The following is a 72,089-nucleotide window of genomic DNA, read 5'->3' as shown; positions in this document are numbered from 1 at the left end:
TTGTAGACAACTTCTTCGTCTTCGTCTTCATACACGATCTTCGAACTAGAAGAGGATCCACTTGAGCTATTTGAAGACACATTTAAAGATTTGAAAAGCGATGTGTAATCAAATAACCAGTCAGGACCCACTCGAGCGTCTGTTTCATTCTCCTCCAGCCAGCGTACGTCATAGGATTCGACTATCTGCTTAGTCTTCTTGTTGTACACCCTATACGCAGTGCGCGCAGCATACCCTACAAAGTAACAATCATCGGCTTTGGCGTGGAATTTAGGGTTGGATTCCAAATGAAGAAGGGTGCAAGGACAGCCAAATACACGGAAATGGCTGACAGAGGGCTTGTGTCCATAGAGAATTTCATATGGTGTCTTCATCTGTGCTTTGTTGATTAGAACACGATTCTGCACGTAGCAAGCAGTATTAATCGCCTCGGCCCAGAAGAAAACAGGAAGCTTGGAATCACAAAGCATCGTCCTTGCGGCGTCTTTCAATGTTCTATTTCTCCTTTCAGCAACACCGTTCTGTTGAGGTGTGTGAGCTGAACTATATTGACGCACTATCCCTTTTTCCGCGTAAAAATGGTCAAGAACCGAATTTTTGAACTCAGTTCCATTATCGGTACGAAGCGCTTTCACTTGATTGTTGGTCTGGTTCTCAATCATCACTACGAACTTCTTTATCAGGTCAGCAACCTCTGCTTTTTTGGATAAGAAGAAAACCCACGTAAACCGAGAGAAATCATCGATCACAACGAGGCAGTATGAGCTTCTGTTGATGCTCAGAACGTTGACCGGACCAAATAAGTCCATGTGTAACAATTGGAGCACTTGACTTATTGAGTTGACATGTTTGGGCAAGTGTGGTTTCCGATGGTGTTTGCCTTGAGCACAGGAAACACACTTTTCAAATGTAATAAAGTCTCTGATGGGTAGGCCTCGAACCATCTCATTCTTGGCAAGACGATTCAAGTTTTTCGCGTTAGCATGACCTAGCCTTCGGTGCCACAACATTGCATTTTGTTCGGCGACTTTTGAGAATAGGCAAGTGACTTGTTCAGGGAGATTTGTGTTCATGTCAATAATGTAAGCATTCCCATCCCGCTTAGATTTGACGAGGATCCATTCTTCCGGGATGACAATGCCTGGCTTTAAGATCATACATTCCTTGTCAGTTAAGTGGGTGGAGTAGCCTTTGTCACAAATTTGGGAAACACTCAACAAGCTGTGCTTTAACTCGGGAGCGAAGTTGACATTCTCAAAGCTTAACACTCCATTTGTAACAGTTCCTCTTTGTGTGATCTTTCCTCCATCTCCTCCCGCAAAGGAAACATACCCCCCGTTAAAGGATTGAATTTCGCTCAATTGGGATATGTCTCCAGTCATATGCCGGGAGCAGCCACTGTCGACGTACCAGGGACGAACGACATTCCTCCGCAACTGTCCCTGCAAAATGAGCGGAATCATTTAGATTTAGGAACCCAGGTCATTACAGTCCTGGGTTTCCTTTTTACTTTCTCTGAATTAATATTTAAAGATTTCAAACGAGGATCCTCATTCCTAATTACTTCAGAGGGTGGCAAAGATGGATTAGAAAGTGATTTAGGCTGCCATTGAAGTTTAGGTTTTACAACATTCTCCTGTGGTTTTGAAATAGATTTCTTAGAAGTTTGCACAAAGCTTCTGGATGTTCGACCAGAAGTGGTTGAAGATCTAGAATTGCCTTTTGACGAAAACGATCTTGGCAGAGCCTTGTTCGTTTTTGGCAAACTCTCTTGAGATTTGTTGATAAAAACCTTTTTATTCTTTTGAAAAACAGTTCTTTTTCTGGTTCGGTCATCTTTCCAATCATCAATTTGAGAACAATTTCTTGAAGATTTTTTAATTAAAGATCTTCCTCGAGATTCGTTCTCTCCTTTTGGTGACAGATAGTTTACAAAGATCCTGTTATGGCAATTCCTAGCTATGTGACCACCAATGCCACAATTAAAACAAATCTGTTTATTGTTTGAACTTGTGTTACATTTATCAGATTTATTTTCTTGAAGGACACTCTTACTTTTCTCAGAGGAGCATACATGAGAGACAGATTGTGATACAAGTGAGGGTGCCTCAGAATGTATGACATGAGGAATTGATGAATTTTCATGAGAATGACCATCATCAGAATTACCAAAAAGTTCATCAAACATATCAAAGAAACTGAATTCAACAGAATCAGAAATAGGAACGTCACACAAAATACTATCAGTCTTAACATCAGAATCACAAATAGGAATAGAAACATTAGAAATAGGAGCAGAAACAGAAACACCAACTCCATGCTTTGCCTGATCTAAAGGATGATCTGCAGAGGAAGAAGAAGCGTCAGTACTTTCAACATTTATAAATCCTCCTGAAACGAAGCCAGATGGATTGCCATAAACCATAAAAGATTCATTGGCAATCTCATCTTTAGACAAGGGTTGATACCGATAGGTATGATTATATGGAGGAGGCACGCTATCATATCCTAAACCCTTAGACTGATTTCGTTTAAAATCCATGCAATGATCAATCATGGTGGCAACTGCCTCACTTGATCCATCAAATTTTTTAAAAGCAAAGTTTGCAGAATTAAACCTTTCCTTCAATGTATCAAGCTCGGCAGTTAGCTCATCATTTTGTCTTTTAACATAATTGTACAGTTCACATTTCTCACTGTACTCTGCCTGGATTCTTCTAAAATCGTTTATCTTAGCTTCTAATTGAGCTTTAAGAGGCTTTTGTCCTTTCCTAAGTTGGTAGCCCTCATATCTAAGGTCCTCTACTTCTCTACGTAATAATTGGATTTCATCACGAAGAACTTTAACATATTCTTTACATGCATAAGAACAAGATGGTAGGGTTACCTCGCTTATCTTGGACTCAGAAGAAGTAGACGCCATGAAAGCAAACTGCAGCTCCATCATTTCTGCCTCGGGATCAGCTTCATCAGTCTTTAATGTTGCATCATTAATCTGAGCAAGGTGAGCATTTTCTGGCCCTGAAATGTTCAAAGCCTGAATCTGATCCTCCCAGTCAAAAGACTGAGCGACCATTGCGGTCTCACCATTAGCTGCAGCACCTGCACGGTTGTTTCCCACTGCAACCATCGTTCTGTTGTTGTTGACCCTGCGATCTGGTTTAGGACATTCACGAGCAAAGTGACCCGGCTCGTGGCAGTTGAAGCATCTCAGCGTGCTCTTGTTGAATCCCACCTTCTTGTCAGCATTCATGCCCCAATTGCTCTTCCCAGTCTTCTTAGCAAACTGCTTGGCCCTGAAAACAGCCATAGCAATCTGCCACGTAATGTCCATCTGTTCTACGTCTTCAGGATGAATCTGGTCCAGGTCAGCAAATGACAGCTGAGGTGGAAGTTCTCCAGCCACAAAAGCATTATAGCAGTTAACAAGCCCAGTAGCTAGAGCCAGATTTTCATCAGTATCCTTAGGATTTGAGGAAGTGGCTACAGTAGGTACATTTGGGGAAGGAACAACTTGTGGGGAGATAAATGATTGATTATGAGGATGAAGATTAGGTGATACAGCATCGAGGGTCTGAATTTGAGGTGGTTTAGCAGTAAATCCTTGACCTGAAGAGGACATGATCGAGGAAAGAGCATTGTTGGATGAGATCCCAAGATTTGCAGTAGAATATGAGCTCATGTGATTGGTCTCTCTCTGTTTGTCATCGATATCACAAGATTTGATGATTGCCATGGTTTCAGCAAGAGTGAGGCGGTTTAGATCCTTAGTCTTCTTGATCACAGCAACATTCATATCCCATGATCTGGGAAGAGCATTGAGAAGTTTTTTGTTGATTTCTGACTTGGTCAAGTAAATCCCAGATATGTTCATATCCGTTGTGAGAGTTGTGAACCTCTGTAATTGAGCCTCAAGGGTCTCTCCTAGAATGTAGTTGAACATGTTGAACTTTTGTCTCAACATGTCCTGGCGACTCTCTTTCATATCCTCATTGCCCTCATAAACTTCAATTAAGGCTTCCCATAGATCTTTAGCTGAAGTGTACTCACGAAAACCTTGAGCAATATCAGGAGATAATGCCATAGTTAAAGTGGCTAAAGCTCTTTCTTGCTCTTCTATTTTCTCAAACTCCTCATCAGTGTAGTTTTCAACCGCCTTGTCAATCACTTGACCTGCAACTGTCGTAGTGATTCTAATAGGGCCTCTAAGTATGCTTCTCCATACCTTAAAGTCCTTCATTTTGATGTACTTTTCAATTCTATACTTCCATTCGGGAAAACCATCCGCAGACATTAATCTTGGGATTCGTGTGGTGGTGCCCATAACAGCATCAAGTTCATGGAAATGATTTTGACCTTGAGAATCCATTTGAAATTAAGCAAATTAAGCTCAAAATTTAAGTTTACAATTGAAAGGGTTTACGACCGTAAACCGAGTTTACGGTCCAGATGATTTTGACCGTAAACGGAGTTTACGGTTCTGAGTTTACGGTTCTGAGCTTACGACCGTAAACTGTGTTTACGGTTGAACAGTTTACGGTTTGAACAGTTTACGGTTTGAACAGTTTACGGTTTGAACAGTTTATGGTTCAACAGTTTACGGTTTATGTGTTTACGGTTTATGAAGCTTGGTTTACGGTTTATGAAGATTCAAAAACCGTAAATAGAGTTTACGGTTGACAGCAAACTCCCAGAAAACCTTTATGAATACGATTTTTCAGTAGAAACGATTCCCTTCACTTCGTAAACACTAACAGTAGGTCCGAACTTCAAAAATATCGGTTGAAATAGCCCAAAAATCGATTGAAAGAAGATTTAACACCGGTTCCTTCTCTGATACCAATTGTAAGGTCCAAATAAGGATCTTTACCAGTAGTTGCACAACCATCAATCACAAAATAAGAATAAGATAAAAGAAATCAAGCTTGCACACAATTATATTGAGAAAATCGTCTGGTACAACTCGATAGGACTTCTTTGGCATCAACCACCCTAAAAGACTAACACCTCCTCTATATATACAAGACACGATCAAGACACAACCGCAAACTGGGTTTGCGACCGTAAACTGAGTTTACGGTCGTAAACTGTGTTTACGGCCGTAAACACAATTTACGGTCGTAAACGTGTTTACGGCCGTAAACCCAGTTTACGGTCGTAAACAGACAAAATGTTCAACAGACAGCAAACAACCCGTATACACTATAACAGACTCATTCTGAACACAAAAACAGTGAAAGCCTAGACCAAACCATTTCCAGGGTCCTTCAGTTATACTTAAATAACCCGTTTCCCAACTTAAAAAACCGGTACTTTTAGTTGTATCTATATGTCATAGGAGGTTCACACGTGAAGCACAAATGAATGCAACCAGATTGATATTTATGGGAAATGGCAAAGATGTTGATGTCTCTACCGGGTACATTTGGGATCTCCTTAGATGTTTTGTAAGTTAGGTGTTGTTTGTTTTTTCGAAGCAAAAATTCATGAAGTCTGCGGACTACCTCTGCAACACTCTGCAACAGAAGAGGTGGAACAAACGGCTGCAGCCTATTATAACACCCATAATTTTTTTTCCAAATTTAACTTAAAAACTCATTCCAAATTCATCGAACATTACAAACTGGTTTTCAAAATATATAATATCATAGTTTTCCCAGAAACATAAACAAAACATGAGGAGCTGTACGATCACGCCTTCGCCTTGCCGCGATCCCCTGATGTACCTGAAACAATAAACTGAAACTATAAGCCCGAGAGCTTAGTGAGTTCCCCCAAAATACTGATACACTGCACATAACACATATATAAACAACAACATGTACTGGGTCCATAGCTTTACAGACTGGATTACCTCCTGGGCCCACAGTGTGAGTCTGGATTGCCTTACTGGCTCGCATCTCACATCTAGCTTGCCATCGAGCCCACAGTATGAGTCTCCCTCAGCTCGTATCTGGAATGCTCCACCTACTAGATTTCCATTGGGCCCACAGTGTGAGTCTGGATTGCCTTCTGGGTCCACAGCTCACATCTGGATTGCCATCGAGCCCACAATACGAGTCTCCATTAGCCCGTATCTGGAATGCTCCCGGGTTTGTTGGTTACCGCACGGAGCAGTATCACCTCAACCCATCCCACATAACATATCAACATATAACATAACTACTAAGCATGCAAATATTCATATAACAACACATGTAGTCCTAAAGATCTACCTAACTGGCATAACCACTAGCATGCAACACTAACTCATACTCAACATAACTACTGCTAGGATAACATATCCAATGGGCCGGCCTTGGTGCCTTAGACCCCTTAGTATAGTGAGGATAACTCACCTCGCAACTGTCATCTGAAGCTAGAAAGCTCAACTCCCGGATCACCACCACAAACTCCACCACCTATATCCGACACATCACAAAGTTCATAGGTTCCCAAAATACTTCCAGAAGTCCAATAGTCAACCCTTGCCCAAAGTCAAAGTCCACAATCAAAGTCAACAGTCCATGTTGACCCGACTCGTCGAGTCCTTCCTGAACTCGAGAAGTCGTGAAATCCTTGGTTGACTCGTCGAGTTCCCCTATAACTCGTCGAGTACATGCGTGTCAAAAGGTTGGGAGAAACCCTAGCCGACTCGCCGAGTCATTCGACTGACTCGCCGAGCCCAAGGCAATCTTCATCGGACTCACCGAGTTGTTCATCCAACTCGTCGAGTACAGGACCATCTTCATGTGGCTCGCTGAGTTGACTATGCAACTTGCCGAGTCCCTTCAGACCTTCATCCATACAGGTACTTTTTAAGCCATGGAACGGCTCCATATTGCAGATCCAAGCTTCTAAGGCATGTTTATCACGTAAAGTTGCAAACTTTACGTGCATGCAAGGCCCTAGAGACTCTAAATGGCCAATCTAAGCTTCTAATGGGGCTTTACACCTTAGGAGAGTCTCATTCTTGCAAGAGCTGGAAACTTTATGGACTTAGAGACCCAAGAGAGTTCAGATCTAAGGTTGCAACCTCAGATCTGAGCTCAAACACAAGAAAGGCTTCCTAATAAGCTAGAAAAGCCCTAAAATCCACCCAAAATAGATCTAGAATGAAAAGGGGGTTAGGATAACAGCTTAATACCTTCCCAAAGGATGCCAACTGAAGTAGATCTTGATTCCCACGAGTTCCTTTGTAACATCCAGATTTTCAGGTGCATTAATGTGTGTTTAACATTGAGATTCATGAAGTGACTCGGCGAGTAGTACGGGCCCATACTACCTTCACACCTACCGATATTTGTCTCAAGTATCACCACAACACCCTAATAATACGTAAGCATAGCCAGCGCTCAATCTCCACTCCTAGAGGAATGCTAAATATCTCATAGCTGGCCTCCCGGCTTCTCACAACCCACCCATCCATGAAACTTTCACCAACCCTGTAGCACTAGTGTATGCTAGCCATACATAATGCTGGACCCTATAGACTTTCAAATATCCAATCCTACCCTAAGCTCCCAATCAAACAAGAAAAGAACATAAGGCCAAATCAAACATTCTCAGGCTATAAGATCTTAATTATGTATAACCGTAATGCATACACTAAGCAACTACAGTAATGATGTCAATTTCATATAAGGAAAATCCTAGGCTAGCAGGCATCATATAATCAGGCAATTCTATCATGCAATTCCTGAAGATCCCTAGCCTATATCTAGCATGTTGTTCTAACATATCACATAATCAAATAACTGTATGGCATTTTGGGGTCTACTTACTGGCTCCGACTGATCGTACACCCTGCATCCTCCTTTACTTATTTTGAAAAAACATTTTTCTTGAAATCATTTGAAAACCTTTCCTTGATTTGAGACTGGATTCACACGCATGTTCCTCCAATTCACTCAAACCAAGGCTCTGATACCAACTTGTAACACCCATAAATTTTTTCCAAATTTAACTTAAAAACTCATTCCAAATTCATCGAACATTACAAACTGGTTTTCAAAATGTATAATATCAGAGTTTTCCCAGAAACATAAACAAAACATGAGGAGCTGTACGATCACGCCTTTGCCTTGTCGCGATCCCCTGACGTACCAGAAACAATAAACTAAAACTATAAGCCCGAGAGCTTAGTGAGTTCCCCCAAAATACCGATACACTGCACATAACACATATATAAACAATAGCATGTACTGGGTCCACAGCTTTACAGACTGGATTACCTCCTGGGCCCACAGTGTGAGTCTGGATTGCCTTACTGGCTCGCATCTCACATCTAGCTTGCCATCGAGCCCACAGTATGAGTCTCCCTCAGCTCGTATCTGGAATGCTCCACCTACTAGATTTCCATTGGGCCCACAGTGTGAGTCTGGATTACCTTCCGGGTCCACAACTCACATCTGGATTGCCATCGAGCCCACAGTACGAGTCTCCCTTAGCCCGTATCTGGAATGCTCCCGGGTTTGTTGGTTACTTCACGGAGCAGTATCACCTCAACCCATCCCACATAACATATCAACATATAACATGACTACTGAGCATGCAGATATTCATATACCAACACATGTAGTCCTAAAGATCTACCTAACTGGCATAACCACTAGCATGCAACACTAACTCATACTCAACATAACTACTGCTAGGATAACATATCCAATGGGCCGGCCTTGGTGCCTTAGACCCCTTAGTATAGTGAGGATAACTCACCTCGCAACTGTCGTTTGAAGCTAGAAAGCTCAACTCCCGGATCACCACCACAAACTCCACCACCTATATCCGACACATCACAAAGTTCATAGGTTCCCAAAATACTTCCAGAAGTCCAATAGTAAACCCTTGCCCAAAGTCAAAGTCCACAGTCAAAGTCAACAGTCCATGTTGTCCCGACTCGTCGAGTGTAGTTCACCGACTCGTCGAGTCCTTCCTGAACTCGAGAAGTCGTGAAATCCTTGGTTGACTCGTCGAGTTCCCCTATAACTCGTCGAGTACATGCGTGTCTAAAGGTTGGGAGAAACCCTAGCCGACTCGCCGAGTCATTCGACTGACTCGCCGAGCCCAAGGCAATCTTCATCGGACTCACCGAGTTGTTCATCCAACTCGTCGAGTACAGGACCATCTTCAAGTGGCTCGCTGAGTTGACTATGCAACTCGCCAAGTCCCTTCAGACCTTCATCCATACAGGTACTTTTTAAGCCATGGAACGGCTCCATATTGCAGATCCAAGCTTCTAAGGCATGTTTATCACGTAAAGTTGCAAACTTTACGTGCATGCAAGGCCCTAGAGACTCTAAATGGCCAATCTAAGCTTCTAATGGGGCTTTACACCTTAGGAGAGTCTCATTCTTGCAAGAGCTGGAAACTTTATGGACTTAGAGACCCAAGAGAGTTCAGATCTAAGGTTGCAACCTCAGATCTGAGCTCAAACATAAGAAAGGCTTCCTAATAAGCTAGAAAAGCCCTAAAATCCACCCAAAATAGATCTAGAATGAAAAGGGGGTTAGGATAACAGCTTAATACCTTCCCAAAGAATGCCAACTGAAGTAGATCTTGATTCCCACGAGTTCCTTGCTTCAATCCCCTTGTTTTCCCCAAACTCCTCTCCCCAAGAATCCTCTTCCAAGGTTTAAAACACAATGGAGTACACACACACACACGTATTAGGGTTTTGCTGAGCTCTCAAGGGGCTATAAAGAGGTTGAAGGAGGCTTATGATTCTTTAAATAGGGTGCAAAACCCTGGGATTTAGGGTTTCATCTGCCAGCTCCTACTCGTCGAGTCCCTTCTTGGACTCGGCGAGTAGGTCACTAAAATACGTGGACCAACCCGCTGCAACTCGTCGAGTAGGGAAACCAACTCGTCGAGTAGACCTTGAATCAAGGAAATTCTTATACAAAATCGATACCTGAGAATCGGGGCGTTACAATTCTCCCCCACTTGAACTAGACTTCGTCCTCGAAGTCTGCCGCGACGAACAGCTCCGGGTAGTGCTCCCGCATCTCTGCCTCTGGCTCCCACGTCCACTCGGACCCCCTCCGATGTTCCCACTGTACCTTCACCAAGGTATCTCCTTGTTCTGCAGAACTTTCATTTTCCTTTCCAGTATGGCCACAGGCCTCTCCACGTAATTCAGGTGCTCATCGACCTGAATATCATCCAACGACACCACTGTCTCCTGGTCCATAATGCACTTTCGCAACTGCGAAACATGGAAAGTGCTGTGAATCTGACTAAGCTCCTCCGATAGCTCTAGCCTGTAAGCCACCTTGCCAACCTTGGCAATGATCCTGAACGACCCAATGTAACGGGGACCCAATTTCCCCCTCTTCCTGAAGCGAATCACTCCCTTCCAGGGTGAGACCTTCAGGAGTTCCATATCACCCACCTGAAATTCTAACTCAGATCGACGTCTGTCGGCGTAAATCTTCTGCCGACTCTGAGCGGTCTGCAATCGCTGCCTAATCTACTGAATCTTCTCAGTAGTTTGCAAGACTACTTCCGTCCGCCCCATCACCCTGTGTCCCACCTCACCCCAACAAACCGGGGTGCGACATCTCCGTCCATACAACAGCTCGAAAAGCGGGGCGCCAATGCTGGAATGATAGTTGTTGTTGTTGTAGGCGAACTCTGCAAGCGGTAGGTGGGAATCCCAACTCCCACCGAAGTCAATGACGCACGCCCTCAACAAATCCTCGAGGGTCTAAATGGTCCGCTCGCTCTGACCGTCAGTCTGCGGATGGAATGTTGTGCTAAAGTGCAACCGCGTGCCCAGTTCCTCATGGAACTTCTGCCAGAACCGTGAGGTAAATCTAACATCTCGGTCAGAAACAATAGAGACCAGAACTCCATGGCGAGCAACGATCTCGCGAACATACACGTCGGCCAGCCTCTCGGCCGAAGAACTCTCCCGAATAGCCAGGAAATGGGCGCTCTTGGTCAATTGATCTACGATGACCCATATAGCATCAAAACCCTTTGCCGTCCTCGACAACTTGGTAATGAAGTCCATCGTGATCTGTTCCCACTTCCACATGGGAATCTCTAGAGGCTGCAGCTTACCATGCGGCCTCTGATGTTCGGCCTTGACCATCCTGCAGGTCAAGCACCTCTCGACGTACCAAGCGATTTCCCGCTTCATACATGGCCACCACTAACTCAAACTCAGGTCTCTATACATCTTGGTGGCCCCCGGGTGAATAGAAAAATGAGACTTATGAGCCTCCTCCATGACCGTCTTCCTGACTCCACTAGACATCGGAACCCAAACCCGACCGCATCGGGTCAATAATCCCCGACTATCCTGCACAAACCGGGTATATTCACCCTTGATCCTCTCCAGCTTCCAATTCTCCGGTCGCATGCCCTCAACCTGGGAATCACTGATCAAACTCACAAGCGGAGAATCCACAACTATCCTCATACATGTCGCTGGGGTGGAGGATCCAGCTGACTTGCGGCTCAAAGCGTCCGCCACCACATTCGCTTTACCGGGGTGGTAAATGATTTCACAATCGTAGTCCTTGACTACATCCAGCCGCCTGCGCTGCCTCATGTTCAGGTTCGGCTGATCCATGATATGCCTCAAACTCTTGTGATCCATGTATATGGTGCAACGGACCCCGTATAAGTAATGTCTCCATATCTTGAGAGCGAACACTACTGCCCCCAGCTCCAAATCGTGCGTAGGGTATCTCGTCTCATGCGGCTTCAGCTGCCGCGATGCATAGGCTATCACTCGTCCTCTCTGCATGAGGACTGCCCCCAAAGCTGTGATGGATGCATCACAGAACACCACAAAATCCTCAACTCCCTCCGGGAGTGTCAAGACTGAGGCCTCGCACAACCGCTGTCGGAGGGTCTCAAACGCCCTCTGCTGCTCAGGGCCCCACCGGAAATCGACCCCCTTCCTCGTCAGACGAGTGAGGGGTACTGCAATCTTGGAGAAATCATGTATGAATCTCCGGTAGTACCCTGCCAATCCTAAAAAGCTCCTGATGTCTGAAGGAGATTTCAGAACCTCCCACTACATGACCGCCTCGATTTTGGCCGGGTCGACCAAAATCCCATCTTGGTTAACGAGGTGCCCCAGGAACTGGACCTCTCGTAACCAAAACTCGCATTTCGAGAACTTGGCATAAAGCCGTTCTCGCCTCAGAATACCCAATAATTCCTGTAGATGCTCCTCATGCTGCTCTCGGGTCTTGGAATACACCAAGATATCGTCGATAAGTACTATGACCGAGCGATCGAGCATCGGTCTGCAGACCCGATTCATCAGATCCATAAATACTGCTGGCGCGTTGGTGAGCCCAAACGGTATCACCACGAACTCGTAATGTCCATAACGCGTCCGAAACGCGGTCTTCTCCATGTCCTCCTCCCTCACTCTAACCTGATGATACCCGGATCTCAAATCGATCTTGGAAAACCAAGATGCACCATGAAAACTGATCGAAGAGATCATCTATCCTCGGGAGTGGATAACGGTTCTTCACCGTTAACTTGTTCAACTCTCGGTAGTCGATGCACATCCGGTGCGAACCGTCCTTTTTTCGGACAAAAAGAATCGGTGCTCCCCACGGAGAACTGCTAGGTCGGATGAACTGCTTGCCCAGCAGTTCCTGCAGCTGTGATGACAACTCCTGCATCTCGGGTGGCGCCAATCGGTACGGCGCCTTGGCGATAGGGGCCGCACCAAGCACCAGGTCGATCCGAAACTCGACCTGCCTCTCCGGAGGTATCCCTGGCAATTCCTCCGGAAACACATCTGCAAATTCCCTGACCACAGGAACATCGGAAACCGAAATCTGATCCCTGGCTCGCGTATCCAATACATACGCTAGGTAACCCGCACCCCCGTGCTGGATATACTGCCGAGCCCTGGCGGCTGAACAAAATCCCGATCCCACTCTGGTGTCCTCACCATATATAATCAACTCTCCCCCACTTGGGGTTCGAACCACTACCCGCTGACCCTCGCAATCAATCATGGCACCGAAACGACTGAGCCAGTCCATCCCCACAATCACGCATACATCCCCCATGGGGATCGGAATCAAGTCTATTGGAAAAGGTATCCCGAAGATCTCCATCTCACACCCTCGGTAGATCGAAGAAGCAGAAACCTCGTGTTTGTTGGCGATAGAGACTCGCAACGGACACTCTGGCTCGCCTACTGACACTCTGAACTCCCTACTAAATATATGAGATACAAAAGACCGACTCGCCCCCGAGTCAAATAAAACCAATGCAGGTAAGGAGTTCACTAAAAACGTACCTAATCACAGGTACAACAGATAAGCATACAATAAATATAGTAAATGAGATAAAGGATAGAAACATACCCGCAACCACATCCGGTGCTGCCTTGGCCTCCTCGACCGTAAGCTGAAAGGCACGCCCCTGAGCCTTCGGGGTCTCTGCCCTACCCTGCCTCCCATCGGTAATCCTCAATGTAGCCGGCGCGGGAGCCTGCGCCGGCTTAGAGGCAAGTAACGGACAGTTGGCCTTCACGTGGCCAACCTGATCGCAGTGATAACATAACATCATACCCTGAATTGGGACTACCTGGCGACAGTCCTTCGCGTAATGTCCCTCCTTGCCACACCTGTGGCACCCACTACCAGCTCGACACACGCCAGAATGACCCTTGCCACACTTTCCACAAGTGCGGCTCTGCTGACCCCCGATCCTAGTATCAGCCGTCTTAGACCGCTTCGACGCCGACTGAGACTGTGCCGGGGCCTGCCGCTGCTCTCTCAACTGCAGCTCAATCTCCAACTCACGCCGTCTAGCGGCCTCCTGCAACTCCAGAAGAGTATCACATCGCTGGGTAGACACAAACTTACGGATATCCGTCTTGAGCATGCTCAGATAACGGGTCATCTGGGCCTGCTCGGAAGCAAACTCCGGGCAAAACATCACCCTCTCAGTGAACATACGGGTGATCTCTGTCACCGACTCCCCATCCTGTCTCAAACTCAGAAACTCCTGTGCCAAACGTTCCCGCTCGACCCGCGGAATGTAACGGGCGTGGAACATGTCCCTGAACTGCTCCCAAGTAACAGTAGCTCTCTGATCATTAGTGTATGACCCAGTCGCAAATCTCCACCAGTCCTTGGCCCCGGACCTTAGCAGTTTCAGAGCACACCTGACCCTCTGGTCAGTAGGACACGAGGAGGTAAAGAAGCACCCATCCACATCTGAGATCCACCTCATAGCCTTGATGGGGTCCTGCGTCCCATCAAAAGTAAGGGGTTTCGTGTTATCGAAGTCCCTGTACTGAAAGCCCCTACTAACTCCCCCCTGCCGCGGATACAGCTGATGCAGCTGCTGCGGCAGCTGTCTCTGCAAGAGCTGCGTAGCGCTCATCAAAAGTACTCAACCATGGCGGTCTTAATCGACCCGAACATCTCCGGCAGCTGCGCCCGGAACGCAGCAACAACCTCATCATGTAGGATCTCCCGAATCCTGGCATCCAACTCCTCTGTACTCATTTGCACCGTGGGATCAGGTGCTGTTGGCCCCTCGTGGCCTCCATCTCCTGATCCTGATCCTGAACCGGATCCAGCCACAAAGCGTCTCGTCATCACCATTCTGAAACATACCACAAGATATCAGATAATCCACATAAATAATTGGGAGCCAACTCCTGACTAACCCTAGGGGTTGTGACTTCCTTAATACGCGTATGGGTCCTGTGCTTTCAATAGTACGGGCCCATACTACCTTCACACCTACCGATATTTGTCTCAAGTATCACCACAACACCCTAATAATACGTAAGCATAGCCAGCGCTCAATCTCCACTCCTAGAGGAATGCTAAATATCTCATAGCTGGCCTCCCGGCTTCTCACAACCCACCCATCCATGAAACTTTCACCAACCCTGTAGCACTAGTGTATGCTAGCCATACATAATGCTGGACCCTATAGACTTTCAAATATCCAATCCTACCCTAAGCTCCCAATCAAACAAGAAAAGAACATAAGGCCAAATCAAACATTCTCAGGCTATAAGATCTTAATTATGTATAACCGTAATGCATACACTAAGCAACTACAGTAATGATGTCAATTTCATATAAGGAAAATCCTAGGCTAGCAGGCATCATATAATCAGGCAATTCTATCATGCAATTCCTGAAGATCCCTAGCCTATATCTAGCATGTTGTTCTAACATATCACATAATCAAATAACTGTATGGCATTTTGGGGTCTACTTACTGGCTCCGGCTGATCGTACACCCTGCATCCTCCTTTACTTATTTTGAAAAAACATTTTTCTTGAAATCATTTGAAAACCTTTCCTTGATTTGAGACTGGATTCACACGCATGTTCCTCCAATTCACTCAAACCAAGGCTCTGATACCAACTTGTAACACCCATAAATTTTTTCCAAATTTAACTTAAAAACTCATTCCAAATTCATCGAACATTACAAACTGGTTTTCAAAATGTATAATATCAGAGTTTTCCCAGAAACATAAACAAAACATGAGGAGCTGTACGATCACGCCTTTGCCTTGTCGCGATCCCCTGACGTACCTGAAACAATAAACTAAAACTATAAGCCCGAGAGCTTAGTGAGTTCCCCCAAAATACCGATACACTGCACATAACACATATATAAACAATAGCATGTACTGGGTCCACAGCTTTACAGACTGGATTACCTCCTGGGCCCACAGTGTAAGTCTGGATTGCCTTACTGGCTCGCATCTCACATCTAGCTTGCCATCGAGCCCACAGTATGAGTCTCCCTCAGCTCGTATCTGGAATGCTCCACCTACTAGATTTCCATTGGGCCCACAGTGTGAGTCTGGATTGCCTTCCGGGTCCACAACTCACATCTGGATTGCCATCGAGCCCACAGTACGAGTCTCCCTTAGCCCGTATCTGGAATGCTCCCGGGTTTGTTGGTTACCGCACGGAGCAGTATCACCTCAACCCATCCCACATAACATATCAACATATAACATGACTACTGAGCATGCAGATATTCATATACCAACACATGTAGTCCTAAAGATCTACCTAACTGGCATAACCACTAGCATGCAACACTAACTCATACTCAACATAACTACTGCTAGGATAACATATCCAATGGGCCGGCCTTGGTGCCTTAGACCCCTTAGTATAGTGAGGATAACTCACCTCGCAACTGTCGTTTGAAGCTAGAAAGCTCAACTCCCGGATCACCACCACAAACTCCACCACCTATATCCGACACATCACAAAGTTCATAGGTTCCCAAAATACTTCCAGAAGTCCAATAGTAAACCCTTGCCCAAAGTCAAAGTCCACAGTCAAAGTCAACAGTCCATGTTGTCCCGACTCGTCGAGTGTAGTTCACCGACTCGTCGAGTCCTTCCTGAACTCGAGAAGTCGTGAAATCCTTGGTTGACTCGTCGAGTTCCCCTATAACTCGTCGAGTACATGCGTGTCTAAAGGTTGGGAGAAACCCTAGCCGACTCGCCGAGTCATTCGACTGACTCGCCGAGACCAAGTCAATCTTCATCGGACTCACCGAGTTGTTCATCCAACTCGTCGAGTACAGGACCATCTTCAAGTGGCTCGCTGAGTTGACTATGCAACTCGCCAAGTCCCTTCAGACCTTCATCCATACAGGTACTTTTTAAGCCATGGAACGGCTCCATATTGCAGATCCAAGCTTCTAAGGCATGTTTATCACGTAAAGTTGCAAACTTTACGTGCATGCAAGGCCCTAGAGACTCTAAATGGCCAATCTAAGCTTCTAATGGGGCTTTACACCTTAGGAGAGTCTCATTCTTGCAAGAGCTGGAAACTTTATGGACTTAGAGACCCAAGAGAGTTCAGATCTAAGGTTGCAACCTCAGATCTGAGCTCAAACACAAGAAAGGCTTCCTAATAAGCTAGAAAAGCCCTAAAATCCACCCAAAATAGATCTAGAATGAAAAGGGGGTTAGGATAACAGCTTAATACCTTCCCAAAGGATGCCAACTGAAGTAGATCTTGATTCCCACGAGTTCCTTTGTAACATCCAGATTTTCAGGTGCATTAATGTGTGTTTAACATTGAGATTCATGAAGTGACTCGGCGAGTTGTGAGTCCAACTCGTCGAGTAGAGTCGGGTTGTCCGCGTGACTTTAATGAATGGACTCGACGGGTCAGTGAGTCGGCTCGCCGAGTAGGAACTGGGCAAAGAAACCCTAATTTCCCGGGGTTAGGGCCTATATAAGGGAACTTATGCCCCCATTTGCGCCTCACCAGTTACCCTACACCCCTGAGAGCAAACCCTAATCGCCATTAGAGTTAGAGAGTGAGTGAAGAGCTAATTTGAGTGGTTTTGTGTATCCTTTGAAGGAGATTTGGAGAGCTTGGTGTGTTTGATCAAGGAGGGGCTGTAGATCCAGAGTTCTTCAGTGGTGAGCTTCAGTGCAAAGGTAAAAAGCTCCTATCTTGACCTTTCCTTTGTGAGATCTTAGTTTAGGGAGATTTTGAGGGTTTTCTCCCATCCATTCTTGGCAATGAGTTGTTTGAGCATATCATGAGGTTTAAACCTCAGATCTGGACTGTAGAAGGACTTGAGAGACCAAAGATCCAAGCTTTATTGAGCTAGAGTCTAACTTTTGTGCATCTAGCCCTTGTGGGAGCATGTATTGGCATTATGAGTCTTATATGCCATGTTTAAACGTAAAGCTAGCAGCTTTACGTGACAATCGACTCTTAGGATGGCAGATCTAGTGTTTGGAGTGATGGATCGGCCTTAAATCATCTGAATGAGGAATCTGATTGGAGGGACTCGCCAAGTCCATGGCCGGACTCGACGAGTCGGTGAGGGTTGGTCCCGATGGGTTGATTGTGCGATAACTCGGCGAGTTTAGGGTCAACTCGACGAGTTGAGCTGGACTTTCTTGAGACTTCTGAGGAAACGAGGGGACTCGACGAGTCGCAAGAGTGCACTCGACGAGTCAGGTCAAACATGGACTGTTGACTTGAGTTTGACTTCTGTTGACTTTGGAGTTCTGGTCAACATGAGTAATAGAGGCTATGGAGGGGGTAAAATGGTCTTTTATCCACTTTAAAGAGTTAGAGAGAGAAAGAATAGCCTTCGGTTATTTGAGTCGTGAAAAGAGTATTAATTAGAGATATTTACCCTATGTGTTAGGCGGTGGCTAGTTCGAGATTCGAGTTCGAGGATATTTGCTTGCTTGCTTGCAAGGTGAGTCTTGTCACTATACTTACCTAGAGTAGTGATTGAGCTGTTTTATGTGTTTACCTGTGTATTGTGATATCCTGCATTATTTCTTTGTGATTTATGTTGTGTGTTACTCAAAGTTTACAGAGTTAGGACCGGAAGGTCCACCAGAGTTGTGGGACTGGAGGGTCCCACTGAGACACATTGACCGGAGGGTCATGCAGAGTTATAGCGTCGAGTGGCTAACGAGTTGTATGTGGTATTTTGGGGAACTCACTAAGCTTCGTGCTTACCGTGTTATGTGTTATATGTTTCAGGTTTTTCTCAGAATCGCGGGAAGGCACCGGCTTGATTGTACACACCGGAGAAAGAGCTATGTATTGAGAGGATCCTAGAGTTTTGATATATACAGTTTTTGGATATGATATTTGATGAATTGACATTGTGACCTTTTGTGAATTTATAATGAAGATAAATGTGTTTTTAAATTGAAAATTTTGTTTGAAAAATTACGGTGTTACATCCTTGCTTCAATCCCCTTGTTTTCCCCAAACTCCTCTCCCCAAGAATCCTCTTCCAAGGCTTAAAACACAATGGAGTACACACACACACGTATTAGGGTTTTGCTGAGCTCTCAAGGGACTGTAAAGAGGCTGAAGGAGGCTTATGATTCTTTAAATAGGGTGCAAAACCCCGAGATTTAGGGTTTCATCTGCCAGCTCCTAGCCGTCGAGTCCCTTCTTGGACTCGGCGAGTAGGTCAGTAAAATACGTGGACCAACCCGCTGCTACTCGTCGAGTAGGGCAACCAACTCGTCGAGTAGACCTTGAATCAAGGAAATCCTTATACAAAATCGATACCTGAGAATCGGGGCGTTACACCTATAAAAAGAAGCATGTTTGTTTTTTAACATCTGCAGACTGCTGCAGTAAACTGAAATTTAAATAAACTAATTTTATAAACTGAAAATAGTTCTCAACATCGAAATTTTAATAATTCTAGTCTTAAAACATTAAAAGAATACTAAAAAGAACATGTAAAAAAACAAAAATATAAAACTTTAAAAAAAATCTAAAAAATATGTAAAAGAACTTATCAGTTTTATTCTAGAAAAAACTACTTTTAAAAAACATAAAAAAAATAAAAAAATTTAAGAAAGTATTGCAAACGATGTCTACAAAGTTCGTAAAAAATTACATATGTTAAAAAAGATGCAACTGAAACTGAAAATATTATTAACAGGAACGGTAAAAAAATTAAAAAAATCAAAGTTTTTTAAAAAAAATCAAGTTAAAAAAAATTGTGGAAACTATAAAAAAATTGTATCAAATCCGTAAATAAAAGTTTAAAAAAAATCAAAGTGTAAAAAAAATTTATACCAAAATTATAGAAAAAACACTTGGAAAAAATGAAAGCTGAAGAGGTTTGAAGAGGCAAGTCAAGTGTTGTGCCGCGCAGAACACGCACAAAGATTTTGTGGTCTGAAGCCTTCCAAAAAACAAACTGCTGCGAGAGGGCAAACACTGTGCGTGTGCTGCGCCGCGCAACAAAAAGTGGTTTGAAGAAGTGTTTTTTTTTTAAAAACAAACAACACCTTAGTGATGTTAATATGTGAAAATTCATTTAGAAATTAAGTTGAGAACTTGTTATTTGTTGAAATCAAAAATAGCTATATAATAGTTGTAACCTACATAATTTGTTGGTACTAGTATATATATATTTTAAATATTAATATATTTCAAATAAATTAGTGTACTTAGGACCCGATTGTAACAACGTAAATTTCCAAAACAATTTTTCATTTTTAAAAACATACTTTTATTCATCAAAACAATATCAAGCAAACTGTATCCACTGTCATAAGAACAAACAAACACCAGAATCTCAAAACATATTCTCTATGAGTGTGTACGGATCATGCCGGCGCCTTCCCGCGATCCTCGCTAGTACCTGAAACACATTACACACAACTGTAAGCATAAATGCTTAGTGAGTTCCCCAAAATACCACACACCACATATACGCCTTTCCAGGCCATAACTCTGTAGGATCTTCCGATCCAAGTGTCTCAGGGGACTTCCGTCCCAAATCCTGGTAGACCTTCCGGTCCTACCCGTATCGACCTTCCGGTCCGCAACCTCTTGACCTTCCGGTCCTTATTATACATAACATTCATAACACATACATATCACATAACAACATACACCTCATACATCTCATAGCATATAAGACCTTCCGGTCACACATAGGTACCCTTCCAGGTACAGTATAGTGAGAAGACTCACCTCAACGAAGTTGGATAAACTCTCGTGCTCAACGTCCCGACCTAGCCTTCTCCTATTATTCAAATAACATCCTCGATCAATATTCTCTCAAAGTATCATCCCTAAAGATTGGGTAGAAGGCCATTCTACCCTTCCCTGAACTCTCTTGAATCAGTCTTGACTAGAACCCTAAGGTCAACGAAAGTCAATGGTCAAACTTTGACCCGACTCGTCGAGTGCACATGGGCGACTCGGCGAGTCCATGCGGGTCCTCTGAATCCTTCTAGCCTCCCTTGGCTTGTCGAGTCATCCCTCCACTCGACGGGTTACACCTGTCACGAATCGCGGGGCAACCCCGAATCGACTCGTCGAGTCCACTTATGGACTCGGCGAGTTGCTCCCATAACAACTCTCAAATGACCTTCTGAGGTCAGATCTGCTTCTCTAAACTATAGATCTGACTTCCCCACGACCAATAACCACGTAAAGGTCAAAACTTGACTCACATGCAATGCACCCAAGGCTTTCCTTGGTGAAATGGCTTCTAAAATGGCAACCTAGTCTCCTTTCCTCCATGAACAAACATAAAGCAGAATGGGGAAGGTTCTCTGGACCTCTATGGGTCCAGATCTGAGGTCTAACCCAGCAAGGGACCATAAACTCAACTTTTCAAGCCCTAAAAGGTTATAGAAAACCCTAAATCATAGATCTTAACCCAAAACAGAAAGGAAGTTCGATTTGATACCTCAATAGTGTAAATCTGAACTTGAAAACCCTGGATCCACAGCTCCCTTGACCTCCTCTTGTTGGAAACCACTTCTCCTTTGCTAAAACACACAAGAAATGGTGAATTAGCCTTCCTCTTGCACCACAAACGCTCTCTCTGCTCTCTAGGGTTTCTCAGGGGTGAAGTGGCCGCAATGGAGGCTATAAAGGCCTTTAAATAGGGCACAGACCCCGAGAATTAGGGTTTCAATTTACAGCGCGGACTCGCCGAGTCCACGCATCGACTCGTCGAGTCTTTCATTAAATCAGACAAGAAATGCGCTCTCCTACTCGGCGAGTCTGAGCGCGTACTCGCCGAGTCCCTCCCTAAAACTCAAGATAAATACTTAAAATAAGACACCTGGGAATCCGGATGTTACAATTCTCCCCCACTAGAATCAGACTTCGCCCTCGAAGTCTTGCTCGGCAAACAACTCTGGATGCTACTCCCGCATCTCCAGCTCCGGGTCCCAAGTCAGCTCGGACCCTTTCCGATGTTGCCACTGGACCTGCACCAAGGACACTTCCTTGTTCCTCAGAACCTTGATCTTCCGATCCCGGATCGCGATTGGCCTCTCAGCATAATTCAGGCTCGTATCTACCTGAATATCCTCCAGTGGTACCGCTGCTGACTCGTTGGCTATACACTTCCTCAACTGAGACACGTGGAAGGTGTCATGAATCTGGCTCAGCTCCGCAGGTAGCTCCAACCGATATGCTACCCTGCCCACCCTCGCGGTCACCCTGAACGGCCCAATATACCGGGGCCCCAGCTTGCCCCTCTTCCTGAATCGAATCACTCCTTTCCAAGGAGACACTTTTAGGAGTACGAAGTCTCCCACCTGGAACTCAAGCTCGGATCGTCGCCTATCCGCATAACTCTTCTGGCGACTCTGAGCCGTCAACAACCTCTGTCTAACCTGCTGTATCTGCTCGGTCGTCTGAAGCACTATCTCAGTGCTGTCCATCACGCGCTGGCCTACCTCTCCCCAGTAAATGGGATTCCGACATCTCCTCCCGTACAACAACTCGAAGGGAGGCATACCAATACTCGAATGGTGGCTGTTGTTATAAGAAAACTCAGCCAACGGCAGATACGTGTCCCAACTTCCCCCGAAGTCCAACACACATGCTCGGAGCATGTCCTCGAGCGTCTGAATTGTCCGCTCACTCTGCCCGTCCGTCTGTGGGTGGTAAGCGGTACTAAAGTGCAGCCTCGTACCCAACTCCTCATGGAACTTCTTCCAGAACCTGGAAGTGAAACGTACATCTCGGTCTGACACAATCGAGATCGGTACTCCATGCCGCAATACCACCTCCCTCCCATACAACTCTGCCAATCTCTCTGCAGAAGAGCTCTCACTGATAGCAAGGAAGTGAGTGCTCTTCGTCAGCCGGTCGACAATCACCCAAATCGCATCGACACCCCTCGCGGTCCTTGGCAATTTGGTGATAAAATCCATGGAAATCTGTTCCCACTTCCACTGGGGAACCTCGAGTGGATGCAACTTGCCGTGCGGACGCTGGTGCTCAGCCTTAACCCTGCGACAGGTCAAGCACCTCTCAACAAACCACGCTACATCCCTCTTTATACCGGGCCACCAGTAATCTTTCTTCAGATCCAAATACATCTTAGTGGCCCCGGGATGGATCGGGAACCTCGATCGGTGCGCCTCCTCCATCAAAGTGGTGCGCGTCCCGCCTGCGTACGACACCCAAATCCGACCCTGAAAGGTCATAAGCCCACGACTATCGGTAACGAACTCAGGTACCTGTCCAATCACCCGCTCTCTCTTGCGGTTCTCCGGTTTCACGGCCTCCGTTTGGGCCTCCCGAATGGTGTCCAACACCGGAGTCATCACTGTCAAGCTCAAGCAAACATCTCGTATCGGGGCACTCTCCGCCCTACGGCTCAGGGCATCAGCTACAACATTAGCTTTGCCCGGGTGGTACAGGATCTCACAATCGTAATCCTTTACCATGTCCAACCATCTCCTCTGGCGCATATTCAGGTTGGGCTGATCCATCAAATACTTCAGGCTCTTGTGGTCCGTGTATATAGTACACCGAACCTCATACAAATAGTGACGCCAAATCTTGAGGGCGAACACCACTGCCCCCAATTCCAGATCGTGGGTGGGGTACCTCGTCTCATGAGGCTTCAGCTGCCTCGATGCATACGCTATCACATGCCCCCTCTGCATAAGTACTGCACCCAACCCCGATATCGATGCGTCACAATACACCACAAAATCCTCCATCCCTTCCGGGAGGGCTAACACCGGGGCTTCACATATCTCTGGCGAAGTGTGTCAAACGAGGTATGCTGCTCCGGACCCCATGAAAAAGCAACACCCTTCCGGGTCAACCTGGTGAGAGGCACGACGATCTTGGAGAAATCCATGATAAATCTCCGATAATAGCCGGCCAAGCCCAGAAAACTCCTTATCTCGGTGGGGGATCTCGGCACCTCCCAACTCATCACAGCCTCAATCTTGGCCGGGTCGACCAATATCCCATTCTGGTTAACGAGATGCCCCAAGAACTGGACCTCTCGTAACCAGAAATCGCACTTGGAGAATTTGGCGTAAAGCCTCTCCGACCTCAATACTCCGAGGATCTCTCTCAAATGCTCCTCATGCTGCTCTCTAGATCTCGAATACACCAAAATATCATCAATGAACACGATCACTGAACGATCCAACATCGGCCTACACACCCTGTTCATGAGATCCATGAATGCTGCCGGTGCATTGGTGAGCCCGAAAGGCATCACCATGAACTCGTAGTGTCCATAGCGAGTCCTGAACGCCGTCTTCTGGATATCCTCATCACGCACTCTCATCTGATGATATCCAGACCTCAGATCAATCTTGGAGAACCAAGACGCTCCCTGCAACTGATCGAACAAATCGTCGATCCTTGGTAATGGGTAACGGTTCTTGACCGTCAACTTGTTCAACTCCCGGTAATCAATGCACATCCGGTGTGAACCATCCTTGTTCTTGATAAAAAGGATCGGCGCTCCACAAGGGGAACTACTCGGTCTAATAAACCCCTTCCCCAGCAGCTCCTGAAGCTGCGAGGATAACTCCTGCATCTCTGGTGGCGCAAGGCGATAGGCGCCGCTCCCGGAACCAAATCCATGCGGAACTCCACATGCCTCTCGGGAGGCACACTCGGCAACTCCTCGGGAAAAACATCCGGGCACTCACGCACTATCGGAACATCATCAACCGAACTTGGCTTCCCTGAGGCCACTCGCGTATCCATCACATAAGCTACAAACCCGCTGCAGCCCTGTTGTAGACTCTGCCTCGCCCTAGCAGCCGAACAGAACGCGGACCCAGATCGGGTACCCTCGCCGTATATCGTAAGTACTACCCCACTAGGGTCTCGTATCGTCACCAACTGTCGCCCGCAGTCTATAACAACCCCAAATCGGCTCAACCAATCCATGCCCACTATAACACACACGTCCCCCATCGCAATCGGGACTAGATCTATCGGGAACTCAACACCGAAGATCTCAATTACACATCCTCGAATCACATGCATGGCATACACAGCTCGCTCGTCAGCTATGGAAACTCGTAGAGGTCGACTCAACGCCTCCCGCTGGATACTGATGTGCTGACTAAACGTTAAAGACACAAATGACCGACTCGCACCCGAGTCAAATAACACCAACGCAGGTACAAACTCACAAGAAAAGTACCTACGCATATCACAATATAAGCACAATATCCCAAACTCAGCATAAATAAATGAAAGAATACGTACCAGCCACCACATCGGGCGCTGCGCGGACCTCCTCCGCTGTCAACTGGAAAGCTCTCCCGCGAGCCTTCGGTGCCTCGGCCTTTATCGGCCGAACCTCAGTAGCTCGCACGGTAGTAGGGGCAGATCCCTGCGGTGCTCCCTGTGCTGTCCCCCGCAGCTGCGGACACTCGGCCTTTCGGTGTCCCGTCTGGTTACAATGAAAGCAAACCATGAACCCATTGGGGCAATCCTTGGCTATATGCCCCTCCTTGCAACATTTGTAGCAAGCACCCGATCGACAAACCCCGTCATGTCCCTTGCCGCACTTTCCGCAAGTGCGGCCCTTCTGGCCTCCAAATCTCGAATCGGCGGGCTTTGCCCGCTTGGCTGCCGGCTGAGACTGTGCCGGCCGCCGATCCATCCCCTGAGACTCGGCCTCCTCCCTGGCCTGAGTCTCCAACTCAATCTCCCTCTTCCGGGCATTTTCCTGGAGCTCAGCAAATGTCCGGTATGTCGAGTTCGACACGAACTCCCGAATATCTCTCCTAAAAATGCCCAAATACCGGCTCATGTGTGTCTGCTCAGTAGACACCTGCTCAGGGCAGAACATCACCCTCTCATGAAACTTCCTGGTAACCACAGTAACAGAATCAGTACCCTGCTTGAGGGTCAAGAACTCCTGAGCCAGCCGTTCCCTCTCCACCGGGGGAACATACTCGTCTCTGAACATGGTGGTGAACCTCTCCTAGGTCACCTCTGAAATCTCTGCAAGAGTGAAGCTCGCCGTCACGAACTTCCACCAGTCATTCGCTCCCAAGCGAAGCTGGTTCAGCGCGAACCGTACCCTCAGATGCTCCGGACATGAACACATGTAGAAGCATCCCTCAATATCAGAAATCCATCTCATCGCAGCGATCGGATCCTGCGTCCCGTCAAACTCTGGTGGCTTCGTGTTGCTGAACTCTCGAAGCAATAACGAGTCACCTCCCTGAGGCCTGGCAGCAGCCACCGCTACAGTAGCTGCAACAGCCGGATCCTCAGTCACCGCTGCGTACCGCTCATCAAAAGTCTCAATCAACGTGGTCTTGATAGACCCAAACATCTCCGGAATCTCCGCTCGAATTGCCGCTGCCACCTCATCGTGGATCATCTGACGAAGCTCCTCGTCACTCACGCCACTCGCCTCAGGTATGTGGCGTGTCCCAACCATGATATCTTTGAAATACAACATAATAATAATATCAGAGACTTGCTCGAGCATCCTCGCACTCAATAACTCAACCCTACTTGTTCCCTAGTATCCCAAGGATTCTTACTTGGACTGCGCACTGATCCGGTGTTTTCAGTAGTACGGGCCCAATACTACCTTCCATACCGCATCAGCATTCATTCCAAGTCCTCCTCCTGGGATCCCAGATCACAAGTACTCTACATCTCGCTAAGCACAGGCTACCCTTCGGTAGACTTCTCCTAAGCTCCTCACTGCTACCTACTCACTCTCGAGGCATCTCATAGCAGCAGTAATCTCCTAGGCTAAGGCATCACAAATCAGGCCACTCTAGTTCTAATATGAATACCTAGCCTACTCTAGCATGCATAACATATCATATCTCATAACACATAATGTAAGGGTATTTTGGGAAATCACCGTTCGGGCGCTGGCTGATCGTACACACTGCTCTGTTCTGTCTTTTTCAAAATCTTTTACTCTCTTAAAAAAATTGTTTGTTTTATGAAAAACTTCCTCAAATCCTCAGTTTGAGTTCAGATACATCCGAAGATGCACCCGAATCCCTCAAACCAAGGCTCTGATACCAACTTGTAACAACGTAAATTTCCAAAACAAATTTTCATTTTTAAAAACATACTTTTATTCATCAAAACAATATCAAGCAAACTGTATCCGCTGTCATAATAACAAACAAATCCCAGAATCTCAAAACATATTCTCTATGAGTGTGTACGGATCATGCCGGCGCCTTCCCGCGATCCTCGCTAGTACCTAAAACACATAACACACAACTGTAAGCATAAATGCTTAGTGAGTTCCCCAAAATACCACACACCACATATACGCCTTTCCAGGCCATAACACTGTAGGATCTTCCAATCCAAGTGTCTCAGGGGACTTCCGTCCCAAATCCTGGTAGACCTTCCGGTCCTACCCGTATCGACCTTCCGGTCCGCAACCTCTTGACCTTCCGGTCCTTATTATACATAACATTCATAACACATACATATCACATAACAACATACATCTCATACATCTCATAGCATATAAGACCTTCCGGTCACACATAGGTACCCTTCCAGGTACAGTATAGTGAGAAGACTCACCTCAACGAAGTCGGATAAGCTCTCGTGCTAAACGTCCCGACCTAGCCTCCTCCTATTATTCAAATAACATCCTCGATCAATATTCTCTCAAAGTATCATCCCTAAAGATTGGGTAGAAGGCCATTCTACCCTTCCCTGAACTCTCTTGAATCAGTCTTGACCAGAACCCTAAGGTCAACGAAAGTCAATGGTCAAACTTTGACCCGACTCGTCGAGTGCACATGGGCGACTCGGCGAGTCCATGCGGGTCCTCTGAATCCTTCTAGCCTCCCTTGGCTCGTCGAGTCATCCCTCCACTCGACGGGTTACACCTGTCACGAATCGCGGGGCAACCCCGAATCGACTCGTCGAGTCCACTTATGGACTCGGCGAGTTGCTCCCATAACAACTCTCAAATGACCTTCTGAGGTCAGATCTGCTTCTCTAAACTATAGATCTGACTTCCCCACGACCAATAACCACGTAAAGGTCGAAACTTGACTCACATGCAATGCACCCAAGGCTTTCCTTGGTGAAATGGCTTCTAAAATGGCAACCTAGTCTCCTTTCCTCCATGAACAAACATAAAGCAGAATGGGGAAGGTTCTCTGGACCTCTATGGGTCCAGATCTGAGGTCTAACCCAGCAAGGGACCATAAACTCAACTTTTCAAGCCCTAAAAGGTTATAGAAAACCCTAAATCATAGATCTTAACCCAAAACAGAAAGGAAGTTCGATTTGATACCTCAATAGTGTAGATCTGAACTTGAAAACCCTGGATCCACAGCTCCCTTGACCTCCTCTTGTTGGAAACCACTTCTCCTTTGCTAAAACACACAAGAAATGGTGAATTAGCCTTCCTCTTGCACCACAAACGCTCTCTCTGCTCTCTAGGGTTTCTCAGGGGTGAAGTGGCCGCAATGGAGGCTATAAAGGCCTTTAAATAGGGCACAGACCCCGAGAATTAGGGTTTCAGTTTACAGCGCGGACTCGCCGAGTCCACGCATCGACTCGTCGAGTCCTTCATTAAATCAGACAAGAAATGTGCGCTCCTACTCGGCGAGTCTGAGCGCCTACTCGTCGAGTCCCTCCCTAAAACTCAAGATAAATACTTAAAATAAGATACCTGGGAATCCGGATGTTACAGATTATCAAGTAACCAGACTCTGATTTGCATATGAAAACAACGTTGAGAGTCTTATAAGACCCGATTATTTACATGGAAAACAATGTTGAGAGTCTTATAAGACCTGATTATTTACATGGAAATTGGGTTCTAATCTGCATAGGAAAGCGACACTGAAATTGTTATATGACCCAGTTATATAATAATGAATCAGACTCTTTTTTTCATTAATAGACCCGATTTAAAACCGAGATCCATTATCAATTTCACATAGGACTCGCCAGACATGAAACGCAGTTGCAAACCGAGTTCTTTAACCGATTTAACCGGTTCCTTTGACTCTTTTTGTAGTAGTGATATACATACATATATATACCATGGTGAACTCTATCTTCCTTTTAGTGCTTCTTCATCGGGTGTGATCTGTTAATGTTAACGGTAATATGATTGTTTCTCTTGGCCATACACTATGGCCGACAAAGCTCATAACATGTGATGTTGGTGGTATTAATTTGTTTTGCATGTTGTGGGTAAGTTCTTGAATAAGTGGTTGTACATAATTTCTGCAGAGCATCCTATGTCAAAATATGTTTTGTCAATGTGGATTTTATTTATGAATCCTTCTATAATGAGTGGTTCACCTGCTGTGACTATGCAAAACGTAGCCCCATTTGATGAATTTGAATTCCTTATATTCTTTGTGATAATCGACTATCCGCTTGTTACTATATTAAATCATCAAGATTCCTCCATTCATTGACTTCTTTCTCTTATCTTGTGGTGGCGCGATGCTTTCTAGCTAATTCATTTGTAAGTCTGGATGTGTTCGTTTAGTTGCCCATGACATTTATAATATTGGTGTGTCCCTTATCTTCTAGTGGTGAGGTGATGCTTTCTATAAGCTCCATCTTTATCATACTACATTCGATTGTGTTGGGTCATGTCGTTCCATGGAATTTACTATATTTTTTGTTGTCCCATGGCGGGTATTTGTTACAAGGATGTCTGGTTTGACTTGGTTGTGTGTCCTTATTGTTTTATATTTGGTATTCTCTTGTTGCTTTAGGGTTTGTCCTTTCCCATCCACCATTTTCAACTTTTCTATCGTTGACTCTTCTTACTTAAAGAAGTATGGACCCTTTCCATTAGGTCCTTTCGTGACTTCGGTGGTTTTCCAACTAGCTTCTTGAATAATGGTCTTGGTCTAAGTCTGTATGTGAATATAGAGATCACCATATTGTTTCTCATTCGGATGCATTTAATGTTGCCTTGTTGAACCAATGTATGCATGCTTGTAGGGTTCCTTCTTCCCTTTTCCAACCTAATAATTCTTATGCGTCTGCCATGTTTTTCCTTTGCTATATGAAGTGACTGACAAATTCCTCTCTTAGTTGATTGAAGCTCCTGATGTTATTTGGTGGTAGACTTCTATACAATAATCTCGCTAGTTCGGAGATAGTTGGTGGGAAGAATATGCACATGTACTTATTATCTACGTACGTAGTAGGCATCCATCTTCCATTTGTATTTTTCTATGTGATCATTTGGATCACTAGTGTCGTCGTACTTCGTTATTTCTAGCGGTATACTTTTTACCAGTGGCGACTTGTCGGACCTTAGAATCCTATTCTTGTTTATCCGTTGTGCTCCTTGTTGTTCTTGGGCGACCGATGTCGGCTTGTTAATTTTTTTCCCATTGTATTGGTTGCAATAGAGGTAGGTTGTAGGCTTGCATTTGTATTAAATTGTTCAACGTTATTAGTGGCCAAAAGCTTTGATACTGGCTTTAGGGTAAGGGCAATGCCATTGGTATATATATGGTGCACCACCTTGTGTTGTGCTTGCTACGAGCATATCTTAGTTTGGTCTGGTAGGGGAATAATTATATTAGTTCACATGATTTCTTGATTATGTTGGTGAGTTTTTTGTCTTGCTCGTCTGTTTATTATTGCTTCCACGTTTAGTGCCGGAGCTAGTGCATGTTTCCATCAGTACTAGTTTGCTCGCATATTGTGTGGTGCTTGATATTTTTTACTTGTTTTTCATGTATGGTTCGTTTGCTCTTTTCCTTTAGACAAAATTGTAAGAATGGTCCCTCTGGTATGTCGAAAATTGTCATTTTGGGCCAATTAGATTTGGACTAGCACTAATGGTCCAAAAAGTTTCAGTTTGTTGCGAGTTTGGTCCATTTTGGTTTTAAATGATGATTTTTCCCTTTGTATTTTGTTTTTTCAAATTTTTATTACATAAATCAAAAAAGAAAAGAAAAAATGCTCTCTCTCTCTCTCTCTCTCTCTCTCTCTCTCCCCACTTCTACAACCTTTTCCCCTTCTATCACCTCCATCGTATGAGATCAAAGAACAGGGGATTTTCCGGCAACCACCAACACCAGCCGGATTTTCTGGTAACCACCAACACCAGCCGGATTTTCCGGCAACCATCGTAAACCATCGCCACTAGTTCAACACCACCACCAACATCGATATTCTGGAAAAAACCATTGCCACAACAGATATGAAAATCTAGGGAGGACGACAGATCTATAGATTCCAGATTCGACGCCGCTGCAAACCCTAACAACTTGAAACAACCGTCGCTGCAAACCGGAGATAGCTTGGGTCGATTTGACACACCCACAAACTTGAACAAGGCCAATGATATTAAAAACACACATACACACACACACAAACGCCACAACAGATCTGAAAAGCTAGGGAGAGGAAGTCGTCGCCGCCGTCAGCAAACCTCCGTAAAGATAAAGGGTTTCTCTGGCTTCACCTTTGTCTCCTTCGTCGAGTCACATCTGGATTGTATGCATCTGCTTAGAGATGTGAAGAAGAAACGGGATGCAACAAACCCTAACAACTCAAAACCACCGCCGCTCCGATGTTCAACTCGTCGTCTGGGAGGGACGTAGATCCGAGAAACGGGGCATTCAGTGAAGAAAGAACTGAGAAAGAGGGACGAACTTAGTCAGGTTTGTTATCGTGTTCGTCCATGTAGGGTTTGCAAAGGTGAAGTCGTCGTCGGAGCAGAGGAGATAGAGGACGACCCATCTGAAAACCCTATCCGCCAAGAAACCCTAGCCGCCGAAAAACCCCTTACTTCAGATCTTGATCTCCTTTCTCTCGTCGTCAGCTGTCGAGGTTCAAAGGGAGGGCAATAACGATCGAAGCGGGTGTTTGGGTGTTGCTACCTGACCGGACGGAGGCGGAGGGCAGCCTAGCCCGACAGCAGCTGCCGGTTTCTTCTTCTTTGGCTGGTGGTAAGCAAGAAACGAGAGAGAGAGAAAGAGAGAGAGAGAGAGAGAGAGAGAGAGAGATAAAGAGAGAGAGAGAGAGAGAGAGAGAGAGAGTGTGTGTGTGTGAGTGAGTGAGTGAGTGAGTGAGAGAGAGGGTAATTTCTTTTTTCTTTTTTTTATTTATGTAATAAAAAAATAAAAAAGAAAATACAAAGGGCAAAATCGTCATTTAGAAAAAATTAAACCAAAATGGACCAAAATCGCAACAAAATGGAAATGTTTGGACCATTGGTGCTAGTTCAAACTTGTTTGGCCCAAAGTGGCAATTTTCGACATATACCACATGAACCATTCTAGCAATTTTGTCTTTCCTTTACTCTTGTTTTTTTTTGTATTGCTATGGTCGGAGTTCGGTTCTCCCCTTGAGTTTGCATATCTATGCTTAGGTCCCGTTTGATAGTTTTTGTCCGGGAAAGTGCTGTCTGGGAAAGTGTTGTATGGGAAGGTTTTCTGACTGGGAAAGAAACTATGTTGTTTGATTGTACATCTGATTGACTATGCTGAATGATAAAAAATGACAATATTACCTTGCTGTTCTATATTGTGATGAATGAAGTTGCTGAATAATTATAAAAACTTACAAATTGTCATACAAAATCAAAATTAAATAATAATAATTTAAAATCCAAATAGAATGCCGATTAAGTTGTTTTTAGTTTTTTTTTTCAAGTTAATGTTACGTTGTTATTCTTTCTAGCAATTTTAAAATTTTTTTATAATTCAACATGCAATTCTTGACTCGGTTTATGTCTGATAGTGGTGGGATGGATGGATTTTTTCAAAATATACTAGGATGATGGTAGTGTTGTAAAAAAAATAAATAATAATAAGAACTAATCCAATAAAAATGAGTTAAAAAAATTAACTAAAAGAAATTAATAATCTAATAAAGTAATATTCTAATTCTAATAAATGATTGTCATAATATTATAACTTATCATTAGTATTATATGTCACTTATCATGCCACTTGTCAACCTATTAATTATCCATTTCAAATTTCAAATTTTAAATTTACCATTCTAATTTCATTAAATTAATAATTGATTTTCCATTTTAAATTTCAAATTTTAAAATTTTTCACTTTAATTATATTAAATTAATAACATTAGAATAAAAAATAAAAGAAAATTAATACAAATGATAGGTTGATATAACTTCACGTATTTATTTTAATCATTGATTATAATTTTATATAACTAAAAAAATATCTCTTAAGCAATAATTTATTTAAAATAGAAAAAACATTATAAATGGTCCCTGTGGTTTCCCAAAATCTGAAGTTTAGTCCCCATGGTTTAAAAACCTCATAGATGGTCCCTGTTGTTTCAAAACTTTTGACGATTGGTCCTTATTGCTAACTCCGTTAAGTTTGTCCGTTAACTGAAGGGTATTTTTGTCATTTCACTACAATAGGGACCATTTATGATGCTTTATCTTATTTTTTTCCTCTTCTGAATCTGTGTGAAATTTCCACTTCGTCTTCTTCGAATCCAAATAACAAGAATCTACAGTATCTAATCATGGCGATAACCCCACCGAGGATGGAAGCTGAGAGCTCAAGATCGCTCCCGTGGTTCACAATTTGTTCTTCGAGAAACTCAATTTCAACCCGGCAAGCCCTAGCGTCAAGGATCCCCAATTTTGTAACGAAAAACTCATGGAATTCTTCCGAATTTGGGATGTTTCCGGTTCCGATTTCGTTTAGTAGCTTGAAGAACTTTAATCGTAATGATTCAACGCATTTATCTATGAACAATTTGTTCCGCCTGGATTGCTTTTGTAGTAAGTTTATCTGTTCTTTAACGTCATCGCTAATCAAACAATTCAATTTATTCATGGGGAAAACATCTAAAAGTGTGGAGATTTCTTGATTAAGATCATGAAAATAATCGGTTTAATTTTCAATATTGCTGGTTGAGAACCAAGGGAACATGTCTCCGTATTCATCTGATCGGGTAATGAAAGAGAGATATTGGGAGGTTAAAGGTTGCTTAACCCGATGGAAGGAAGCACTTTTGGTGCTTGACTGGACCGAAGAAGGAAAGGGGAACGGAAGCAGCATGGCTGCTGGTGGTCTCGGTGGGTGCAGTGTGGGGCTGCTCAAGTAGCTTCTCGACTACTTGCTTCTGCTTCGGCAATGGATCACGAAGGGAAAGGGGAAGGTTGGTCTGAGAGGATCAAGAAAGCAGCAACAAGTCAGGTGCAGGGGAGATGCGAAGGAGGCTGTTGCCTTCTTGACTATCGGAAAACTCCACCTCCAGTGGAGATTTATTAACTGAATCTAAAGAAAAGAGGAGGGGTGAAATAGATCTGCATAGTGCTTTTAGGGGGTGTTCTTGGAAGCTTCATCAGCGGACAGATAAGGGAAAACGAGAGAGAGAGAGAGAGAGAGAGAGGTGGGACCTTTTACATATTAAATAATTATATTTAATTTTCTTATTTTTTTTTTAAAAAAAAAGAGAAAACATCATAAATGGTCTCTGTGGCAGTGAAGTTACGAAAATACCCTTCGGTCAACAGACATAACTTAACGGAGTTAGCAATAAGGACCAATCTTCAAAAGTTTTGAAAGCATAGGGACCATCTATGAGGTTTTTAAACCATGAGGACTAAACTTCAGATTTTGGGAAACCACAGGGACCATTTATGATGTTTTTTCTTTAAAATAATTGATTAACAATTTTGATTTTTAAATATGAAAGTTTAATTAATTTTATAACTGTGGTTCTCACCGGTTATAAACTAGTTTATTAATATATAAATATTATATATTTATAAATAATATTTTTTAATATATAATAATCCAATAAAAAGAATTAATCCATTAAAAAGAAATAAAAAAATTATTTAAAAGAATTTAATATTCAAATAAAATAATATTAATTAATAAATAAATATTATATATTTAAAATAATATTTATTAATATATAATAATTCAATAAAAAAAATTAAAAAAATTATTTAAAAGAAATTAATAATGCAAGAAAGAAAGAGGCAGAGTTTGAGCACAATTGTCTTTCCAGCCTATTCAGCCAGAAAGATATGGTTTTGAAGCTTTCTGGAAAAGACATATCTTACCCGGAAAGACTCATTTTTGCGTGAATATCAAACGGTCTTTTCGGTCCATTCAGCCAGAAAGATCTTTTTGGACCTGGAAATATGTTTATCAAACGCCTTACATTGTTTGTTGTTGGCGTTCGCATAGATGTCGATATCATCTTAACCGGGTTGAAGAGGTGGATGGTGCGTTCTGAGGTGAGTCCCATTAAACGACTATAATTTTATTAAAACAATTTAAAACTTATTGCACCATGAACTTTGATAATTAACAAACTACTTTGAATTGTGGAGGAAACTCGATGTTAGAGCTTTTTCTAATATCATATTTTCACGGTTTGATTCATTTCGTTATTGCACAAATTACTTTTCATGAATTGTATCGAGTATAAACAAAAAAAACTCTGTCCTTTTTTCTTTCTTTCTTTTTGTATGCCGAATGTTTCTTTTAAAACAGTTTCGGCTCCCTTACCTCGTTCTTATGAGACTCAAGGTTTTGTCATTGTTATTATTGTTATTGTTAATTTTAAACACTAACAATACCAAACTCTTTATATATAAAACTATAAAAGGACCGGTGTTTGAATCATCAAAACTCGAGGACATTAACTATAAATCCTCACAAAACCGAAAACCTCATTTACAATAACACAAACTAAAACTATATACATGATAAAGAACTGATCTAACCAAAAAAAAAAATGGTTCAACCGGTACAGACCAATAACCATGCCATCGATATCTTGATACTAACCAGCCAACAAATATTCTCGAAGTTTTTGCACCTCATACCATGAATTAAGAACACCTAACGTTTTATCTGTACCTGAGAACGCTAACTGTACCTTAAGATTACAATCAACAGATCCGCCATTAATGTCACACTTCGAGATTGGTATAGCACATTCTTGATTTTTCATGCAAACGCCTGATCTTTCTGCACACGATTTACACCCCACTTTCTTCCAGTGTAAGTTTATAAGCCTGCCTTCTTGGAATTCAAGAACCTTTAAAGATCAAAAAGGGTTGAATTAATCGATAAAAATGAATTCAAATCAAAGCTTCGTGCACTCGTGTACTCATGTACTCATGTTCTACAGTTATACTGATCTTACAAGAGTGAAACTTGTGATGATGTTTGATTTATCAGCGACTAAAGTAGGTATCGATCTTGCAGCACACTGTTTTCCAGCGAACGCAACCATATATCCACCAGCTTTCTCCTGTAAAATTTCTCAAATGTCGTTAAAGATTAATTCAAGAGAGTGAAATGGTGACCTACCGGATCAAAGTCGGTGTTAGCGGTGAGGAAAGTGAGTTCGTCAACTTTTGGGCGGAAGACGGCGAGTTTAGCGTTTCCACGGAGGGAGAGGCGGCGGTCGCAGGGTGAAAGCTGAATTTGGTTGGAGAAGAAGGAATCCTTGGAAGAAAATGCGATTCCGAAGGTAAATCCATCCCATCTTCGAACTTTTGTATCTGAACATGGATTGAAAACGTGGTTTGTATCTAATGAACGGACGGCCATTACTGTCGCCATCATGATCGCCGGAAACATCATCTTCACGGCGGCCATATTGGTTGCCCAATTCTAAACCATAAGAAACGAAGAAAACAAATATTGTTGTTATAAAATTTTCTTTGTTTGATGTAATCTGAAGGGTTTTAGGGGACTTTGGTTGAAGTTTCGCTTGAAAGGTTAGAAATCGAGTTTGAAACGGTTTAATCGGCTGTGCAGGTGGATCTTGTCCTAAAAGTAGTTATGGAAGTTGAAAAAACCTTACCAGCAAAGAAAAGAGAAAAGAAATTACTATTTTTTTATTTTTTCATATTTTTTATATTTTCACTTTTAGGTTTTTGCTTTTTAAAAGTTTTAAGTCAAATCATTGTTACATTTTGAACTATATACGTTATTTGGAGAATATCTACCATGGATAAAAATGGTTTAGTACAAAGTATAAAACAAAGTTCTTCCCAAGTCTTAAAAAACGTATGTAGTTAACTGGTTATATGGATAAGACTGGAGGGTGTGGTGCGGTTCCAGGGAGTGCGGTTTCGACACATAAGCAGCGAACACCGCCCCCTGGGTGCGGTTTGGTGCGGTTCAAACCGTAGTGCGGCAAAAAATGGCCGCGGCTTGTGATTGAGTGTAGATAATTTGACTGTTTTGTGATTGGGTGGGGAGAAATTAAAGTTTTTATTTAATTTTTTTTTTAAAAATAAAGTGTGGCACCACTCCTTGGGTGTGGCAAGGAACCACACTTTTGTGGTAAAAATGACGTGGTGCTTACGTGGCAACAAAGAGAGTGTGGTTTTGGTGACACCACTCCCTCCAACCTAATGACGCAGAACACACGGGAAGTAAACACACAAAATGCTGGAAAGAATGTTTTTATTGAGTATCACATGAAAAATTGAAATTAACAATAAATTCATAAAATTTAACAACTAAATAAAAATGGAAAAAAAAGAGAAATTCTAAAAATGACATATTCTGTCATTAAAACGGAATCATACAAATTATTGAAATTGACATAAATTTATGAAAATCACAAATTGGAGGCCTAAACAATGAAATTTAGAGGTCGGCCAAAGGGTAGATCACATAAGAAACCGAGCGCATCCAATGGAGATTAAATTACATTTGAAATATAGTTGAAGAGGGTGATGTTTGTATTCGTAAAGTTCATACAGATCAAATGTGGCAGACCATATTCACAAAGCCACTACCACCAGCTAAGCATGAGTCATGCTAGAGCTATGGGGCTTCGTTATTCTAGTGAATGAATTTGATTTAGCATTAGTATTTGAATGTTGGAACATTGTAAACAACAATTATGTAATGAATATGATATATGAAGATATGCTTTCATTAATATTTGTTATGTTCTATATTACCATGTTTAATCCATGAATAAAACTACTTATTCTAAAAGGTCCATAGTCGATTATAATTGTGGGAACATATATGAAGGAAGACTAATATGAATTGGACTGGTTGGATTTCATAAGTTGAAATTAACAAAGGGTTGCAACCAAGTCATAGATATTTGTTGGGGAAAAAATATTAGACATGAGTTGTTTCAAAATCACTTCATGGATCGTTGTTACGAGTGACTCATAAACAAGGTAGTATCTTTGTATCCTTAGACTTGAGATACATATTAGGGACTCAAATGAAAGGATTATTATGCTTTGATATGGTTCTTCCATACTCTTTAACCAGGAAGTCATAAGGTCATCATTAGGTACAATATGATCTACATAAGAGACATATGTTGTCAACAAGGTATTTGTTTATCTTATGTGTTGAAAGTGAGACATCTAAGGCGCCTGACTAAAGTTGAACACCAAATGAGAATGATTATGATCCATGTTTCATGTTTAACATGATTTACGAAACAAAGGGATAACTGATATATCACCTAGGTACTTCAATTAAAGTTATGAGCTCATGGGAATTGAATGTTGTTGAATGACACTTCATCATGTGTTCTTGAGGGCAATGAAATATTATTAGATGTTCACTACTGTCTATATGATTCTATGATTCAATCTTGCGCAAGTAGGAGATTGTTGGTTCTATATGCTCAAGAATGATCATAAAATAATATTGTCAATAACATATGATCTTATAGGGTCAGACCAATAACAAGTAGACATCAATAAAATAATATTCATGTCATTTCGACATAAGAAGAATATTATTATTCCTTGTTAATATTATTCATAAATGTTCCAATAAATAAAAGATGCGAAAATAGAAGAGTCTAGTTTATTTAATCATAAGATGATTTAATTTGTAATTATAAATTAAAAGAGGGACTAAAGTAGTCAAGTTTAACTAGTTAAAGTAGTGACTTGTAACTGGTCAAACTAATAAGGGTTAGAAAGAGACATATGCATGGCTAGCTTTCTTTTTTCAGTGGTTACATGCATATCTCTCTTGTGGTTAGTTACTTTTGCAATCATCAAGATTTAGTCATATATATGACTTGATTTTGGTAGATATGATGCACAAAAGAATACTAGCAAGAAAACAAGTAACTTGCTATCTCTCTCTCTCTCTCTCTCTCAACTGAACACACACATAATATGTGTGTTATGTGTATGTTGTTGGTGTTTTTCCTTTTTCTTTTGAAGATCAATCTAAAATCTTAGTTTTCGCATTACCTCTCTTGGAACAAATGTCGGTCTTTTGTTTTCATGATTAAGAGGACCTTTTTGGCAAGATGGAACTAACATTCCAAGATTGGTGTCCAAGCTTGTTGGTGGACTAACTCTAAAGGAGCTCTATTTTGGGTTCTTGCTTTCATTATCAATGATCAGCCTCCCAAGAGGACCAAGGGACAACACATTTTTTTCATCTTATCCTTCTATGGTTGTTTGATATAATTTTTTTGCATGTACATGTAATGTGATCTTGTATGTTTTTATGATGTTCAAGTTTTAAATCAAAGTCTTTCGTTGCAAAGAAAATCAACATTTTAAAGTCTTTGAAAACTCGATCTTGAACACCATGTTTCCATCAAAATCTTAATTCCTTTAGAATGTAACAAAGATGCTAAAAATCTTTCTTATGGTAGAATTTGTTTACTTTTTAAGCAAGGTCGACTGATTAGACAGTATGGAGATTTATTGGAAAAATAAATCTTTTCTTGTTAGTCTTAAAGAACATAGAGAAGAATGGGCACCTCCCTGCTGTGATTCAGATTCCAAGTCTAATATTGATGATGAATCAGATAGACTTGAGGGTAGAATCATAGACGACGATGATTTTGATGGTGGGGAGAAATGTAAGGACGAGGATCAACATGACATGATTGTAATTTTCCCCATAATGACATTAATAATAGTGATGTTTTTAATATAGTGATCGAAGTTGGTAATTACATGGAAATCATAAGGAGATTTACAAAAAGAGGATGGTGAGATACTTACAGATGCCAGTTCAATTCCTAAAATGGTTTTTGAATGCAAATAAAATATTCAATCTGAAAACTAGAACAAGGATCATGATTTGTCTATGGGTCACATTTTTATAGTTGGATTGCGAGTCACCTTTGGTTCTAGAGAATCTCAAATTTTCTAGTCCTTGTGTTTTTCCGATACAGACTGACCATTTAGGGCTTGATTCTATGTTGAAGATGAATTTTATTCCTGATCGACTATTGGTTCTTCAAAAATCATGAAAGGTTGAACTTGAAAGCATCATTTGTAATCTTTGAAGTTTAAATGCATTATTAGAACATCCAAAGGAAGAGGTATTCGATCAAAAATTTTTGAGCCGAGTGGTAATTATTCAAGGGGGGGGGGATGGGTTTCATTCATTATTCGAGAAGCATAAATATTAATCCAATTACATCTTTGAATTCAAATTATGTGGAAGTTGAGAAAGCCAAGGCTCTAGGGATTGATTTGGATTTCAATTGAACGACTCTTGTAATTCTCTTAGATATATTATTAAACGAGAAGGTGGTCAAGATATGCCTTAATGAATTGCTTATCTGTAAAACTTAAGGTGCAAGTGATTTGTATAAGGCACATTGGATTCTGGATCTCAAAACTTTGCATTAAATAAATACCAAGGAAATTTCGGTGGAGAATAATTGGATAATTCTAACTTTGAGGCTATTTTGGATGTATCTCAAGGTCATTATGGTGTTCTAATGTAACACCATATTTTCTGTTTAATTATTTAATAGAGGAATATAGGTATAAACACAAATAAATAAAAAATATTAATGATAATTAATAATAAAAATTAAAAAATGAGTATTTAAGGGAATAGTAATCATATTTAAGATGATGAACTAAAAGGGTCCATGTTAGAAAACTTAGAATGTAAGGGTTTTGGTTGTGGGGTTGATTTGTCATTATGTGATAAATCACAGACCAAATGTGTAAATTTTGAAAACCAGCCATGTGATTACGGGAATAGGGCTGTCATGTTTTGTTTTTGCCCAAGCCCTATAGAATACACGTTTAAACCATATTTAAGCCCAATCCCAAAATTATGAAGAGTGTGTGCGTATTTTTGTGCTTACGGACAAGAAGAAGGAATCAGGCGAGATAGAGAGAGAGAGACATAGATAGAAAGAAAGAGAGAGACATAGAGAGAAAGAGAGAGAGAGAGAGAGAGTAACAGGATCGAGAAGGGGAAGATCGAACAAGGCTAGAACTCATGGTGCTCAAAGAGAGAGAGAGAGAGAGTAACATGATCGAGAATAGGAAGGCTGAAGGGGTGATCGAACAAGGAAAGAGCCGGTGGTGCTCATCTACTCGAGGTCAGTGGTCGATTCTCTTTCCTTCCATTCTTTTTGGTTCGTTTTTTTCTCAAAACACCACCATCACCACCGTGTGACCACCATAGTGTCGTCCTAGGTCGATGGTTCACATCCACCTTATCATTACCACTGTTCTGCCCTTAGTGGTGGTTGTGATTTGGTTGCTAATTGAAGGTGGGGTTCGTTTGATGAAAAAAATCAATAATATGATGTCATTTTTGTACAAAAACCCTAGGGTTGAAGTTTTCTCATTTGGGTAATGTACTTTTACGTTGGGATTTTTAAATCATCTTATGACCATTTTGTCACCACACTTCTTAGTGGTTGTTAAGTCCTCATTCTCAGGTGATTAAGTCAATGTCATAAGGTCTTAATGAGAGGTTTTATGGGTTATAACAAAACATGTACAATGCGGAAATTCACTTAACAATTAAGAGGGTACATGCAACCTATAAGGATCTACGTCTTCCAAAAAAATAAGGAAATATACTTTGAACATCATATGCCCTAAAAGTGTTGGGTTTTGAGCATTCTAACACTCCTAAGTGTACATGCAACCCTAAATACCTTGGATCTATGTTTTCTCTATTATACATACAATTATGAACATCCAGGGTATTATCCTAATCTAGCATACAAAATAATAAATATAACAAGATAGAATACATACCTCTTTGATGTAGAATGTCTTCATGAAGCTTGAGTGCCTAGTGCCCCAAGTGTGACACCTCAAATGGTTCACACAACACCAAATACACTTGGAATAACTTGAAAGAAACTTGAACACTCCTTGAAATCGTCTAGCCCTCACATTCACACATTAGTGCACGATTTCTTGAGCCATGGGATTCTTTTATATGGTGGCTATTAGGGTTACACCATGTAACTCATAACTTTACCCATTCCTTATGCTCCATGGATTTTAACCTCCATGGAGTATCCATGGGTCACCCCATTGACTTAGTCCAACATAAGGAATCTTGGATCACAAGCCCACATATATAAGAATGAATGATTTACACAATCAACCCATATATTTAATTAGTCTCCTTTTGATCACTTAATTAATTCCAAATTAATTCTTGATCAATACTAATTAAATACCCTTATTAATATATTAGAACTTATAATATATTAACCAACCTTAAGTGTTATTTCTCTCATTATAGTCTATCCAAATGCATGATGCCATGCAACCCAAATGGACCATGCCGGGTCGGGTCAAGTCTTACTAATTATAGTTATGGACTTAGACATTAATCCAACAGTCTCCCACTTGGATAAGTCTAAAACTATTATTGTGTATGACTTCAGGAACCGATCAGCAATCGTAGCTCTCAAAAGCTTCTGTCGAACTCTGACCTTGTCGATGAACTCTGACCTTTGTCAATGACTTGTCCATTAGATAAGGGATCATATATTCCTCCATTCTAGATATCATATGGACTGAGACATGGATTATCAATCATTCTCTCTGTCCATTTGTTGTTTCCCGATTTCCGATTCATGATGACTGACTGATTGAAAAAATCAAATCAGTCCTGGCTTGGCCAAGCACTCACATGTATCATCTTTAAATCATCGAGGGGCCCACAGATATCGCTTTTATCCCGAAGGTAAAAGGAATGGATAAACTTCGACTCATATGGCTTGTTCTACTACTTGTTGAATCATACACAAATGCACGTTTTGTAACATCGAGTTACCGAATGCGTTTTCGTGCAATCAATGTACAACCAACTCATAGTAACAACTCATATCTCTAGGTTTGAAGAATATAAGATATTATCGTCTCATGATCACTCGTGATAAAATCCATGAAGTGATTCAAATGAGCGCGGGTTGAATCCAATACTCAGAACTTATGAGCACTCATGAGTGTTGTAGCACCACTTTGTCCACCAACTTGGACCTCTACAAACCAACCCATGACAGTCTTGATTCATATCTACTTCCAACATATGACCGACTGTGGATGGTTTGAATAACTTAATCATTCAGGAAGAGCGACTTAGTTATTCTAGAAGTCAAAACATGCAAAGTGAAACACAAGAATAAATGAATCAAATATGGTATCAAACCCTATGAATATAAATAAACACTTTTATTTATCACCATACTGATTACTCATTATTCATTGTTTCGGTTTTATCAACTTTATACTTGAATTAAAAACACTAGTTGTCCCATGCTCCAAGCATGTACACTATGTTTTTCTTAAACAATAGCTTTGCCATACACCAAGTACGCACTCTATGTTTGTCTATGATCCTTACTTTGTGAAATAAACCAATTGAACATAATTTCAATGATTCTAATTTCACACTCCCAAATCCTTATCGAAAAATGTGAGAATTTCAAATTCCTATCATTTATCGAAATCTGTTTAGATTTTAAACTTATATGCACTAACCCTCCTGTAATGAATATGTACAAAGTCACAAAGACTTGTCAACAGTCATTATAAGGTATTCCAATGGAGATCAACTCCATGGAAACTAAGTCTCATATTCAAAGTACATTGCTTTGGACATGCTTCCTGCATTAAGTTTTCTAATCTTACACAGATAACTTCCACCTATGGAGACAACTCCATATTCTCATTTTGACTATCACTTCTGAACAAGAGATGCCTCTTTTCAGAATATATCAATATGGTCCTTCCAAAATTATCACTATACTTCCAACTTTCCCTAAGAAACAAATCTTTGGTAAACCGTAGATTGTCCTCGACAATTGCTTAATCATTTTAGTCATATCCAATTCTAGACCTTTTCCCTTCTTAATGCCTCTGGGCATTTAGAAAAATTTAGAAAGGACAAATATTATAGCACATGCAATCGATCCTGTACCCAAAGCAAATGGGACACGATTCATGATGTCTCACATAAAGACATGATTCTAGACCAGTCTTTTGCTACAATATTTTTATTTGCCATGTTTTCAAAATTTGACTATGAAGAGGGATGCCGTAATCATAATCGAATTTTGATAACGCAATATATAGAATTTCCTTAAGTTGAACCAATCCAACATGAAATTCATATATATATATATATATATATATATATATATATATATATATATATATATATATATTCTTGACTAAAGATGATTAGGGTCTCAATCTAAGCCTTTAGAACTGAAATGAAGTATATCCTCTCCCTTAATTATAGCAAAACAACTCTTTCAACCCCTGCAGCCTCACGAATTGAAACTTTTGTTTTCTATAATTAACATTGCTAACTTGAAACACTAACAAAAATTATCATGCTCCCACTAACATGATGATTATTAGCATAACACTTATGCTCCCACTAGCTTTGACACGTAGTCAGAAATCAGCTGGACTTCTAGAAGTCAATACTTTACTGACTTTCTTACCAAAGTTCAGATTTCTGAGACGAGATTGCCTTGATAAGACTTTATCAAAATCATACACCTTTCCTTAGATAGCATGCATGTGTGTCTAAACAATTTCAGAACTATGAAAAGGGATGCCGTAATCATAGTCTCAATTGTTTAGACCTTTTGCCATCTGCTTCAAATCTACTTGGTGGAAGTGTTTCCTCATCATCATTTTCATGAATCGGAGAGAAACCTGATGACCCTTAGATTTTATGGTGTATGTGTTCTTATCCATATGAATCGTCAAAACCATAGTCACAAGACAAGGATAATGACAAATCCAAACACATATGGACTGAACTTATGCAATCTTAACTTTTTGCCACCTGGCAGTACAGGGCCTGCCATTGCTTCCAAGTTGTTATGCAACCAATTGAGAACTTTCAAAACTCCTATGCAAAGCCAACTTTAACTGGAATGGGCACATAATATGTCAACACGATAGGTTATAAACCTCAAGTCGTGTGCTAGTGAAGAACCTCAGGTTTTATTCTTTATTAGTTCTTGAGACTTTCAAGACCTTTAAGACTCCCACTGTCCTCTTGACATATAAGACTCTCTTGTCAAATATTCAAGGGATAGTGCGGATTCTTTATCAAGACAAACACTTCACATAATTGGCCTAAGTTGGTCTTTATTTTATCCAAAACATCACAACTTACCAATTTCAAATGTACAAGAGTAGGACACGTTTACTCTTACATTTGACAAGTGTTTTAAACCTTTCTTTAAGATATGTCACTCAACTTACAGTCTTGGAGTATGACTCTAAGACTTGTTTTGAAACGAAGTATGACTCATCTTCTTGATTTAACCATTTCAACAATTCATGACTCCTCTTCTTAGTCATAAGAATGCACTAAGATGTCCTTAGAAAACCAATTGTGATGTGGTTCTTTAATCATTAAGATGATCACAAAACATGATACTAAAGTACTCTCCCATCTTTTTAGATTTGAGAAACTTTTATCAGTCTGCCTAATTTGATTCTTCCCATTCGTTCTGCCATACATTGAGACTTTTCCAATGTTTCAGAATTATACTTAAACTTGTAAGTATAACCATATTTACTAAACTTTAGTAAATCATGACGAATAGTCTTAACGAGCTTTGTGGTGGACATGACCAGTGCACAAGAATGTGTACTCGATCTCTTTAGTCCTTCACTTGATTCACACATCCATGTGAACAAGTCTTAATTTTCCAATGCTTGAAAGTTCTCATTCATCATACTATACAACTTGCATGATTCCAAGTTTCGGTCCAATTGAAACTTGGGTGATGAGAAACTTTCTTTATTTGGTAAATTTAGACACTACCACAAATGAAAGAATCAAAACCATTTTCCTATATTACTAGCAATGGAATCATATAAACAACAATTTTTTTCACAAATGCCATTGTAAGGATACTTAAAATAAATAAAATCAAAAATTTCCTATTATTTTAAAAACTTTGCGGAAAAACTTATCCTTACAATCCATATAAAAACCTTGTTGTTATCTATTCCTTAGCAATATATCATAACTTCTTAAGCAACTGCTCAAAATTCTGATGCGATCGAAATCCACCTTCGCGATCAGAATCAACATATACTTCCTTTAAGATTTCTCTCTATTCTTTGATTCTTAAAACATCAACATGTGACCCAGTCACATCATGTAATGTGGATCTCAGAATAGAACTTAACAGAGTTAGATAATGGGCTCTACCTGATGTAGAGTCAAACTTATTGACTTTAACATCCTTAGGTTAATTTGGCAGCTTTGCAATCAACGCCCCTTCCTTTGGCAAAATAAACATATGGACCCTTTGGTAATGGGACTATCTCAGACTTAGCCTTTCTCTTTACCATTTGGTCAACCGGGTTGACTATGGCCAATCCCTTTCCATTGGGAAGAGAATGCTTTTTCTGGATTTCCAGTGTCACCATTGTCACTGTCCATAAAGTTTTTGGGAAATTGATCTTCTAATCAAATTTGCTTTACTATCGTTCCAAATCATTGTTGATTCAGCAGCACCAAGCAAATAGATATGATCATTAAGGTTCATGTCATAGTCTGTTTCATAGTAGTCCCAAAGGAACTCACTATGTGACTTAGAAAGTGATTGAACATCCAACTTTCTCAAGACTTTGACACCCAACTCTCCCAGCTTGTCAATATGTGACTTCATCTCTAAGATGTGATCACACATAGACCTTGCTTGCCATTAGGGCTTGAGTGACCTTGAACTTGTGGGTTAGGGAGAATAATTGGAGGAGGTGGAGGAAGTAAAGTTCCAAGAGATTTGGGAAGATCATAGATGTCTCAACTGGACATCTTTTGGGAGATATTCAAGATAGTTGATCTAAAGTCCTTAATATAACACCCAATATGAAATATTAAGGCTAGGATCCAACAACCTATTTATAACTGGAAGAGGGATGCCGTAATCCGAGTTATAAAATAGTTGAAGGTAGGTAAATGACGATTTACCAATTTCCACCATGAAAAACGAAATAATGTAATTAGGTTTTTAATTGGATTTGAAACTCCTAGATCTTTTGAGATTCATTGAACTTTTCAATGGCATGTTTCAATCTCGAGTGTGCCCTTCAGGTTTTGTGACTGGGATGCCGAGGATCATAAAACAAGGTGTGAAGTAACCATGCAAATATACTTGGTACCCCTAATATTTACCCCTCAATCGATGTGTCGGTTAACCACACGAGCTCCACCGATACTATGATAAATATTAAGTTACCCTTTGCCTACTTTGTTAAATCCAGGTTAATGTGCCAGTTAACCACACACGCTCCACTAACGGTTTAAACAAAATGCAAAGTGTAATTTCATGGATTAGCACCTTATTCACATTTTCCTAAGTAACTAAGATTGGGAATTTATAAGTGTTTAGTTACTTAGTATTTATCATTAATACTTTTAATGAAGGGAGAATTATAGTCCTTGTCCTACCCGTTCGGCTAACGACCCTCCACCAGTCAAGGAAGCGGTGGGTGAGAGTGGACACCCATTAAACTGCCATTTTATAGGCAGTAACCTTATACCCCCCTTATAGACCGGCTTCGTGAATGAGGCCTACTAACGGTAAGACTGACTTGCTCTTATACATATATTTATTATTAACTTATAATACTATAAAGTATAAGGGTTGAATTTTAACTTTTAAAATTCTAAGGGCTAACTTGGAATTAAAGTATTCATGGGGAAAACTTTACAAATTCCAAAACTTGAGGGCAAGTTTTGAAAATATTCAAAACTAATTAATTCCATAACTTATGTGTTTAAAGTAGTTTTAATTAAAAAAAACTCTTCAAGTTCCATAACTTGAGGAAAAGTTATGGAAGACTTTAAACTAATAAAAGAATGTAACTTTTCTTTATTTTTGTAACTTATGTAACTAATTAAGGTTACACATTTTATCATTTAATGAAGTGACTCTTGAACCTCCATAACTTGAGGACAAGTTATGGAGTCATAAAACCATTTAATGAGGACAAGACTCTTCATTTTTGTAACCATTGCCAACTTTTTATGAGTTTTATGAAACTTAAATGTAACTTTTCATATAACTTGAGGACAAGTTACAAAAACACACTTTAGAATCAACTCTTAGATTAAAATGGATTGAAAACACATAATCAATTAACTTTTCTATTAATCTAATAAACTCATATGAACAAAGATAATTCACATCAAATTTTTTTTCAAGTAATTAGCATAACTTTTAAACTAATACAAAACATGAATCTATTGACAATTATCTTTGAAATTGGATTAGCATGAACATTACCACATCAAAAACAAGTTTATAAGTCCAAAAACATCTAAGGGTAATGTTCCTAGTCCATTTCTAGCCAAAAAAAAGTCGAATATATGCTGTCAGGGGTTCCAAAATTCGATTTTTCAGCTAATTTTGCAAGTATAACAAGAAAACAAGCCTTGGCTCTGATACCACTGATGGGTTTTGAGCATTCTAACACTCCTAAGTGTACATGCAACCCTAAATACCTTGGATCTATGTTTTCTCTATTATACATACAATTATGAACATCCAAGGTATTATCCTAATCTAGCATACAAAATAATAAATATAACAAGATAGAATACATACCTCTTTGATGTAGAATGTCTTCATGAAGCTTGAGTGCCTAGTGCCCCAAGTGTGACACCTCAAATGGTTCACACAACACCAAATACACTTGGAATAACTTGAGAGACACTTGAACACTCCTTGAAATCGTCTAGCCCTCACATTCACACATTAGTGCACGATTTCTTGAGCCATGGGATTCTTTTATATGGTGGCTATTAGGGTTACATCATGTAACTCATAACTTTACCCATTCCTTATGCTCCATGGATTTTAACCTCCATGGAGTATCCATGGGTCACCCCATGGACTTAGTCCAACATAAGGAATCTTGGATCACAAGCCCACATATATAAGAATGAATGATTTACACAATCAACCCATATATTTAATTAGTCTCCTTTTGATCACTTAATTAATTCCAAATTAATTCTTGATCAATACTAATTAAATACCCTTATTAATATATTAGAACTTATAATATATTAACCAACCTTAAGTGTTATTTCTCTCATTATAGTCTATCCAAATGCATGATGCCATGCAACCCAAATGGACCATGCCGGGTCGGGTCAAGTCTTACCAATTATAGTTATGGACTTAGACATTAATCCAACAAAAAGAACCCTATTGAAATCGAAATTCAAGAGTAAGGGTTTACATACCTTTGATTTATTATAGCAAATAAATCTTTGATCCTTCCTTTGCACTTCAGAAAGCCTAGCACCAAAAGCTTAGTGCCTTTCATGGTTTGTATCCAGACCCTAGAAACTAGAAAATAAGACGAGAGAGGATGAGAATAGGATAAAATCGACTATCCTTTATGTGTATGTGATGAATAAAAATAAGGAACCAATGAGCCCTATTTATAGGTGATAGGAAAACGCCAGAAACTCTAATTTGAAATATAATAATATTATTTCAAATTTGATATTAATCTAGTTTCCTAATTATGTTGAAAAAATATTTTGGATCCCTTTTTGATCCTTCCAAAACCGTCCAAGCCTTTGGAAGGTTCTAGAATACCCTCTTGTTCAACTATTGAACAATTGCAGCTCAGTCCTTGCACTAACAAATAATCTAATTAACCCCAAAAACTAATTCCAATTAATTTTTGATTAATTCTCATTTAATTATTAATATTTCCAATTACTATATTAATCACATAATATATTAACAAATCATTTATTACAATTTATTATTCATATAACAAACTAATAAATAAACCTCTCTCTACATGTGATTCTATTCAGTTACTAGTTATGAGGGCAACCCAAAAAGGACTTTGCCTCTAATTCAAGTATATACCAATTTAGTCATGCGATTAGACACCTTAATCCAACAGTCTCCCACTTGGATAAGTCTATAACTACAATTCAAGTATAACTTTGAATCAAACAGCAAATTGTGCTTTCCGAAGCAACTGTCGAACTCTGATTCCAATCAAATTTTGGCCCAAAGATAGGTGATCAGCTATTCCTTCATTCTTCAAGATATCGTATGGACACAAGGCATGGAATGCAATCAATCTCATTTTCCAAAATTTTGTTTCCTAATTTTCCGATTTATGATGACATCATTAGACAACTAATTGAAAACATTAATTTAGTCTTGGCTAGGCCCAACACCATAATGTCAACATCAAAAAGATATCGCTTTTCCCGTTAGGGAAAAATGAACGAATAAACTTTGACTACATAACTGTGACCTTTACCCGCCAAATTATACATGACACTATGTTTTATAACATCATGTTACCGATGCGTTTTCTCACCACCAATAAACAACCGAATCAAAATATCTATATACAATCTATATTCAAAGTATTCATGAATATTGTAGCAATCCCATGCAATGTCTAATCTCTATAGACAATCTACAATCGAGAACAATAGTTGTCACAGTTTGTTTGAAAGCTGGCATTCCTATAACCACTCACTCTCAATGTATCATTGCCTCCAAGAACTAGGAAAATGTCTTTTGATCTTTGCAAATACTTGAGAATATTCTTGACTACTGTCCAATGGGCTCTGCCAGGATTTCCATGAAAGCGACTAACCATGCTCAAAGCATAAGCCACATCAGAGGCTGTAAGGTCCTAAAACGGATCTTTACCAATGATGAAGCAATCAAGCAATCAAAAGAAACTAGAATATGAGTAGAAGAAGAAACGAAATCAAGCTTGCACACGTTTATTACTGAAAAACGTCTGGTACAACTCGATATACTTGGCCGTGAACTCTGTGGCATCAACAACTAATAATGACCCAGACTACCTCTATATATAGTGGACTTGGGCCGGAAACTGGGTTTACGGCCGTAAACAGGCTTACGGCCGTAAACTCACTACAGGGCCGTAAACTACCAAATAACCCACTAAACCACAATAAAGACTCAAAAGAACTATTACATTGAAAGCCTAGACCAAACCACTAACTGGACCCTTTAATCTCCCCCTTGGTTTGGTGCTAGCTTGGACTTAGTCTTTATCAACCACCAGTATGTCTGACTTCCCCATAGCTCCATACCACATTCCTTTTCTAATAATTTCTGCAACCATGGATGTGTACTCTTTAGCAGCAGGCTCAAAAACATCTTCAGTGACCTTGATTTGATGAAGAGAAAGCTGATGTATATCCCTTTTCCCAAACTGTAGAAGATCATGCTTGTGATATAATCGAATGCAATCATTTGGGAGTTTAATGACAGCAGAAGCTGTAGCATCATCAAATACCCAGTAAAGCATATTCTCTAGAACTCCATCACCAAGCCTCCTCAATACAGGAACATGTTTCACTTGATTTGTAGGAGGCCACATCACCGTCTGGATAGGAAGGTTTGTCTTGGGATCAAGTATGTCAGGGTGTTCTATGACGATTGACTCTGCAGTCCTCATCGCAGTAAAGCCTTTCTTCACTTGATCTTCCAGAAACATCTTAAAGTGTGTTGCCTTGGGATTACCAGAAACATTTGCAAAAGGAGCATTGGATAGTTCTGTAAGATTAACTCTGGTCCAGGAATGGAAGTCATGAGCATCTTTATACAGTTCTGTGTTGCCACTCTTCCGTCTCACATACCACATATTTTGTGTGTCGTGAAAGCCCCAAGAGACAATTCCTGACCTGTCACCATATTCGGTTCCAAACCGTTTCTTCACAAGGTCTGTGATGGTGATTTCGGGTTGATTCGCAGGAGCATTCTGATCAGAGCTCTTTTTGAACAACAACTGTCTTTTCCCAGCAGACTTAGCCAGTTTGGCACGTTTCAAAGCCACAACATTCGGAGCCTGTGCTGGTTCTTTATCAAAACGATCTAAACCTTGGGTTGTTCTTACATGTGGTGGAAATATGGGAGCAGCTTGATTAGGAATATAGATCCTTGGTTCATCGACAGACGTCTTAAATCTGTCACCAAGTTCTTCTTCCAGCTTCTTCTTTAAGTCATAGTAACTGGCAGTCAACAGACCAAAGTGAGTCTGAAGATCATTGATCTGCTTAGTCTTCAGAGCTTTGTCTTCTAGAAGATCAGCAACTTGAATGGTGAGCTTGGTGTTTTCAGTCTGAAGGTCAGTAACCCGGATATCAAGCTCTATATTCTTCTGATTTAGTACGTTGATCTCCTTCTGTAGTCCAAGAATAGTAGGATTCTCTTCTCCAGATTTGCCTTCCCCAAAAGATATTCCTTTACCACGGGAGGGAGGCGTTGAGAATTGTTCTTCAGCCAAATGCATGGCCAGCCTCACTGAAGTAGCATCATGATCGGGCCTCGGAGGAGAAAATCCTGCGGGGATAGAAGAACCACCAGCTTCATAAGTGGTGCTAGGACCTTCACTGAAAGGTTCTGATGAGACAATGGCAGGAGTGGTTATCGGTGGTGTTTAAAGGCCTTGAAGTACACCAGAAACAACAATTCCCTGTCTAGGGTCACGTCTTCTTCTTTTCAGAGGAGGTTGAGAAGTCTGTGTTGTTGTGTGATCACTCTCAAGCGGCTCAGATGTAGGAGAAAAAATATCAAGGGGAGGAATCCCTGACACTATCACCATAGGAGTTGCTGTTTCGGCCACTTGTTTGGTAGTAGGAGGCGTAGATTCAAGAACGTCTTCAGTTTCCCGTATCTCCGTTGCTGGATGAGCAACATCATTGATATTGTCAAGCAGCGAGTTGAGATTTTCACTTGACAAGAAATCTTCATTACTTCCAAAATTCAGCGGAATTTCATCCTTATCGAAGCCAGAAAGATCAAGGTCTTCATATAAATCATTTTCAGTCCCACTCTTTGAAGACCCTTCATTATAATCACTTTGAACTGGAACTGATGTCAGATCATGCTCCTCTGCCACACGAGCATTTGGAGCTACTGTCTCTTCTCTTTCTTCTTGATCTGACACAGTGATAACATCCCCTTCTGAAATCACTCTTTCTGAAGAAGTAGGCTCAGAGGATACTTTATCAGAAGATCCATGAGACTCGGATGCTTCGTTGAGCTCAGCAAATTTTCCAAACTTCACAAGCGGATACAGTCCTTGGAAAATGACCTTTCCCTTGCGATTCTACTTTATAAGCCCAACAGTATGGGGGACCTAATGACTTCATATCTAGGGTATCTCCCTCCTTGACCATCTCCGGAAATTGAATATCGATGAACAGTTGGATGAACCTAGGATACATCAAGAAAGTATCCCGGGTTATTGTGTTGATGTTCACCACGACCTCGTCTAAGATAAACTTTGAGAAATTAAAGTCTATTCCGGCAGCAAGAGAAGCAAAGGCTCCAATGTTCCTTAGCGAGATTTCATCAGCACCAGACCTTCTGCCCGAAATGCAGCTCACAAATACATGAGCCAAGAATCTCCAGTACGGTGGCATAAGCTTTTTCACAGTGGGAGGAAAGTTTCCTTCGTAACCCATCTTCTTAAGAACCTTCTGGGCATCTTCAATCCCAATCTCAGTAGGAAAGCCAGGTTGATCATCAATCAGCAACACTTCTCTGATGAATTGTTCAGTAATTACAATCTTGCAACCCTTCACAACAGCTTCAACAGTAACTGCTCCATCATTATCTGTCTACAGTTTGGCAGTCCTCCAGAATTCCCTGATGATATTCTGATAAATCACAGGATTCACAGTAATAGCAGACGCCAACAGGATCAGCCAGTATGATGGCCAAGTTGTGCATGTCGGCGAACTTCAAATTTGCCATTTGATCTGCACTAAAACAAGCCAAATAAGAAAACAAAAATATTTGAGCAATCAATGTTTTAAGTTTTCTTAATTAATCGATTGAATTTTGGCCTTTAAAAATATTTTGACCAAACTGGAGTTTACGGTCAACTAGGGGTTTACGGCCGTAAACCCATGGCCGTAAGCTCATGGTCGGAGATGGAGTTTACGGCCGTAAGCTCATTGACCGTAAGCTCTTGAAATCCATTTTTCTTCGATTAAAACCCTAACATTCTTCGATTTTCATGATCAAAACACATATTCACGGTCAGAAACGGAGTTTACGGCCGTAAGCTCATTGGCCGTAAGCTTCGACCGTAAGCTCCGACAGATTGTTTTTCTTCGATTAAAGCCTCAAAATCCGTCGATTTGATGAACAAAACACATTCCCACGGTCGATTTTGATATACCTTTGAGATGAACCGAACGATTTCACAAAAAACGAGAAATTTTTTTCGAGAGGAGAGAGAATGGGAGAGAGTTTGCGGCCGGAAAGAGGAAAAATGAGGAGTGGAAGGATTTCCGGCTGTAAACCTACCTTTTATACCCTGTGCGATTTCACCTGTCTTCCACACAGTATAAGGCACAGTCCAAATCCCAAATATTTTTCAAAAATAAAACTTTTTGAGGATTTTAAAAATTAAAATTAAAATTAAAATAATACTAAAAATAAAAAATAATTTCTAAAATTTAAAATTTTTAAATTTTGACAATTATAAAAATAAAAATAAAAATAAAAATAAAAATAAAAGAAGACTAGATTTATCTCAACAAACACTGAATATAATTTTGTGACACTGGGATCAAAGTTGTTAGACAACCTTAATCCACTTGTCGGTACCTCTACCTTCATGTCTTCATCTGGTCGATCGTCGGTATTGTGATCCACTTAAATACGAAAAATTTGTGATAAATTTGGACAAGCTAAGAAAGACAAGACATTTCTGATCCTATATACTTAGATAAATTTCCTAGGGACCATTTAGCTGACGACGACCAGGGATATTGTTGTCCACCTAAATTGAGCAGCGAGATCTACAGACAATCTGTAAATGTTCAATTTTAATTGTACTAGAACATGTTTCCCGCTTCCTGATATGCTCCAGTAATCAAGGACTTCCAGAATACTCCTTACATCGGGTGAGCAGACAATTATTAAGAGAGAAGATAGATTTAGAATGCATATGCTATACACCCAGGTCGGATCTCTTCCAATCACGCAGAGGGTGAAACATATGACTAACTGAAGTTTTAGAGGGATTGAGAAGAAGAATGATGCATATACTGTGTACCAGGTCGGATTGTAAGTCACGTAAAGGAGACAGTATATGGCTAACAGATAGAAAGAATTGCATAGATAGAAGATGCATAGAGATAGAGTTGCATATGTTACAGTCCAGGTCGGATCTCTCGATCACGCAGAGGAAGCAACATATGACTAACAGACAGAGAGAAAGAAAATAATCTTCTACAGACCTAACTTATCGGAATTCCCCAGTCACCCCATCAATACCGGAACTAAGGACAAAATCCGCACACCAAGGAAAAGTTAATCCACAGTTCTAGATACAAGTTCTTTAAATGTGACCAGTAGATTCCCATGTATATCTCCCTGCTCAACCTATCCGAGCGTTGTATTGTCAGGCTAAACGGATCTAACTAGGTCAAGATTTGTCAAGTCTCTGAATTCCTTAAGTTCAACTCTGCCTAGTCAAGTCCATTTAGAATCTTTCGTGCCTACCAGCGCATCGAACACAGAGCGTAGACGATTTAATTTTGGTATGTTACGCAGATTCAGATTGCCTGTTATCACTTGATAATATCACTTCCCATCACAACACCTACAAGCAAAACTATTAGCAACATATATTTTTTTTAATTTTCTGATTTTCTAATGTTTTTGGATTTTTCATATTTTCTGAAAAAAAATTAAAACAGAAACAAAATATTTTTTTTTTTTGAATTTTTGAATTTTTGTTTGGTTTTTGTTTATTTCTCCCCCTAAATTTGTGCATGGGTGAGAATGAAATCACTAAAATGCACAAATTTAAAAAAAACTTAATCCTCAAAACGAATCATTTTCAAAAATTCCACAAGCACATCGAATCGAGCTTTGTTAAAAGGCTTGGTGAACAGATCTACCACATTATTAGCAGAGGGAACCTGTTCCAGCCGGATGAGCGAGAGCTCATAACAGTCTCTGATGAAATGAATTTTGATATCAATGTGCTTGGTTTTGGAATGTTGGACAGGATTTTTAGTAATTTGAATCGCAGCCTCATTATCACAGTAGATGGAGGTTTCTAGATAATTCAAACCAGTCGAGACTTGAACGTGTGTACCTTTCCATCCATGTCAATCTTCTTCTTGAAGATCCATTTGCAACCTACTGTCTTTCGACCAGTTTCATGATCAACCAAGTTCCGTACTTGGTTACCATATAGGGAGTGGATCTTGCTATCCTTCGCCTCCTTCCATTTTGTAGCTTTAGGGCCTGCCATCGCTACCTTGTAGTTAGCAGGTTCATCCAAATTCACAAGTGTTCTATCACTGACAAACGTGTCCTCATATGCAGTTATATGAAAACCATAGAACTCAGGTAGCATGCTAACCCTAATGGAATGACGAATAGGTAATGAATTGTCAATGGGCTCAACATGAGTTTCATCCTCTGGTTGAGAGCTTGTTTCATTTAAGGTTCCTTCATTAGATGACTCTGGAATTTCTTCCAGATCAATAGCACTCTTACTAACCTATTTGAATATGATATCTCTCTCATGAAAGACTCCTCTTCGAGCCACAAAGACCAAGTTCTCACTAGGTTTTGTAGAACAAGTATCCAAAGGAATTTTGTGGGTAGCCAATGAAAATACACTTCTCGGTCTTGGGCTCAAGTTTCTCATGAGTTTCTTGTTTTATGAGAGCTTCACAACCCCAGACTTTGATATATCCAAGCGAGGGTACTTTCCCTGTCCACATCTCATGAGGTGTTTTGGAAACCTTTTTAGTGGGAATAAGATTTAGGATATGGGCAGCTGTCTCTAAGGTATACCCCTAGAAAGATATTGGAAGCGAAGCTCGACTCATCATGGAACGAACCATATCAAGTAAGTTTCGCTTACGCCTCTCAGCCATACCATTAATTTGTGGTGTTCTAGGAGGAGTCTATTGTGAAACGATTCCACATTCCTTTAGATAGTCGTGGAACTCGATACTAAGATACTCTCCACCTCTGTCAGATCGAAGCATCATTATCTTCCTACCTAATTGATTCTCGACCTCGTGTTTAAACTCTTTGAACTTTTCTAAAGTTTACGATTTATGTTTGATCAAGTAGATATACCCATATATGCTATAATCATCCATAAATGTCACATAGTATCGATTGGCATCCCTTGTAGCAGATCTGAAGGGCCCACACATATCTGTATATATATAAGGTCCAACAATCCTTCACCTATTTCACATATTCAAGTGAAAGGTGATTTTGTCATCTTGCCCAAAATACAAGAATTGCATTCATCATTTGATCTTAAGTCAAGTGATTCCAATACTCCATCCTTTTGGTGTTGGGAGATGCGTTTCTTGTTAATGTGCCCCAGACGACAATGCCACAAGCATGCTTTTTCTACACCATGAGACGAATTAATATGGAATACACTATTGCCTAAGTTATCAACACACATCATAGTTTCATACACACCATTACAAGGTAAAGCTTTGAACATAAAAACACCATTTTATAAACCATAATCGAACCATTGCATTATCAAATGACTATCGAAAACCTTGTCTGAACAATGCATGAAATAAAATAACATTTCTTCTCATTTCTAACGAATAACAACAATTAATCAAATCGACGCTAACCTCACTATCAAGCACAAGACCATACGTCCCAATCTTGGTAACAGGTGAAGAACGCCTATTCCCCATGATCAGTTTTAGCCTTCCATGCTCCACTTCCTCACTTTCTTTTAGCCCTTGCATATCAGAACAAATGTGAAAACCACATCCTGTATCAAGGATCTAAGAATGAGAGAGTTGTGTGTTATTGATTTGAATAGTGTATGTACCTGATGAGGATCCAGATGTCTTGATCTTCCCTTCTTTCAAATCTTGAAGGTACTTTAGGCAGCTTCTTCACCAATGCCCTTTTGTCACCATAATGAAAACAAGTGGCCTCCTTTGGGTCACTAACAACAGGAATATCAAAGTTGGGCTTTGTCTTTGAGCCACTGCCAGATGCTCCAACATGGGACTTGCCATTCCAGTTTGATTACGAGTTTTCTTTCCTCTTCTTTCCTCTGTTTTGACCAATGGCCATGATAGGAGCACTTATCGCGGAAGGGACATGATTTTTCTTCATTCCTGATTTAGCCATCTGCAACAAGTTGTGGAGTTGGGTCAATGTCGTCTCTGTGTTGTTCAAGTGATAAGTTAGGATGAACTGATCATAACTAGGAGGAAAAGAGTTAATGACCATATCAATGGCCAAATCTTGGTCAAACAACACATTGAGCTTTTCCAATCACTCCACATATCTCTGCATTCTTTGCACGTGAGCAGATATAGAGTCTCCTTCCTTAAACTTGCATGCCATGAGACACTTAACCACTTCATAGCATTATTTTCTCGCTTTTTTGTGAAACTTTTCAGAAAGATCAAGGCTCATTTCATATGGCTAGTATTCCTCGTAGAACTTTTGCAGCTCTAGTGCCATGGTAGCAACCATGGTGCAGACGACCTTAGTGGCATCGTCATGATGTTTGTTATAGAAAGTGATTTCCTTAGAAGTAGCAATGGTTTCGTCGATTTCAATGAGAGGATTTTCGAGAGCATACTCTTTGTTCTCGTATCGAAGAGTCATCTTCAGATTTCTCATCCAGTCCATGTAGTTTGGACCGGTTAGCTTGTCTTTTAAAATCGACAATAAAGTGAAGTTGGAGTTTTGATTGGAGGTTTGAGCAACATAAGCATCACCGTTTCTAGACATCTATTTTAAGAGAGATAGTTTTAGTTAGTTGATATAAATCCCTAATATTTTAACCCAAATTAATATTCAAAACTAGGATCCAAAATACAATTCGAAATGAAGAAGAGGGATGCCGTAATCTAATTACGAATTTATTAAGGTATGTGAAACTATTCACAAATTTCAATTTTATGAAATTCCTAGATCATTTGCAATTTATTGAATCATATCGATGGTATGCTTAATCTCATATGCTCTTCCATTTTTGACTGGGATACCGAGAATCACAGACAAGATGTGAATAACCATGCAAACCCGCTCGACAACCTCAATGTCATTTATCATCTCAAATTGACGTGCCGGCAAACCACACACGCTCAATCAATGATGATAATTTTCAAGTTGTTCCATCATCTCAACTTTATAGTCCCAAATTAGTGTATCGGTTAGCCATGCACACTCCACTAACGACTAATAAAGAATCATGTGTGTTTTCATAGATTAACATACATTTCACATTTTTCCTAAAGTAGCTAGAGTGAGATTTTAAAAGATGGTTCTAGTACTTTATATCATTATACTTTTAATGAGATTATGTCCTATAAACCCGTTCGGCTAACGACCCTCCACCATACAAGGGAGTGGTGGGTGAAAAGGACACTCATTTAATGGTCATTTTATAGGTCGTTTCCATATACCCCTTTATAGCACGGTTTTATGAATGAGGCATACTATTTATTCGTCTGACCTTTTCTTGTACATATAGTAATTAAACTTTTAATAATATGTATATAAGGTGTATTTAAAACTTTTCAAAATACAAGGTTTAAAATTAATTATCTAAATTAATCGATTAATTAATTAATCATTTAAACCAATTATAGATTTAATATTTATATTTTAACTAATCATTTAATTAAATTATTATTAAAAGCCGTAAGGATAGTTCAATCAAAATTATAGTTCATGTTTATCACCTTAAAATCCAAATTAGGGTTTTAAACATATTCGTTTGAACAAAATTGGATTTTGACAGTTTCAAAGCAGATAATTACACAAATTTAACCACATATTTGGATTAGGCAAATAAAGGCTCGAATTTCGAAAAAAAAGGAAAAGTACGACGCGCCCTTCAAATTTTTTTTGATCAATTCAACTCATGCGCAATCAATTTGTGACACTAATGCTATGATACCATTGATAAGTTTGATAGGTTATAACAAAACATGTACAATACGGAAATTCACTTAACAATTAAAAGGGTACATGTAACCTATAAGGATCTATGTCTTCACAAAATAAGGCAACATACTTTGAACATCATAAACCCTAAAAGAACCCTATTGATATATAAATTCAAGAGTAAGGGTTTACATACCTTTGATTTATTATAGCAAATAATCTTTGATCCTTCCTTTTCACTTCAGAAAGCCTAGCACCAAAAGCTTAGTACCTCTAATGGGTTGTAACCAAACCCTAGCAACTAGAAGACAAGAGGAGAGAGGATGAAACTAGGAGAAAATCAGTTATCCTTTAGATATATGTGATAGATAAATAGGGAACCAAGAAGCGCTATTTGTAGGTGATAGGAAAATTCTAGAAACCCTAATTTGAAATATAATAATATTATTTCAAATCTGATATTTATCTACTTTTCTAATTATCTTGAAGGAATATTCTGGATCCTCTTTTAATCCCTCCAAAACCGTGGAAGGTTTTGGAATTCCCTCTTGTTCGACTATTGAACAGGTGCAACTCAGTCATTGCACTAACAAACAATCTAATTAATTCCAATTAATTTCTGATTAATTCTCAATTAATTATTATTATTTCAAATTAATATATTAATCACATAATATATTAATAAATCATTTATTAAAATTTATTAATCATATAATAAACTAATAAAGCAACCTCTCTCTGATTCCAAATGTCATTCTATTCAGTTACTACTTATGAAGACAACCCAAAAGAAAGGACTTTGCTTCTAATTCAAGTATATACCAATTTAGTTATGAGCTTATAAACCTTAATCCAACACTTAAAGGGTTAAGATTCCAAATTAACCCGAATTGCATAGGTATTATTTAGTGTGGAAAATCACTGTTCTGTCCCCTTTTTGTAAAAATCATAACTCACTCTAGGAATGTCCGAAGAAGCTGAAACTATCACTCAAAGTTTCGTAGTTGAGTCCAGTTTGTTTGATTTGTTTTGGCCTAAGCCTGTTGATGAATATAAACAAGGTGAAAAGTGAAATTTTCACTTACTGGTCCGATTTTAGCTGCTATGACCCACTGTTTTGTAAAATTCATACTAGAAAAATAATTAGGCTTAGTGTAATATATCATTGGAAAGGTATTAAGCTGAATTTTCATAATATGGGATACTAATCTAGATTGAATAGGTTTAAGAGGGATAAAACAGGTGTTGAACATACTGTAGTTTTGGGGCTAAAAGCTAAAAATAAAACTAGAGACTAACTAGTTGGATTAATGGCTAAGGGTCAGTTATTAATGCTCTATAACAATTCTATAGGGGAATAGGAAGTTCTTTGATTTCATTGGAGCCTTTATGTTTTCTTGCTGTGATCTATATTCGGTTCGAGCTGAGTTTCTCACTACATTACATTGATGTGTATGCTCTTTACATGATATTGTGTGTGATTTTTAGATTATATGAAAATAGTACTAGGTTCTGTGGTATCTAGTATGTGTATGATATTTGCATGTTTGGTGTGGATTGTACTTGTGCTGGTAAGTGCTTAGTCTAGATTTGATAAGGTGAGCTGGTAAGTGTCGGTCAGTATGTGATCTGAGCTGGTAGGTGCCCTTTATGCAAGACCTTAGTTGTAAGTGCCTAGCAGTGTTGTAAAAATCGGCCTAGGCGGCCGCCTAGGCGCTTGGCGGAGGTAAACTGTATAGGATTTTTGATAGGCGTTGGAATTAATCGGAATCGGTCAACGACGGTCAAAGGCAGAAAATGGCGGTCTAGGCGGTCAAAATAGGTCAACATAAGTCAACTAAAAAAAGTCAAAATTAAACCTTTTTTCTTAACCTAATCGACTAAAAGAAATACAACCTTCATTCTTCGTCTTGTTTTTTTTTTGCGCCTCCTTCATCTCGTTCTCTTCTCCAGCGATCGACTATCGCAACTTCATACCTACACCTACACCAACGTTATTCGACTCCGGCGACAAGGGTTTAGCGATTCCGGCTACAACATTCTCCATCAGAAACCGACACATGGGACGACGACGCATCGCAGATTCGCACTCGCAGGTATGTTTCTGATTTTTGCGATTTAATTGTTATTCAACTTATGTCCTGATGAATGTGTTGTATCAGTGTGTTTATCATGATTTCTAATCATCGCTGCAACGTATTCCGACCACACCTTTGAGTCCAAACAATTCAATCGGTCGATTCCGGATTTCTCACCATCGACTTTGACCAGCTGTCATCGGTAAGTTTTTCCCTTGGTTTCGGTTTTTCATTCCAGTTTTGTTTGCTTACGAACATAAGAATATACAAGCTGCACAATGGTCCAACTATTTTGGTTTGGGTTTTCCTTTCCTGTGTTTTGATTTTTGCCCCTGTTTCATAAGTGATCATACAAGCTGGACCATTTTGCCCCTGTTTCAATCCTAATTTTTGCCATGTTTCATTCCAACTTTTTCATGCCTGTTTCATTCCAGATTACACTCCTTTACACAGATTAAAGGTTATTTCAAGTTATTTTCTGCCCATGTCTCATTACCATTTCTTTCAAAATTTCACAGATTAAAGGTTGTTAATGGCATCTAAAAATTCAGCTACACAATCAATGGATTCAACAGCTACTGGTTTAAAGAGGAATTCAAATGATATTGCTTGGGAATTTGCTATTTGCCCAGATCCTACAAACTTGGATAAATTGAAGTGTACATTGTGTGGAAGAGTTTATAGTGGGGGGGCTTCAAGAATGAAACAACATTTTGCGTCAGGGAGTGAGGAGGAAGTATTTGAAGAAGTTGATTATGAATCGGATGGAGTTCACATCATGGAAGAATGCGGAGATAAAGAGTAAAAGCCTGTGAACAATCAAAAGTTTGATCTTATAAAACTTATTTTGGACTTTGTATGATGTTTTATGACCTGAATATGTAAACGTTTATGAATATTTACTTACTTTGGACATGTATTGTTTGATGACTTGAATATGTAAACGTTTATGGATATTTACATGTTTTGTTAGTATTTTGTTTAGAGATAATCATATGATATAGGTAATATTTAAGTTTTTTTTTACAATTAAGGGTCCCCGCCTAGGCGGCGATTAATCTCCGCCTAGACCGATTAATTGCTTGACCCCAGTCGACCGCCGAGGTACCGCCGAACGATTTTTACAACCTTGGTGCCTAGTATTGATTGTTTATCCGAATTGTATGCTTAGATTACGAGCTGACGACATCTTGATATACATGTATGGTAGATGTAAAGTACATATTACTGATGTATGGTGTTGTGTTGGAATTCACGAAGCTTCGTGCTTACCCTTTCCCTATAAACAATTGTTTCAAGATCTTCAGGTACAATATCAGGGAAAGGCAAGGTGTGACTGTACATATGGGCATCACTTGATGATATACTATGGATGTTGACATCGTTTGGCTTTATTCTACTCTTTTAACTATTGGTTTTGGAACTTAATAAAACTGATTATCATGTTTGTTTTCATTCAAAGTTAATAGTTTTCTTAAGTTGTGAAACGAGTTTGAATAATGGAAAGATATATTTATTAAAATGTACATTTTAAAAGTTTAAATTTATCGAAAATTTTGGGACGTTACATCTCATTTGCGTTTGGAACCCACATATATTTAGACATGTTGATGTGATCATCAAATCTTATTATATTGTTTTTATGGTTATTAGAGTGGTATGGATGGCCTTCTTAATGTTGTCAACGTTTATGCTCCTGTTGGTTATGATGATCGTCGAAATATTTGGAATCACCTTATGCATTTAATCACTTCTAAACAAGTCTCGGGTTGTTAATGGGAGACTTCAACGAGGCCAGAGATAAACAAGATAGATTCTTGTCTATTGTTTATGATTCTAACATGAAGGCTTTTAATTCGTTCATCAAAGATCTAAATGTTGGATTAAGTGTCTAAGGTCCTAAATAAATTGGTATAATATTGATAAATAAAAGTAAAGTCTTTTTTTGGTTGCTCTCATAACCAGGAAATGGCTTGGATTGATCAAAGGAGAGAGAGATAAAATGTTTTTTAATATATTATATGATTAATATATTAATTAGAAATTGTTAATTGATGATTTGTTAATTTATTATATGAATAATAAATTAATTATAAATAAGTGATAAATGATTAATTATTAATCAGAATGTATCTATAATTAATTAATGATTAATTGGAATTAATTAAAGGTGCAAGGGGTGAATTGTAATTGCCCAATAGTTGAACAAAAGAGGCAATTCTAGAATGGTCCATAATATGGACGGTTTTGGAGCTTTTCTTTAGGATTTCCAGAAGCCTCTTGATGGTATATAAGGAAAGGATTTAGATTGGTATTAAGTCTATTATTTAATCCATCAAATCTTGCTTTGTCCCTAAGCTACCTAGGCTATAAATAGGACCCTTAAGTGCCTAATTTTTTTGGCTCTCTTATACATAAAACGGGAGAACAAAATTCTCCTCCTCTCTCCCCTCTCTCATTCAATCCTAGCGTTTCTTGTGTTTTGGGTGTGAACCATTAGAGACTCACACACTATTGGAGCTAGGTTTTCCAAGGAGACAAGAAGACTTTGATTATCTTGATTGGGATCTATAAAAGGTATGTAATCCTCCATTTAATGTGAATTTTAATTTCATCTAGGGTTTATAAGTATTATTGGTCAATATTATGTTTCTTCAATAGTGTTATGACATAGATCAAAGTAAGTTGCATGTACTTTTAAGAGTATAAGGATTTTTCTGTATTATTACATGTAAAACCCATTAGTGTTATCAGAGCATTATGTTGTCTAACAATCAATGTGCATTAGTTTAACTTAAACAAATTGAAGAAAACATAATTGTCATCCTATCGCAGCCACGACGTGGGCATCTTTCCGCCACGTCTTGGCGATCTTCTGATCCGTAATTTTTCGTTCTGTCATGACGTGGGAAGCTCTCTGCCAAGTCGTGGGGAGCCTCTGTTCAACGAATTTCTTTTTTCCTTGCCTTAATTCAAAAGATATGACAATTACTAGTTAATCTATGTTATTTTAAATGTATAAAATCTGAATATATCAACTAGGTAATTTAGAATCCTAATTTGAATATGAAAGGAAGATAAATAAGATAATTACCAATTATAAGATAACATAATTATCCTAATAAGATTTAAGAAAATTAATTAAAAGTCTAACTAATAGATAATTCTTAAATCATATTCAAATATTAATTAGTAAAGGTTAATTGAATTAATTTGACTTAAACCTTGTGATTTTAAAATGTTTAAAATACACCCTTATACTTATATATTAAAAGTTTAATACTATATGTATAACATGAGTCACTCGAATCGCTAGTACGCCTCATTCACGAAGCCATGCTATAAAGAGGGTATAAGGAAACGACTTATAAAATGACCGTTGAATAGGTGTCTCTTTCACCTGCCGCTCTCCTGTGTATTGGAGGGTCGTTAGCCGAACGGGTTCGATAGGACATAATCTCATTAAAAGCATAATGATGTAAAGTACTGGAACCTTCTTTAAAATCTCACTCTAGTTACTTTAGGAAAATGTGAAATTGTATGCTAATTGATGAAAACACACATCAATCTTTATGAGTCGTTAGTGGAGCGTGCATGGTTAACCATCACACCAATTTGGGACTATAAAGTTGTTATGATGGCACAAGTCGAAAATTGTCATTAATTGATGGAGCGTGTGTGGTTTACTGACACATCAAATTTGAGACAATAAAAGACTTCAAGGTTGTCAAGCGAGTGTGCATGGTTATTCACATCTTATTTGTGATCCTCGGCATCCCAGTCACAAATTGAAGAGCATAATCTAAGGTTAACAAGCCATTGATTATTCAATAATCTCAAAAGATCTATGAGTTTCATTTTGATTGAAATTGGTAAAAGCTTTACCTGCCTAAAATAGTTTCGTGATGTGATTACGACATCCATCTTTATATTACATATTGTATTTATGGATCCTAGCTTTAATTTAAAATTGGGTTAATAATTAAGGATAAAATTGACTTAATTAAACTTTCTCCTTTAGGTTATGTGGAATCCCTTCCCACCTCCTCACTTACTTTCTAAAATTTAACTTATCTTTGTTCTCCCTCGAGAATGGCTCATTTATTATGGAATCTTCCTCGATTTTGATATTAGGAATGATATCCATAATGAGCATACCTCTTAAATCAATAACGTGTCAACTTTAGATAAGCTTTTACTCCCATAAAGGGAAGATTTTTCAAATAAGTTCTCTTGTAACATTATGTCTATGTCATCGATGTTCCAAAGAATTTTGTTAACATGTGAACATATGAAATGAATTTTCCTTTGAGTGAAATGTTTCACCAAAAGGCAAGATAAGAGTGATTTCAAATCATTAAAAGTTCCTAATTGCATTTGAATTGAAGAAAAGAGTTTGTATGTAATCAATGAAAACTACATAGACAAACTCGAGAATCGCAATGTTACCCTTGACAAGAGTCTTACTATATATCTTGTGCTTGGATCTTTCATTAGTTATTATGATAAACTTGATTTCTCATGTAAATAGTATGGAGGAAAACAATGATGATATTCTTAAACCTTCTCCAAACTGAGAAAACTAGAAAGAAATTAGAATTCTTATCCAGTTATCGCTTTTGAATGTTGGTGGAATGAATAGGAAACGTTCAAATCCTAAATGGAAAGGAATGGTTTCAGCCGAAACTTCCCATTATGAAGGGATAGAATTGATGTGTCCTCTGTTCCACACAACCATGATTCAAAAGAGGCAAGTTGCAACTAATGCAATGACAAAGATCATAGGAAACAAAGATTGCTCTAAGTATTTTGGGATGGTAAAGTCAAACGCTTGACTCTACATCAAGTACTTGAAAAATCAAACTCCAATTACTTCCAATTCATGGTTCTGTGATGCATGATGTGTTAATCGCATTTGTATGGCATTGTAGGATCTATAGGAACAAGGTAGTTAAGCATAAAAAGCTAAACCTAATCATTGGAATGGACAAATATCGCATGTCTCAATGATTGAGGATTTCAATCTTGTGTATAGTAATGGAGTTAGGATAAATCTAGTCGTTTGCTATTTCTCTTTGGAGATGTCTAGAAATCAAAATTTCATCTTATGCGTTGTATAAACATAAATTTCAATTTTCATTTCATAATGGAAAGGCGACAACTCTAGTTTATAAAGATGATGGTTTTATCTCTAAAACTTCTTCTTGTAATTGGCATTCATGAAATTGTACTTTGTGTTTCTAATAATAGTAGTGATAACTTGATTATTGATTCCTCTAAATAGTTTAGATATGTGTGTGCTTGTGGCATGATTGCCTTGGCCACATAAGTGGGAATCACATCATTAAGCTCTAATTGGACTAGACTTGGAATCATTCGACTTTGAGTTGGATGATGAATACGAGCCTTGTATGTTGGCAAGACGACTTAGTAACCATTCACATGAACATGTAATGGAGACAAAGGATTGTTGGATCATGTACACACGGGTATGTGTGGACCCATCAGATCCACCATAAAGGACGACATAGACTACTATGTCATATTTATTGAAAAGTCCAGTAGATGTGGTTATGTTTATATGATTAAGCATAATTATGACACTTTGAAAAGTTTCAAACAGTATCAGAACAAAGTGGGGAATCAATTGGGCAAGAAGATAAAGATTCTTCAGTCTGAAAGGAAAGGAGAATGCCTTAGTATTGGATTCTACGATCATCATAGAGATTGTGGAATGGTTTCTATAATTGGCTTCTCCAAGGATATCATAATGTAATGATGTTACTAAAAGAAGAATCGAATGATATATAGTTTGATCTACGATGATTCATGCTTCGCTACCATTCACAATTTTTTGGGAATATACACTTGAATTAGTAGAGCATTCTTAAACCTTGTATCCAACTAAGTAGGTTTTGATGACACCTCATGAAATATGGAGTTGGAAATTTCCCTCACATTTAGATATAGTGTTGTGAGGTGTATCGTTGATTGAGAAACCAATGACCAACTTGAATCGAGAATTATGAAGTGTTACGCTGTCGGGTATTCACTAAAGACTTTTGATATTTATGCATATAACTTAAAAGGAATGTTCCTTGAGAGAAAGAACATATAGATATCAAGAAGTCAGTGGGAGTCATATTGAACTTGAAGAAATTCGAGACATGACCGACAATGAACCTATAGTTAGCACTAGCTCTCAACCTGAGGTTAATAAACCAGTTAAGTCAAATGTCATTGCCTTACCTCTTCGCAAGATATAGTAGAGTTAAAGCACCCTCCAAGTTTTATGAGTTTCATCTAATTGTAGAAGGAGATACGTTGATTAGTGATAAAACATTGATCATTTTGGATAAGCTTAACAACTACTAGGAAGTAATTATGAGCCCTATGGTTTCCATTAGAAGAGTCTAAGGATAGCGAAATTCTATCCATGATGGATAACTAATTTTGAAATTGGTTGATCCCAAACCTAGTCTTATGAAAATGGGTTGTGATTAGATCTTCAATGTGAATAATAACATGGATGGGAATGTACACACATTGAAAACTAGTATGGTAGAAATAGGTTTCACTCAGGACTCAAGAAATTGATTATGAGGAAACATTATTACTAGTAGTTGAGAAAGGACTATTTGGTTATTTGTTACCATTGTTGCCTTCTTTGATTAAAGATTTGGTAAAGTGGATGTTTAAATGACTTTCCTCAATAGGAAACCTTCAAAGGATATATGACATATTCTGAAAGGATTTAAACACACAAAGTATCCAGTAAGGTGTGTAGGCTTGAGATATCTATTCGTGGATTTAGACAAGCATCGCGTAGCAGGAATCTGTTCTTCCATGAGAAAGTTAAGAGTGTTGTCTTTGTAGAAGTACAGATAAGTCTTGAGTACATGTCAAAGCTAGTTGGAGTGTCGTTGTCTACTTGGTATTTCATGTAAATGACAATAATCCTCATAGGAAACATTGTCCTAAGTTGCAAGGTGTAAAAGTTCGGGAATTGTTTTGTTATGATGGATAAGGGAAAGCGACAATGATACTTGGTATTTGGATCTAAAAGTATAGATCGAAATGTTTAATAGGATTTTAGTCAAAGTACAATGTTTTGAAAGGTTTCAACATAGAAAATTCCAAGAAAGCGATTGTTCATATGCTTCATAGCAAGGAGTTGAGTGAATCTCAAAGGTCCTTTGTTCTATTCATGAAAATGATAGAATGAGTCGAGTCCCATATGCTTCGAATATAGGATCGATCATCAATGCTATGAATTATGATCATTCTGATGTCTCAGCTGATTTGATCATCATGAGATTGTATCAGAAAATTGTTTGATAGAATCACTAGACAACTGTCAAAAACATTCTAAAGTATTGAAAGATGCCAAGGAATGGTTACTTGTAGACAGTAGAGAACATGATTGGGAAGAGTTATAGTGATATAATTTTATAGATGACTTTGAGTCATGGTCTAAATGGATTTTAGTTTTGAGTTGTAACATGTAAATTTTCATGTAGGAGATGGTGGTAGATTCGACAATATGGGTAAGACCACATTAGTGCAAGTGAAGTATCCAAGGAGTGTACCTGGACTAGAAAACTTGAGAGTTGAGTTTGATTAACAAATTGACATTAGAAACATTATGTGAAAGTGCAATCATGTTGACTAAGGATTCTTGAGATCACAGAAGGTCAATGCATAGAAGAAGGAAATTCCACTACATCCAATATAAATTTGAGGATGAATTCCTAGTTGTGAAGTAAATATATTTTTGATGATTCATTCACAATAGTGACGACCAAAGGAAAACATGATATGCGTGTTAAGAGCATTGACTAAGAAATGTTAACAAGTTTAGTCATTCAGTCGATTACCTCGAAACGTTTATACAATAGATAAATTTGTAATTGTTATGATGATTAAATAACAGTGGGTTATTTATATTCAAAGAGTATGATACCATAGAGCAATTAGTTTATTATTGTGTTTCATTTTTGAGTGTTACTTCCTGAATATAATTTTTTTCAAAATGCCACAATCAGTCATACTTTTGGGAGTAAGTATTGATTTAAGACTATCATGAATTGATTGTAGATTGTCCATAGGGATTTGACATTGCATAGAGATTTCTACAATATTCATGAGTACTTTGAAAATAGAGATTTTGAGTATTGGTTAAACCTGTGCTTAAAGATTACTTCATGGACTCAATCACGAGTAATTCTAAGACGATAACATCTTCTATTTTTCAAACAGAGATATATAAGTCATATTTTTCAAATATGTTATGTATTGGTTTACACCAACGCATCTCGTAACTGGCTGTTATAAAGTGTAATTCCATGCATGATTTGGTGAGTGAAATTGATAATCATATAGTCGAAGTTTATTCTTTCCTTTTTCCGTAATAGGAAAAGTGATATCTTTGGGCCCCTCGATGATTTATTACCGACATCTGAAGTGCTTGGCCGATCCTGGACTAAATTGATGTGTTCAATTAGTATTCTGAATTTAGTCGTCAAAAATCGAGAAACAAAATCTTGAACAATGAGATTGATTCTAATCCTTGTCTCGTGTCCATATGATATCTTGTAGAATGAAAGGATAGTTGATCACTTATCTTAGGACCAACATCTAATCATAGTTTGGCCGTGTCATTAGAAAACACTCTTTACTGGTTATTCGGATTTGTAATTGTAATTGTAGTTAGCGACTTATTCAAGTGGGAGACTGTTGGATTAAGTGTCCAAGGTCCTAACTAAATTGGTATAATGTTGATGAATAAAAGTAAAGTCCTTTTTGGGTTGCCCTCATAACCAGGAAATGGATTGGATTGATCAAAGGATATATATATATATATATATATATATATATATATATATATATATATATATATATATATATATATATATATATATATAGAGAGAGAGAGAGAGAGATAAAATGTTTTGTTAATATATTATGTGATTAATATATTAATTAGAAATTTTTAATTAATGATTTGGTAATTTATTATATGAATAATAAATTAATTAGAAATAAGTGATAATTGATTAATTATTAATCTGGAATTAATTCAGGATTAACTGGAATTAATTAAAGGTGCAAGGGGTGAATTGTAATTGTTCAATAGTTGAACAAAAGTGGCAATTCTAGAATGGTCCATAGTATGGACAATTTTGGAGCTTTTCTTAGGGTTTCCAAACGCCTCCTGATGGTATATAAGGAAAGGATTTGGATTGGTATTAAATCTATTAATTAATCCTTTAAATCTTACTTTCTCCCTAAGCTACCTAGACTATAAATAGGACCCTTGGGCACCTACTTTCGTGGCTCTCTTATACCTAAAAGGGGAGAACGAAATTCTCCTCCTCTATCCCCTCCCTCCTTTAATCCCAGGGTTTCTTACGTTTTGGGTGTGAACCATTAAAGGCTCGCACACTATTGGAGCTAGGTTTTCCAAGGAGATAATAAGACTTTGATTATCTTGATTGGGATCTACAAAAGGTATGTAACCCTCCATTTAATGTGAATTTTGATTTCATCTAGGGTTTATAAGTTTTGTTGTTCAATATTATATTGCTTCAATAGTGTTAGGGCATAAATCAAAGTAGGTTGCATGTACCCTTAAGAGTATAAGGATTTTTTCGCCTTAATTACATGTAATACCCATCACTAAACTTATGTGAATTCAGTTTGGGTGGGCGTAAAAACACATGGATTAGTGATGATGGTAAGAGTCTTAACAAGCTTGACAGATTCTTAGCATGTAGAAACTTTATGGGCCGATGGGGGTGCAACATCTGCTATTATTTTAACCAAAATGATTTTTTGATCATAGTCATATCATATTGGTTAGTGATTGTTTTAATTTTGGGCCGCTTCCTTTATATATTTTATTCCTAAACTTATAGATCATCTGGCTATGAAAGATTATAGACCAATCATTATTGTTCGATCTATCCATAAGATTCTTTGTAACACCCAGTTTCCGGATCAGACCGATTTAGGGCTTCAAGGAGTCAAATGGATGGTTTTTGGGTAAAACCAAGGGTCACGACGTGAGTAGTAATTAAAT

General features: G+C 39.5%; 1 protein-coding gene across 1 annotated transcript; it reads right to left on the bottom strand.

Annotated features, from left to right (window-relative positions):
- Positions 1–35,390: 35,390 nt before the first annotated feature.
- On the bottom strand, positions 35,391–36,435 carry LOC145125805 (uncharacterized). Its single transcript, XM_079061218.1, has 3 exons — positions 36,050–36,435; positions 35,883–35,990; positions 35,391–35,774 (listed from the first exon to the last, which is right to left on the bottom strand). Exons 1-3 carry the CDS (start codon positions 36,338–36,340, stop codon positions 35,517–35,519), a joined length of 657 nt encoding a protein of 218 aa, XP_078917344.1. The 5' UTR covers positions 36,341–36,435; the 3' UTR covers positions 35,391–35,516.
- Positions 36,436–72,089: the final 35,654 nt, after the last annotated feature.

This window comes from Lactuca virosa, chromosome 7 (assembly GCF_052849685.1).
Source record: "Lactuca virosa cultivar CGN04683 chromosome 7, Lactuca_virosa_CGN04683_v6, whole genome shotgun sequence".
NCBI lineage: Eukaryota > Viridiplantae > Streptophyta > Magnoliopsida > Asterales > Asteraceae > Lactuca > Lactuca virosa.
The sequence above is the reverse complement of the archived record's forward strand: the minus strand, read 5'-3'. Positions and strand labels throughout refer to the sequence as shown.

Coding starts and splice junctions, on each gene's coding strand:
- LOC145125805 (XM_079061218.1), bottom strand. CDS start 36,340: ATGGCCGCCGTGAAGATGATGTTTCCGGCGATCATGATGGCGACAGTA. Junction 35,991..36,049: donor CTAACACCGACTTTGATCCG/GTAGGTCACCAT, acceptor GAAATTTTACAG/GAGAAAGCTGGTGGATATAT. Junction 35,775..35,882: donor TCATCACAAGTTTCACTCTT/GTAAGATCAGTA, acceptor TGATCTTTAAAG/GTTCTTGAATTCCAAGAAGG.